General features: G+C 38.2%; 1 protein-coding gene across 1 annotated transcript; it reads left to right on the forward strand.

Moving 5' to 3' along the window:
* Window positions 1-3,715: 3,715 nt before the first annotated feature.
* LOC150086087 (uncharacterized) lies at window positions 3,716-46,883 on the forward strand. Its single transcript, XM_090374792.1, has 4 exons — window positions 3,716-3,860; window positions 33,982-34,276; window positions 45,049-45,182; window positions 46,174-46,883. The coding sequence occupies exons 1-4, from the start codon at window positions 3,716-3,718 to the stop codon at window positions 46,881-46,883; spliced, it is 1,284 nt and encodes a 427-aa protein (XP_090230918.1).
* Window positions 46,884-72,089: the final 25,206 nt, after the last annotated feature.

Raw genomic sequence — 72,089 nt, forward strand, 5'->3', positions numbered from 1 at the left:
AGCGTACAATTTTATACAAATTTTTGATATTTAAAATAATGACATTGTTTAGAAAATTATATTTACTTAATAGCAGTACCTTTAAAATAAAATTGATATTGTAATTACAAATACAGGTTATCCTACATATCATTTCTTCTGTCATTACAATTTGCTTTGCTTTTACAATATATTTTTGCGTTAAATTATTTACATTTCTCATATAAATAAAGCTCATATTTTATAGTAGTTCTGGTGATTTGGTCCAGATTTCATCCATAACTTGGCTTCTGTATCTTCTATTTTCTCCAAACTTATTTGGATCTATGGAAAAGGTGTTGAAATATGTTACACGGGAACGTTCTTTTTAGGGAGTCCAGGATAGTGAGCTTCATCCTAAGTGGACGTTGTCCGCTCTGGTGGTTTCTATTGCTTGCTTTGGGAAGTGAGATAATATCCTCTATCAATGGGATAAACGGGTTAGCAGCTTAGAGAATGTGGACAGATTTTTTTTAAAGAACAGTGAGCTTCCAGGGGGGGGGGGTCATGCCTAGATTGACTAGAAAAATAGATTTGGAGCTGGTGAACGGGTTCCCTCCCAGACGGTTCGGGCACAGCAGAATTCAATATTCCATCGCCAAGACTCTGTTACGCAGAGAGGCAAGTGCTGAGGACCAGATTTCAGATGCATATCTAAAATCTGGTATATTCAGATGTATAGGAGCGAGACACCTATCAATGTATTGACAAATCAGATTGATGTTGTGGCAGCCTACGAGCTTCTAGCGGATAGTCCAGAATGCAGCATAGGTCTTCTTCTTTGTCTTGAGGAAGTGATCTTTGAAATTTAAATCTTCATTCACGTTAGCCCTAGGTCAGTATGCGATGATACTTTTGGAATCGTCTCGCCATTAACTACAACTCGGATGTCATTCCTGAACTTCCTCTTCGTAATTTTCATGTGGGCTGACTTCGCATTGTTTAGTTGGAGTCCAGCTAACTGTAAATAATCTATTAATTGTTGAATTTGATTGGATGTTTGATTATTAATTTCTTGAATCTGTTTGGGGTCTTTTGAAATAATAAAAACATTTCAATCATCGGCGAAGGAGCAGAAATTTGGATGTGCAGCAAGAAATGGTTCAAGTAGAATTGCAAAGAGAGTGGTCGACATCACCTCACCCTGAGGCACCTCCCTCGTTGCATAGATAATTTTTTGGTGAGATCCATTTACTATAATTAACTCTCTCCGGTGTAGTAAAGACCCCAGAATACAGACTATTTGGTTTGATGCCTTGAAATATTCTTTTAGGATGTATAAAAGGGTAGGAATTGACATAGTATCATAAGCAGATTTAATATAAAAAAAATAATGTCCAGTTAAGCTCTATCATTCAGGGCCTTTTGTGCTCTGAAGAGAGTATCGAGGAGATTTGAGGTAGTGAACCTGTGGTGTAGGACTGTGTGGAGGTAAAGTGATCGGTGAGAAAAACAGTGCTGGATAATTACTGGATGTATTAGTTTTTCAATTTTTTTAATAAAAGTACATCCTATGGCAATTGGACGGAAGTCTTTAGCGGTCTTGGTGTTTCCAATTTTTCCAAAGTACACAGACCGAAGACAGGAGATTAAAGTGATGTGGCATATGCAACAAGTAACAACCATCCCAATCATCGTCTCAACCACCGGTATGGTACCAAAGACCTTACATAACAGCCTAACAGCAACAGGTCTCCCAGAGGATACAACAAGGAACTCCAGAAAGTCGCAATCCCGAACACCTGTAGGATAGTCAGAGAGTTCCTCGACCAACAGTAACACCAGACATAACAACCACCCTGTGCACTTGGTACAAGTACTGGTCAAAGGGTGGAACCCCCATCAGAGAGAAATAATATAACAATAATAACAATAAATGATGATGATAATAATATTGAAATAAATAACATTAATTTAAGTATTTAATATAATTAAATTAAAAATGAAAAAATATTCATAATATTATTAGGGCATTTTAACAGTTAGAAATAGCTGTTAAAATGCTCTAATAATATTATACAAAAATAACATTAGACTAATTATATAATACTATATAATTAATACTACCTGCTGCTACTACTACTCAAATAATTATTAAACTAATATAATATTAATTATAAATTAAGCTATTATTATATTGCATGTATATAATACATTTTTAAAGTTTTTCCTTTTATATTTTAAGCAAATTGAAGTTTATTTTTACATTTAATCCCTTCGGTTCATATATATAATTTTTAATGTTGACTATGTAAAAGATTGTGAAATAAAGCAGATGTAATCGTAATTTTCTCACAGATGGCACTAGGATCGCTTTTTTTTTTTTTTTTTTTGTAGTTGTTGGCACATCGGCTTCTATGGCCATAATGCACCTCCCAAAGTTTTTGTAGTACTCTGATCCAAGCCCGAGGCGGGATTCGAACCCGCGACCTTTGGGTTGCCAGGCAGGCACTTTACCCACGCAGCTAGCCCGGTCGGCACTAGGATCGCATGCGCACAACAAACAGTGCAGTAATCTCTGCAAAATTGCATTACTCCAAAGAAGTTGGAAACGCCCTCCCACTCTGACTGAATATTTCAAGTCAGAGTGGGACGGAGCAAAACATTTACAGAATAATCTATAAATATCCATTCATTAATCAAACTAACACAAAAATCGCAATACGGCAGTTTTAGTCTATCAAAATTACTAAAATCATAAAGAGGAGCTTTGCACATACACTCATGAGCAAAAACATTATGACCACCCCTATCTCCATGAATGGGTGCATCTAAGAGTGGTCACAAGAGAAGCAGTACATATAATGACGGAAAGGGTAGTTCTTGTCAGTTCGTCAGTACGAAGCCAATGCAATGGGAAAATGGAAGGTTCTGACGTAGTTTGAATGAGGAATGATTTGCGGCGCTAGGAAGACGGGACCAGCATCTCAACATTAACGCAGGCATTGTCGCCTGTTTGAAGGCTGCCGTGTTGAAGGCGGGAATGGTCCAAAGAGAGAACACGACCACCTAACGTGCCCGTACGGGGACACAACCACTGGTTGACAGTCGCGGTAAAAGGCGGTTGGCATTGTCTGTCTGGGATAACAAACGGCTCACAATCCCCTAATTAACGGCAAGCCACAGTCAGGGCACACAGAGAAACGTTTCTGAGAACATCATCCAGCGGATGCTATTGCTGATAGGCCTACAGAACAGTCGACCTGCTCATATGCCCATATTGACCAACTGTCGTCAATACCTCTGAATGTAGTGAGCAATAAAGCACCATTCCAGGACATTTGACGACTGGAAAAGGCAGAGCAATATGGCCTTAGTCGCCGATGCTCTTAAAACCCAATAACAACAACTGGAAAAAGAGTTCGATGATGTGAAGAATCAAGGTTCCAGCTCCAACATATCAATGAATGGATGCGTATTTGGCGCCAAGTAGGTGACCTGCTGCAATCAGACTGCACGATTAGATAAAAACAAGCTGGCAGCGATGGTATCATGGTTTTGGGGATGTTTTCATGGACGTAACTGGATCCTCTCATCCCTATTGAAAACACCCTCACCGCCAAATACCACCCCGGCATTATTTTGGACCAAGTTTTTCTCTACATCGTAAACTATCCAGATGGCACTGCACTCTTTCAATGCTCCGTGACACAAAGGCACACATTGTGCAGGAATGGTTCAAGGATCATGTTCAAAAATGGGTTGCGGTGAAACGCAGCATTCGTTAATCAAGTCCACGCAGGTGCCTCGCTCCGTTGCCGAACTCCGGGACGTCCTTCTGTCCAGCTGGTCCAGGATACCTGAGGACACTTTCCGTGAAAGGCGGCCAGAAACACTATTAGGTACGTGGTCATAATTTTTTGGCTCATGAATGTATCTTTACTATTGCAAACATATGCCAAATACTTAGTACAACCTCCAGTCGATGAGGAGAGGAACTTTAATGGGCTTTTTTTCACTCCGAGGCTGAGTTAGTCAGTCTCAGACGTAGATAGCAAGGTTTACCCCCAAGAAACTGGGATTTTTTCGTCAGAGAACACACGCAATTTCCAGACGTAATACATACATAAGAAATTATGGGTGCCCCTAATATAATAGTTTGAGTTTGAGTACAACCCCATTGTTCCATTTCGCCTCGCTTGGAGCACAATTAGTAGAATCGTCGTCCAACGCAAACCGGATGGAAAAGACCAGAATTCGAATACCGTCGATGACGCGAGGAATTTTTATGGGCTTTTGACAAAGTGACCGAGTTAGTAGGTCTCGGATGAGGATTTTTTTTTAATGGTTCTTTGCCCAGAAACTCGGGTTTTTCATCCAGAAAACAGACAAATCTACCGCAGAACACATGCAGTTTACAAACATAACATATACGACGCAACATGGTCTAAGTTGTGTTCAATGTACTGATGGGTATAATCGAGTGGTCATAATCGATTTTTCAATTATAATCATTGAATTATATCTCAAATGATATAATCCAATGATATTGAATTATTTCATTCGACTATTGAAGTCTGTCCATTACTAATCATTCGATTATGCCTATCATCAGTTCCATACCGTCTTTATCAAGGAATTTCAGGTAGACACCAAAAAGTTTTAAGATTGGCTACGAATATTTTACTTTTTTATTTTAATGATTAAAATATTGAATAAATGGCTAATTTATAAGCAGTGGATGCTACTGAAAAGATAATGACAGGAGGGTCGAAATTACTATTATTGAGACAAGCTCTGGTGAAATTATTCTTCTTGACACACACAAGGCTAGATCCTTATACGTCAAGAAGAGTAACTTCAAAATGGGGAATGAAAGTTCAAGGTCAGTCAAGAATTACATCAACTGGCCACACACGCGCTATGAAAATTGTACAAACTGGTCAAGAACACGCATGTGCAAGTAAGCTGTAGCGAGTAGGCGTTTGTTTTTCGTGGCATGAATGGTTTCAGCCACAGCCACCTTCACATCTGGATATTCACAATTATAGTCAGATATCATTGATTGTCCTGTGGCGTTTTTACGCCATTTCAAGAAATAAAATATACACATACAAACTGTGTTCGGACTTTGGAGAATTGAATTTCAGGAATAAAATATGCAAACATATTCAGTCAGGGAGACATTGATATGTAGCGGGTCCTGGTATATAAGTAATCTGAACTGGAAGAATATTTGAAGGGTTCCTGTAACAGCTTAGTTTGGTTACGAAAAATTTCCTAGTTTGTGGGAAAACACTATTGGAAAGTAAAGGAAAAAGCTTCTGGACGGGCATGGTGTAGATTTTATCCAGCATACAATCAATAGAGCGATGAATGTAGAAGAATAGATGGTGGATTATAGTTCTTTCAATACACATTTCATGGTGTTGTGAATTGATTGTAATATATGGATCATGAATTCATATGTCTGTGGGATGTAAGTTCATTGTGCTGTGCATATTGATAACAGGTGGTAATCAGCTACGATGCAGATCCCTGGGGGTAGCTCAGTTGGTAGGATGGCCATCCTCCCCACATTGGGTAGAAAAGACCTCATTTCAAGTCCTGTCGATGATAGGAGGAATTTTTATGGGCCATTTTTCACTTATGGGGCTTTTTTCACAACATGGCTGAGTTAGTCGGTCTCATGCGAGGTAGCATGGCTTTTTCTCCCTGTTCGTCCAGAAAACAGAACATCAACCTCAGAATATGCAATTTACAGACTAGACACGGAGCAATATGGCCTTTGTCGCTGGTACTTCTAAAACTCTACAAGAAGTTACAATACAATTCCTTGTGATGCACTATAAGAGGTATGGTAATCGGTTTACGCAGTTCCTTGTCCTGCACCATAGTGGATAAAATGCTACAATCCTAATTCATTGATTTGCTGAGCTCCATGCTGAGTGTGGACTGGAACCAACTTAGGTGTGGTGACTTATACACTAAGTATACTAAGTGCAATGAAAGAAGCATTTCATGGGTAACAGATGTGCTGCAGGTGAAACTGGCAATTTACAGTATCTCATTTCCATATCCAATATCTCCATTTCTAACTACCGTTAATTGAGTTTTTTGAATTTTTCATTTATTTATATATTAATTAATTATACGTTACATCAATATATTAAAAATTACAAATTTAAGAAATACAATTAACCTCACGGGTATGACATGGATATGGCCACCATCTACCCCACACCCGGTGGAAAAAGCCTACATTCGAATTCCATTACTAACGCGAAAAATAACTGTATGGCTCCAATTTCCTACATTGGGCACCCTATCGTTTTCCTCTTTGTTTATTCCTAATTTTTCAGCCCGCACAACATGCAAACTAGTTGAAGAATACGTACACTTCTACAGACAAATAAACATAAATATGAGCCGTACCATCAAAATAATAATTTAATTTTTTGTCGTTAGGTTACCAGACAACAGAACATGAGGACAAACACTGCGAATAACTGCTCGCAGTGGCATGGCGTCAACAATGTGACACAACGATCATTGGACCTTTCACTTAAGAAAACTGTCCTCAATTCTTGGAGTGACGTGCGCAGTGGACTGCGCTGACAAACATTCCAGTTTATCCTTGATTTTATTCAAACTACAGTACCTACTTCTACAACACCAGACAGATGTTTGTTCTAAACAATCAGCTACCCGCCGGCTAAAGGAAAATTTCCAGAGATCTATCCTGCAACCACTTTGCTCAATTGATGTTCCACCGTCATTGCGTAAGGTCAATGCCGATGAGCACCTTCCTCTTGTCCAGACTATGTACATAAGAGGGCAAAAATTCAAAATTATCCCTCGGATCCTCAATGGGATTGGGATCCGCGAATTGAGTGGGTCAGGGCAGATGCTTGAAGTATTGTTCGTCTTCGTCGAACCACTCTTTCGCACATTTAGTGTGATGGATGGTTGCTCAGATATGCTCTAGTATTCACGGTGCCCTCCAGTGAGATCAGAAAAAGGATTGCCACGAAAACTTGCCACACGACATTACACTCCTTCCAGTAATGGGATCCGCAATACAATTGTACCGACGGTACAATCATAAATCAGGATTTAATGATGGCATGACTTGTCTCCAGCCCTCCAGAGTCCTCCTTTTGCGTTCCTAGCAACACCGAATTTTCCAGTTGATGTCCGGATCAGTAGCTTCCGTGAAGGTCTCGTACTTCATTGCCGAATACTTCTTTGTAGAGTTCTTCACATGGTGCGGGCATTGATGCCTAGTGATATTCCAGCATTAAAAGATGTTAATTTTTTCCATCGTTTGACAATGATGACACTTGATAAATCCGCTTGACATCGAGATAATTTGGACACTACGGCGCTTTCCTTCACAAGTAACACACCACGTGACCTCTTCGATTTGCATGTTTTTCCACAGATTTTTGCATATAGCCCAGACCTTCATAATCCTAATAAAGTGACCAGGCAATGCAGTTGCAGATATCCAACTTAGCGTTTCATGATATAAGACAGTAGCACGCAAACTGTGGTCCGCGGACCTCAGTTTACACAAAGTTTTTAGTTTTTTTTTTTTTTTTTTGCTTGTCTAAATTCAATCCCCAATTTAATCTAATACCAGTAGTAGTTCATGCTAGTTGGACAGCTGCTCTTGGCTATTCGGGCCACCCTAGAAAGGAAACGTCATTGGTGTGACGTAAGATGAGAATAGAAAATTCAACCGCGAAGAGTGTTTATCGCAAAAACATTTGTCAGCCATTTGTATGTGTCTTGAGTTTCACATAATCTCGGTCTCACTGGGACGACTTTGAGTACGTGAAACCTTCGACGACAGAAACATAAGTCAGTTGTAATTTTAGTTCTAACACCCGGTGGCTACCAAAGTGAACCGTCAAGTACCAGCTGTTTTGTAAAATTGTCAGTGACTTTGTAGAATCACTACTCCCTTCCAACTTCTTATCAAAACATCAATGACAGGACCTGCAATGGGAGACACACTTAATCTGGCAAACTGTCTCTCAGGGCCACTTTGGCTCAGTATGTGGAATGTTTTTTTGGAGACTTTTGCATCTATTAATGTTCGAGAAGGCGTTCATTGCTCGCGTCATTCTCCAACTCCTGTGCCTTCGCTTTGGGATGAATGCTTCACGCATTTTTATATACCAAGAACTTTAAAATGAGGTTTGATTTTATGGCATTCTTTAAATATACCCTTGGAAGTATTTAATTTGTTTTTCTATTATTTTAATGTTAACATTTTCTGATTTCTTAAATCTTATTTTTATTTTATTTTGAATTTTAATTTCTTTTATTTATCTTAAATTTTAAACGTCTCTCTTCAATTTTAAATATTTAACTTTTTTGTATTGCATTCCCATCTATCCTGTCCATTAATCTGTTTTTGTGGCCAGCAGGATTTAAACAGCAAAAGAATGCAATGCTTCTTTCGTCCAGCAGAACAAACTTGCCTTAGCAACGAGTTGTCTGGTATTGCACTACTTTCAAACAGATGGCCTCTGTAAAAGGTTAACTGGCCATTTGTTTAAAAGATGACAATGGTAATAAACCCTGTTGCAAGACTAACTGGTCCCTCATCAGATAGAAGGTGGTCTCTAGTGGCAACACGTAGACGATGCTTGCCTGTAATACGAAATCAATAGTCAGAAAGATAGATAAATCTCCTTAGGTGTTCTACTCCTCATGCAGATGCTGATCCAACAGAACTTCGAATTTGCCCAAAGTTCAGTCTCAACTTCCTATGGAAGTAATGTCTTTTACCTCAATGGGAAGATGAGGTAAAATTGTCTATAATCAATGAGTTGTAAATCACTTATTCCAGTGATTTATGATTTACAAGTCGTTGGCTAAAACTTCCTACGTCACTTCTCAATTCTAGCATCATTTACAGCCGTGAAAATTTTCTTTGATTCATTTTACTGTCATCCTTTAAGAACCTAATAGTCTTATTATTCCCCTCTAAGACAATTGGTTAGCCCTCATACTCGAAGCTTTCGTATGAGCGTCCTTTTTTTGATTTCACCAGTTTTCTTATTTTGCTGGATGAAAAACAGGAGTAGTGGGTAAATGAGTTGAGATTCTTCTAACAGGATGCTCATCAAGCTTTGGGGGAGGGGGGGTGTTGCAGGAACGATCTTTAGGGACAGGGGTTTGCACAATTTTGGATCTCTAGATTGACTTAATACAGCATATAAGAAAATTGTACGAGTCATACAAATAAATTTTAGGGCCGGGTCCTGAAATGTTTAGACAGGACCAAATAAATGGTGCTGTCTAAACATTTGTAATGAAAAAATAGCAACAATAATTATTTTATAATACGAGTTTGTTAGGTCATATGGTTGTCCATTGCTGTCCAGGAACAAGATTCATAACCTTTTGATAAATGGCTTTTTTATTTCGTCAAACAACAATGAAACCTAATATTAAAATAAAATTAATATTAGATATATTTAATTACATTATTTTAATTAATATAATTAAATTAATATTAAATTAAAATACACTTGGCACAGAGGGACATCCTTTCTTGCCCAGGGATATATATTATTGTTCCGTCCCTGTGACAAAATGAAATGAAGATGGGAATTGAAAAAAAAAATAAAAAAATATTGTGCAACCTCAACAATAATTTTAAAAGATTTTATAGTTTAAAAAATAATAAAAACTAGGTAATTAATTTTTTTAATAATTAAAAGGCATAAAGTAATATTAAAAGGCACAAATTAATATTAGATATATTTAATTACATTACTTTAATTAATATAAATTAAATTAATATTAAATTAAAATACGCTTGGCACAGACGGACATCATTTCTTGCCCAGGGACGTCTATTATTGTTCCGTCCCTGTGACAAAATACGCAATGAAGATGGGAAGTTAAAAAAAAAAAAAAGAAAAATTATTGTGCAACCTCAACAATATTTTATTTTTAAACTATAAAATATTTTATAGTTTAAAAAAAAATAAAAAATAGGTAATTAATTTTTTAAATCATTAAAAGGCATAAAGTGATCTAAGTTTTTAACGTCTACCGAATATAACAAATATAAAATTGGACTGTGCATAGATTACTCTATATTTCACTGTAAAATTCCCTTGCAGAAAATGCAACATTGGCTAAAATAAATTTAAAAACTGAAATCTGGTTTTCATTTGACTCACACTTTACACTGTTTCCTTGCTTTAAAAATTTTCCAAATATTTAAAATATAAAAAAATTTTAAAATTTTTAAATGTTAAAAATGTTTAGAAAAATTCATTTCTAATTAAATATTCATATAAATATTTTTGGTACCTTTCAATTATCCTGCTGCCACGTAAGTCACAAGCTAAGAATAGTAGACAAGTACCATATTTTAAATAATATTTCTAAATATTTAAAAAGCATTTATCCTAAAGCAGAGTTTTAAGCAAAAAATAAAAAATATATATATATATATAAGATTTGTTCACCCAGGAAAACGTAATACCAAAATAAATCATTTGCGTTGCAAATGAGCTCAATATTATAAAATAAAATTAAAAAAAAAATGAAAAAGTTCGGTTTGTTAGCCTAGGAGCGTTCGTGCGTGTATGTAGGGGACACAAGCAACATTATAATATTATTACTATAATGTATTTATTAAATAATTAGTAACGAATATAACATTGCCACTAAGGATACGATTTTTCACGATCACGTGGCCATTCACTACTTTTTCTGACTTTCCCGTTTTCATTCTATAAAAATGTTTTTAAACACTTTCCCTGTCACCATTTGTTACAACACGCTTCCTGTGTAACAGTTGACCTACGGGGTGTTACTCTAGAAGACGCATCATATTTCTTGAATCGTTTCATTGCCCCTGGTTCTGGAGCATAAACACCCCTTTCACTTACTGGTGACTTACATACGCATGTCAGCTGGAGGATCATCCCTACCAATGATAAAGTAGTGCCCTTCATACGAACAGCCCAAGGGGCGGCCCATCGACATTCACATAACTCCTCCTACAGGAGTTCAGCTAAAGTATCAGGATAAACCGTGACAACATTCAGTTAGTACACTATTAAAGTGATGTATTTATAGTCCACTGAGCGTGACCTAAACACACTTACACAAACAGTCGCAGTCTTAAATTACTGTCACCTGTCCCTTGTTTCACCAGGTGTGTATGACAAGCTGAACGAGATGCTTATCATGAGAACATAAGATAGAAAGAAGAGTTCACAGTAAGTACAAAAACTTCATATCTCATAGCGTGATCTCTCTGATATTGTCGAAAGTTTAGTAGCGAAATTCTTATTAGTGGGAAAATCAACTAACGATTCAAGATATCGCTGGAGCTAATTTTTATTTTAACACCTGGAACAAAAAATTCACTTTATCTGTTTTTACACGTAACTTACCTGTTTACATAACCCAGGCCTAATGAAACTTAAAACCAAATTTACTTCTTTAAACACCTTTGGTTTTGTTTATCTATTTTCTTGGATAATTATCAAAACTCATAGCGCTTTATATTTCATTAATAACGAAGGTTCCAAATTAAAAATATATATTATATGAATAACTAAATTAAAAGCTATCGATAAACGTCAAAAGGAGAACTTAGGCAGAAGATAATAATAATGCGAGTAGCGAAAAACGCCCTCTCTCGTTTGTTTGTACTTTTTAAAAACAAATAATAAATTAAATATTTAATAATATATAATCGGAAAAGTGCAGAATCCAGGCATTGTATAGAATACTTGAGCAATGTATTGAATATCTAGGCAACGTATAGAATACTTGAGCAATGTATTGAATATCTAGGCAACGTATAGAATACTAAGGCAATATATAGAATGCCTAGCAAAGTATTAAACTTGTTTTCATCGTCCCATGATACTCTTATATAAGTGAATCAAAGTTCTCGACTTTTATACAAAGACTTATGAGGGAAATATTATTTCCCCTCCTCATATCTTACTAAAGGAATGGCAACAGATATGAAATGGCAATTTAATTTGAATTAGTTTTCGGTTTTTACACAAGGGTTTATGAGAAGGTGGATAATTCCTTCGTATGCTTTCGAATAAAACTCGTGAACTGCGATTCACTTGCATAACAGTATAAATGAATCATAGTCCTCGACTTTCGTATAATGGCATATAGAAGAACTACTAGTACTCTCCCCCCCCCCCCATAAAATAACCATTTTAATAATGAGATAAAGGAGGGATACTCTCCCTTCCCGTATGCCCTGTATAAAAGTAATGAACTGTGATTCATAACAGTATCAGTAATGTAAGTGAATCACAGTTCTCGACTTTTATAAAAGGACATACTCATGAAATACTACTCCTGAGTATACTTTTATATCCTGTTAAAATGATTACAGTATATATATCTATTAGAAGTACTAAGTATAATATCAAAAACAATTTATTTCACACTTTGCCAGGCGTTCTATACAATGTCTGGATTCTACATTTTGCCGGTAGCACATACACCATATCTATACATTGATTTCTAAAACAAATTCCCATAAACTCAATGAGGAATAAATACGTTTTATATGAGTATAAGCCGATTTAGCTCATATGGCTTTAGTGAATAGTTATAATAAATAAATAAATTTAGATGCACATAACAATGTGTAATAAGAACTGTTTAGGCCAACGGTTGGTTGCTGTAGGATTTTTTAGGCGCATCAGCAACTTAGGCCATTGCGGCGTATATAATATCTTTAAATTGCGTGTGCGCTTTAGTCAATTTGCTGTTTACTGGGCGAAAAACCCAAGTTTCCCGGAGCAAAAAACATACTACCTTTGTCTAAAACAGACTAGTTCAGCCTCGTTGTGAAAAAACCCAGAATACTGTAATCCGTCGCGTCGTTGACGCGATTCGAACTGAGATCATTTCCACCGCGGCGGGAGGATTTCGATTATACCAACCGTGCTACCCACGGGTGCACATAGGCCAATCGCAAAGTTTGTGCCCAAATCAGTGGCGCATCTCTTTTACCGAAGAATCCGCAATGCAGAAAGGTCCACTCTACGAAAGGAACTTATTGTTTAAAATGGGGAGGGCACAGAACAGAAAATAAATACAATGTAAAATTCTTACAATATTTCTTTTAGATTTGAGGCGAGTAAAGTTCAAAAACGGAAATTTTCTCTCTGACTAAAGTTCAATATTTATTTTTCATCTACATCATGCACACTAAACAGAAAACCTATGTTGCTTCCTAAGTCATTCTCCAAGGGCTAACAGCTTACCAGAACTTAATGATAATAAGTACATGGAGCGATGTCTTAAATTCATATCACGGTATAGCTCTGAGATTTAGTCCTCAGCTCCCACATACCACTAGAACAAATTCTTAACCATGTAATACTACATGTTTGCGAGAGCTGAACCATATGACCAATAATCCACTCACCATCTCCAGATCCACCTTACAGGCAAACACAAATATAACGTTCTGGATATTTAGTCTCACCAAGAATATTTCCTCCATTACAAAACTTCTGTCTGATTGGATAGATTCTTCTTTTGTTGACGGCATTATTCTCTGCAAAAAAAAAAAAAAAAAAAAAAAGAAAAGAAAAGAACCAATAGAAATGCCATCTCCCCGCTGAGAATGCCCCATTCAAACCCTTAAGTGTGAAGAAAATGTTTTCAGGGAGTACCATACACTATTTCAACAGAATTGGAATAAATCCAGATAAATTTACTACTGACAGGATCTGTCACTAGTAAATTTAAGAGAATCTTGAAAATGCATATGGACAAGCAAGCCTACAGAACCAGAAAATGAGCTAAGCTCTTCTTTGCTGCTTCAACAACGTAAACAGTTTGGATTGCACGCTCCATAAAAGAATAACACTTATGTTACAAACTCTGTGACTTAAGCTATAATTTTAACTACCTTTAGTTTTAATTCTTAGATGTGTATGTACTAGTTCCCGTAAATGGCTAGGAATAAATTCACTATCACTGTTAACAACTGTAGTTAACCTGATAGTGAATATAACAATTGTAAGCGCCATAAAAAGCGTACATGAACTCAATATTTACTCTAATAATAGCCTTCCGTCTATATGTTCTTGTTTATACTCCGGCACGACTACCAGGTAATGCAGTTTACAATAAATCAATCAATACAAATGTTAATCGTATTTAGCAGTCACGGGCTTGGACCCTGGTCCACTCAAAGAGTGCGTGCTACTGCACTACTGACCACTCGGCTACGTTATACGAGCTGTAGCAATAAAGTTCCGGACTGGTGCAATAAAAAGAACAAAGTGAAAGAGATCAAAAATGACTTTATTTTTATTCAAATTAATTACCATCTGATTGAATGCACTTATTAAACCGTTCTAAAAGTTTCTGAAAGGAGTCAGCGAAGGCATCCAAAGAGATGATTCAAGTTCAGCGGTTACGTTTCTCTTTTTGTCCTCAACATCCTAAAATCTTTCTATTGAGGGCAGTTCTCACCTTGGAAAAGAGAAAGCCCGCTGATGCTATATCGGAAGAGTAGAAGGAATGGTTAATCTGTATAATGCCAAGTTTATTATTATTATTATTAGCCATAAGGTGAAAGGAAGCTTGAGGTTTATGCTGCACCAACCAAAAAAAAAAAAAAAAAAAAAATCCCGTGTTAATCTGAGAGAGAGAGAGAGAGAGAAATAGAAGGGAATCACCAAGAAAGCAAGAAAGAGAAGAATGATGATATCCAGCTCAGGACGGGTTTGCCAAGCCCATACTCACCAGATGTGAGTCCCTGGGGTATTTCTTGAGAAATGTCTTCACAACCAGTGCTGAATGGGCTGGGGCATTGTCGTGCACAAAAGAGCCAGCTACCTTTCTCTAGAAATTGCGGCTTCACCCGGGAAATGAGCTTCAGTACTCTTTGAAGCACCGTTACGTTATGTTCTACGTTATGTACGTAAAACGTAGCATTGACTTTCTTCCCTCTAGGTACAATTTATTTGTGAATCACTCCCTGTTTCTCGAAAAGCATGATCAGCATCGCTCTGGACTTCAGAAACGAATCGTTTTTGGTGTCCTTGGTGATCGTTCTGAAGCTACTACATGCTCTGATGCTTCGTCTATGGGTCATACTGAAACACCCAACACTCATCTCTAATGACAGTAGTCCAGGAAATTAGGATTTTCTTGACAATTCTGGATGAAGTCTCCGGATAATGACACTTTTCGTTGCTTCTGATCTTCCTTTTCCTTAAAATTTTCATGCAAAATTTGAATATACATATACAGTCCTCTAAAATACAATGACCAAATGACAAAAGTAGCGCACGAAGTATTTTCAATGATATTCAGAAATTTTGCCAGAAGAGATAAAGAAGTAACTCTCCTTCTGTACAAATCAATAGTTAGACTTCATTTTGATTCATAGAGATCTGGAGACCACATCTTGATTACTATATACAGATGAGAAAATATATCAACTTTATTGTGGGAATACAAAGGAAGCCACGAAATTAGTCATGGATGTAAAAAGATACTCGTACAGGGATCACACACAAGTATGTCTTTATTTAGACTTTATATTATTTTGACGTCAGATGTTAAATAACTTTTACTTCCTTGCATCGTTTTTGTTATTTTAATTACCAATACTAATCCCATCATGCTGGAGGGGATTTTATGAGATTTAATTTTAACAATTGGCAGTTTTGGGAGATAGAGTTGCATGGTTTTTCCATACGCACATTAGCCTGCACGAAAATCCGATAAACTCCTGTTTTTTATTCAAGCAAAAGTTACCATCAAATACACACAATTTATGCACACAATACAGTGATGCCTTATTAGTCAGATTGCTTTGGCGCTAAACAAGACAATAGCAAAAACCGTTAGGAATTATCTTAATTAATAACTTGGAAGGATTAAACTTAAAACTGCTATCTGCTTCCTACTATTTCTCCCCACACCATGTGGAAAAGACCCGAGTTCGAGTCCCGTCAATGACGCGGGAAATTTTTATGGGCCTTTTTCACAATGTGGCTGAGTTAGTCGGTCTCAGGCGAGGGATAATGATTTTTTTTCCCGGAAACTCGGGTTTTTCGTCCAGCAAACAGAAAATCGACCACAGAACACACGCAATTTACAGACAATATACACGGAGTAATATGGTCTTAGTCGCTGATTATCCTAAAACCAAAATAAAAGTTCCAACTCAGGGCTGATTTTCCAAACAACTCATAAATTTTCGTTCTTATAGAGCGTTCTCAAAGATCAGGTACTAACTACCCTTACAAATGGAAAGAAAGGAAGCCTGCCCTTTTTCCATAACGGTCTCTCAATCACTTCACAATTATTTGCTAATATTTATCAAATATCTGAAAGAAATTAGTCGCCATTTTCTAATTAATAGAAACTGTCACTTTGAACTGATATGGCTTCATACAAAATGTAGTGAGGTGTGCGCAACTTTGCAAATTTTGGAGGCCGAAAAACTCCTGGCCCCAGTACCCTGTGAAAATCAGCTGGATACTGAATCTTATTAAACTCATGTCTTTGAATTCTATGGTCATATTGATATAAAGTGTAATTAAAACGCCAGCAGCTGCTTCAGTGGGTTATCTTACCAGAGAGAGAACGCGTACCACATTGGTGTAAAACATTTCAAACTAAGAAAAATCTTTATTTACTGAAGTAATAATTTTGATAACTAAAGATGCGCCCTCTTGGGTAGCACAGTTGGTAGAATCGCTTGTAAGCCTACATCAACTTATTGCTGTTGTAGCCCTCAGTACTTTCATCGCTCTGTAACTTTCCCGTGCCCCTTTTCTGCTCTATTAGATTGGCCAACGTCTTATTCATCCATATTGGTATCCTCCTCGTGCTATATTTTCTTAATGGTATGTAAGAGTTCACGGTCTCCGTGAACTCTTACACGAAGGTTAATCGGTCTTAGGAGAGGGTAGTATGGTTTTTTCTTTTTCAAATAGCAGGACAATATTTGGTCTGGTCTGTTCATACACAAAATGCAATACTGCTACTATTAGAGTAGAGAGAAATGCGAAGAAGTGATCAAAAGATAAATTTAAGAACAGCAGGACTTACAGCAGTAAGCAAAAGTGAAAAGAGGATTTAGAATCCTTCATTTGGAGACAATTTATTTCCTATTTCCAAAGAAAATTTACAGTTATAAGTTTTCAATTTCAAGACTAAAATAAATGAAGGGGAACATATTTCGATTCATAGAACAGGGGTTCACAGGAATGTGATTGGGGATTCCAGGGATCGCAAAATTGTACGATTTAGTCATTGCTTTAATTGATACATAGATTAAAATTTAAAAAGTAAGTTCTATATCTATATATTTCCTATTTCAAACTTAAATTAAATCATTAGTTTTATTTGTGGGGAGTAGGATTAGACAAATTCGTTTATCATTTTAAGGAGTCACAATATCTCAAATTTAAGTACCCATGAGATCCTAAAAGATACCGAATATACGACATTTCACCTGACTGATAGAAGGCAAATTATCTTGATCTTTATGTTTAAAATAAATGTTTTTAAAATCGACAAATGGTTCGATGCTAAGTTGGTCAAAAGAAGATAACATTACAAATATTGGATTAAAAACGCCTTAGTCTGTTCATATTGTAAGAGAAATAAAACTCTTGTTTTCCGACAATGGACACAAATTTGTAAAGTTGCAGAATTTCCATTGTGATCTTATAGAGTAGAGTCACGTACGTTCATATAACGTAATGTGGTTTACACAATGAAACCTCCATCTGCCCATTAACTGCATATCCACATGTGTCCAATTAATTTTGTTATTGTCCAGAATAAATCAGAATATATATATTTGTTTGCTGGACGAAAAACCCATGTTTCCAGGAGAAAAAACCATGCTACCCTCGCCTGAGACAGAGTAACTCAGCCACATTGTGAAAAAGACCCATAAAAATCCCTCTCGTCATTGACGGGATTCGAATATTATGTTAAAGTCATTGAAGTAATTTTGTCACGAGCCCCTGGGCATGTATCCAATTTATATTATCAGATATACCCCTATATAACAAAAGAGAGAACGATTTTTGGTTTCTCCCAGCGCATTGAGTCAACAAACAACAGATGGAGGAAGTTAAATACAACAAACAGCTTTTGACAAGGGACTCGCACATCTGTACATTCAAGCTATCGGCGACATTTATATCGCAGCTGAATAGAATTTTTCAGTTTGTTTTTGATTTAAAAGCGATTTTATCAAAAGAGGTGTATGGGTAGGGGGTGTTGATTGGGAAGTTCTTGGTCCATCTACTATTTTAATCGTAGTGCACTTCGATGTTTCTAATTTCCGTTGTCTTTGTCATGTACATTATATATTTGTACAAGCGTGTGTTCATGGCCGTTCAACTTGTTTTGTGGATGAAAAACCAATAATAACTCAGGGGAAAAAAAGCTTTACTTCCTCCACCTGAGGTCAGCTAATTAAAAAAGCCCCGACTAAAGATATCTTTAAGAACTGGTCCAGTTTCTGATATGATTCGAATCCAGACTTCTCGAAACGATGGACAAACAGCGAATCCATTGTATTGGCATAGAAGATGGGTATGTTTGTATGAGTCGGATATACGAAAATATTGACATGACTGGGGAAAAATGTTAGCACTGCTCAAAACTGAAATTAATATTTCGAATTAAATATTATTTCTTGTTTGGATTGGTTATTTGATCACTGTGCTATTCGCTAAGGCTTTAGGTTTCTTAGATTTATGAATATGATGGGTTCACATTCTTCTAATCCGGAAAGGAAAAAACTTTTCTTAACCCTATATACTCTTCCATCGAGTATGATTTGGTTTACTGAAATTGCATATTCTGGAATTGCATATTCTGAAGAATTTCTGCTTTCAAAAAGTTGGACAGAATTCTGTCTTTCTCCCGATCAGTTGTTGCTAATTAAACCAAATTTGTCCTTTTACCCGTTTATCCTTTTTGGGGATAAAAATTTATTCTTTTAAAATAAAATATATCGGAATAATATAAAATCGTGATCACTAGGCACCCGTGTGCACATTTCCTAGGATCCGGCCCTATACAGAGAACTGTGTAATCCATAATGAGTAGTAGAAGAAAGCAATATAAAGTATTATCATTCGATAGGCTTTCAAATGATACTAATAATTATATTTATTCCTCTCTTAGTCACATGTCATTCCATGTGTCACTAGGTTGTCTTAAAATTGTCCTCAGGCAACTAAGGCCACGAGGTCACGATAATATTATTTGTAAATTTCGTGCATTTAGTAATAAATAGTCTAATAGTCGGGGTACTAGTTTTGCTGGATATAAAACTTGAGTTTCAAAGAGAGAGAAAAATCCACGCAACCTTCCGAAACCGACTAACCTTATTCCTCCTGTAGAGAAGGAATTCGAACCCGTGACATTTTAAATGCAAAATATCTTCATCGGCAAAAATTACCATTTAATTAATGGGTCTGAGACTGATTCATTAAACAAGTCTTACCATTCAAGATCTTCCTTAGAAAATCCTGATTATTTCATTCAGCTGAAAGTGGCCGTAAAATTTTCGAAAAATTTTCAATTATATATGAAAATAATCCATGATTCTGAAATATTAAATGATTGTTTTCACAACTGTATTTTCGTTTAAAAATTTTATTTAATAAGATTTACTTTATTTGGTTGATTATATATTGAAAATCAACATATAGGTCCAACAGATTTATTACGAGTAAATGTGAGATCGCGAGAGTCAGCAGACGATTAAAACAATATGTAAATTACAGACAACAGCAGACGATTAAACGACAGCAGATGATCAATGCAACATGGACCTATATGTTGATTTTCAACATATAGATCCAACAGATTTATTGCCAGTAAATGCGAGAGACAGCAGACGAATAAAAAATATATGTAAATTACAAATGACAGCAGACGATTCGCGGTGCATTTAAAATCCTTGAATAAGCAACACTTATTTGCTGAGGTTTGTTTTTTCCTATTCCTTATAATAATCTTTAGTGACCCACGAAGCAGATCAAAACTTATTTTCTTAAAAGATCATCAAAAAATCAACAAGGTAATTAATTCAGAGTTAAAAGATCTATAATCTGTACTTCTCTACAAAACGTGTAATTAAACTGGGGTGGGGCAGTAACATGCTAAATTTTTATCCACCTTTATGATTGACTACAGCGTTCAGTTTATTTGAAATTCTTAGGGTTTCTTCATTCTTTGTCGTTAGCGATCAAAAAACTTCATTGTCCTTTCTTCAAACTTTATTGTTCTGTCTTCATTGTTCAAAAAACTTCATTTTTTGTGGTCAGTGTGATCATGTCACACCAATATAGTTGTCCATTAACTAACATTGCCCAGATTTGGGTCTGAAAAAAAAAAAAAAAGAAAAAAAGCCAACTTGTAGACCACAATAAATGACACATTTCATCAGACAGTTTTGGAAACAGATTGCACTCACTGGCCAAAATATTAGAAACCTCTATTTAATATCTATTAGGGCCACCTTTTGCCCGAATTTTGCCCGAATCTTGAAAGTGTTACCAGCGTTTTAAGAAAAATTATTTGGCGAGTCTCTTCCCCTATAGTGCGATTTACTACCCTGCTGTCCCAGGAGCAGAATAAGGAAACTTAGCGAAATCTCCTGGCAAACTCGGGAGAAAAATCCCAGCCTCTACAAGTTCTCACACAGATGTCCCATTTATACTAATCGTATTCGATTTTCTTCAATACATACTAAGCATTTCCATTGTTTTCTTTAAAATGAACAGAGTGCTCAATCCAATAAGATCTGTATTGGATTTGGTGAGACCCAAGTCCTTCATTAAGTCACACAAACCTTCCTCTTTAGGCAAATGTGGCGCTTTACTTAAACACGCTTTTGTGGCATAATCCCAATTATTTTGTTCATCATATTTATCATCCAATGCCAAGGATTCTTGCGATTTAGCAGGTCTTCATTGCGTATGACCGGAGCAGTAGATGATGATGTATTGGAATTCACTACAGCTTTTCGATCCACAGACTTTTTTAAACTTTGATATATCCACCATATAAAAGAAGTACTATAGTTATCATGATGGTTTGGGCTCGTTCTATACTCAAGGCATACGCTCACCACTTTGATACTGTCCCTCTAATACTGACCTGCATCTACTACAGCACAAATGAAGCGCCCGCAACCTGTTCATTATTCATAGGCATTACCAAATAGGCTTCATATGCACTAAACTTTATGATACTAATGATTCACTGTTTCGAACCTACAGGAAGTGAACAAATAATGGAAACAACTGTGGTAAGCGTTTCAGGTATGGTGTTGGGCCACTTTGCTTTTAAAACAGCTTGTATTCTATATAGAATAGATTCAAATACATCTTGGACTTAAATATTGTCTTAAGAGGAATATCGGACCATTCGTCATGGGTAACGTTTGAAACGCCTTGAGTGATTGAGGCGGAAGAAATCTGCTTCTCACTTTCCTCTCCTCTCCAAATATGACCATAGTGGCCCAATAACGTTTAAGTCTGGTGATAGTGCATTCCTGGAGATGCTTAGCCTCGATTTCATGCTCCTCAAACAGGGATTAGACATATCGGGCTGTGTTTTTTGGAGTATTATTATCTTGAAACGTGGCATCGTTTGTGGGAAACGTTGGCACCATGAGATGAACCTGGTCACTAAGAATATCAAGGTAATCAATGGCAGTAATTAGCCTGTTTAGGATAATGATAGGACCTAAAGAATACCAAAACATTGCTGCCCATATCATTGTCGATCCTCCTCCATGATAACTGCCACAAGACAGTCAAGATGATGCGCTACTTTTGGTAAAAGTGCTAAACGCGCACCAACAATTGTGAAACTCTTTGAAATTCAGACAGGTCGATAATTTTCTTCATGTATCTTTTTATATCACCTCAACATCAGTTTTTATCGTCTTTCCTTCATAGTACTACTGCAAGAAACAAAAATCACTGCACGTTCATAAATAAGTTATACGACCATTACAAAAACGACTGCTTTCATACCAGATGTTTCCATTATTGTTTCCACCCTTATATATCATTGAATTGATACTTATTATGTAGCACTATTCTGAATTTGCAGACATTTTTCTTCTGATGATGAAATGGGCATGACTTGAATTTCGCAAGTTGACTTAAACCTCTATCCATAAACGAGTTCGAGATATAAGTGGCCTTGGCCAAATTGATTGTTAATTCGAGATCATTGAGTCATCTCAGCTCTACGTGCCATGACAAGAACAACTCATATATCTTCCTTATATACCGGTGTCAGTCACTTGTTCATCCAATAAGGTCCTCTGAACTATGAAAACAGGGGTGGCCAGATACTTTGTGGAGAATAATGTATACGAATCACTATCTGTTGTGAGGAACAATTTCTGAAGAGACTAGTTTCCAAAGTAAAATTCTCATTTCCTATATGCTTAGGCACTACCCTACCAAAAGTATTCTGACACCAACAGTCTGAAAAAGCAAATTTTATGAATAAATGAATAGTTATGTTTCCATCTTTTATTCTAATGACAGCCTCGATTAGTCACAAAACACTTTCGACAAGATCTTTTAGCAGGCAGGAAGAATTTATGTCCATTCCTCCTTCATTGAGATTGCGAATTCAGCTGTGAAAGAGAGGGCGTGCTGGCCGCACCCTGATCCAGTTTATCCTAAAGGTTTCTATCGAATTCAGGTCTAGACTGCGGGCGAACCCACACTCTGTTGGACTTAGTTTTCTTCAAACCAAGTTTTTACGCGGCAGATGAGATACTTACAAACGAGCAGTTTGTAAGTATCTTGTGTCCTGCCAAATGGTAAATCTCGCTTCGGGTTCCAGACCAGAATAGTCAAATGCATGCTGCTCTGGTTGAGGGAGATTTACTTTTATTGGGAAACTCAATTGTCAGGGAAACGGAAAACATTTTTAAATTTTTTTTTTGTAATTAAAATATATGGATCTGAACCACGACGTGTTTGCCAGGAACAAGAATTAATGACGTCCGTCAACAGATTGTCGAATTCTGTGGGGTGAATAGAGCATTATTATTCATGTGGGGGACTAAGGATGTTAAACGAACACGACCTGACGATTTGATGGATAAATATAAGACCATGTTAAAAAAATGCTGCGAGTTAGGTCAAAATGTGTATCTGTACAGGAAGGATTATATGCTGATAGTCTTGTGGATTAACTCAAGGCGCGGTAGGAGGGACTATATGCTGAAAGCCTTGTGGATTAACTCAAGACTTGGGGAATTCTGCAAGGCTCTGGAGGAGGGGGGGGGGTTATCAGCGTGGCCAGCTCTTGTAGGTAGGAGGAGGAATCTGTTTGGTAGAGAGCCCGTGTTCATTTGAACAAAGAAGGCGCAAGGGTTTTTACCAGTATCATTCAGGATACCATAAAGGTTCAAGGAAACTGCTAGTTGGGAGGGGAGAACGGTAATATAGACACTCGTTTATCTGATATCAGTCAAAATAATGCCTGCACATCTCAAGGATTCTTGTTTGCTGGCTAACTGGAACGTGGTGCCATCCAGAAATTTGGGATGTCGAGTTCCACTATGGTATGTATAATGTATGGTAGGGAAGGTAGAAGGGATAGTGTGGTAAGGCTTCTCATCGAAATATAAAAAATAAAATTACTGATAACTTATCAAAGGCAACCTGAGCGCAAAAACAGCTTTTGTTGAGTCAGAAGTTGCTTCTGCTAACATAGGAAAGATTACAGAAAAGACACATTATAGTGCGGTTTGAGTTAGTTATCAGGGATAAGAATATTCTTGACCTCATCATTACTAATGAATCGGATGACAATACAGGGCTTACAGTACAGGAACCATTGGCAGAATCATTGTGTACTGGGTGTGGGAAAATCTTAGATAATCCAATCGATGTTAATGAATTGAACAGGTATTTCGCATCGGTCTTTACTGACGAAAGGCTCTTCGATGGTGAGGAGAGACTGAGCCATATGAAATTAGTGATTTCGAAATCACAGATAACTGTTTATTAGAAAAACTTTCCTAAAGGCAAGTAAGACTCCTGGAGTTGACGGCATATATCCAGTAATTTTGAGGGAGTGGCCAAAGGATGCATTGAACCAGTGAGGTTAATTATGAGAGCATTAAGGGACTGGAGGGGGAGGGGGATTCCTTTGAATTAGAAAAGTGCCAACGTATCGCCAATACATAAATGCGGTTCTAAGAGTGAAGTCGATAACTACAAACAGGTAGTCTGAGTTCAGTGGTAGGAAAAATCTTAGAGGCAGTGATTAAGAGTGCAATCTAGGGACATTTAAATAGACATGGCATTCTGAAAGACAAACAACATGGCTTTGTTAAGGGTAAATCATGTTTAACTAACACAGTAAGCTATTTTGACGCAGTTACTCATCAGCTGGAAGTAGAGAACTATTTCAACATAATCTATTTAGATTTTAGCAAAGCATTTGACTCAGTCAATCACGAGAGGTTGCTGTATAAGCTGGAACATGTTGGGATTACTTATAGATTCTAAGATGGATTGCAGAATGGTTGCAAGGCAGAAGGCAGAGAGTTGTGACTTTTTTTTTTTTTTTTATGAGAACCCCAAACACGAAAGGTATCAAAACCTATAGTACTTAGTACCGTGCATGGGTTGAAGGAGAAGTATGGGGAGGTGGGGGATGCCGGAAACTTTGCTCTAGAGACTAAACATGGGTTTCACCACTTCAAGCCTCCAATAAGCAAAGTGGTGATATTTCACCGGTTGATGAAAGTCATCTACCACCTTCTTCAGATTGGTATAACGTCAGAAGTGGGATCCCCAGTGATAGAGGGCGTGATGTCTAAATTTGCAGACGACAAACATTGGTAGAGTAGTTAATGATTAGTACCAAGCAGTGCGCCTTCAGGATGACTTGAACAAGCTTCAAAAGTGATAGGAGAAGTGGCAGTTATGCTTTGATGCAGCAAAATGCAAGTTCTTATACTTAGGGAATAGTAATTCTAACATAACTTATACACTTGGTGGGGGTGAATTAAAGACAGAAGAGGAAGAAAGGGATCTAGGAGTTACGATACGAGCAGACATGAAGTTTTCTGACCAGTAAAGCCTATGGTGTCATCCCGCTGTATAAGGCAATTGTAAGATCGCATTTAGAAAACTGTGTCCAAATATGGAGACTTCATCTAAAAAAAGATATTGAGCTTCTTGAAATGTCCAAATATGGATAGACCTCATGTAAAAAAAGATATTGAGCTTCTTGAAATGGTCCAAATGTGGGCAACTCGCATGATGCAGCAAAAGGGCAATCATACGATGGGCTACAGAGTTTGGACACTAGGCATCTTAGAGGGGAACTGGTTGAGGTTTATAAGGCTCTGAGAGGGGATACTAAAATGAATGAAGACAGTATTTTCACTGTTATAAAGAATCCGAGAACTGGGGGTCATTAATTAAACTTACAGGGGAAGAGGTTTAGACTAGATTGTAGGAAGTTTTGTTTTAACCAGCGAGTTGTTGATTGCTGGAACAAGTTGCCCTCGCAGGTAGTTGAGGCTAATAGTTTGAATAAATTCACAGGTCAACTGAGTAGTTACCTACGCGATGAGGGGAGCTTCAACTCGAAGAAGACTTTCAACTGGGCCACAGAGTGAAAGTCCATAAAAGTTCTTTGCGTCAGAGGAATTCGAACCCGGGTCTTTTCACCAGGTGGACGGTGATGGTAGCCACTGTGCTAATCGGGCAGCCCTTACATCTTGTACTAAAAACCATTGGACAATCGCCACACCCATACAAGAGTCTGGATTTGAACCCGCGATCTTCATTAGTACGAGATACAAAAATTATACTTTTTGTTACAATAAATAAATAGATTTTGCGTATATGTTTCTTTTTTTTATAAGCTTGCTCAATATTTTCTGAGTGGATTAATAATGGAAGAAAATATTTCTTCAAATACTTATATATCTCGCCTCTCCGTGGAGGGCTGAGCCCCCACAGTTTGAGAAAGCACTGCCCTAAGCATATTGGACATAATGAGAAGTACTATTTCAGTTGTATTCTGTCAAACTATTGAATATATTAATAATAGACTTTTCAATTTATAAAAATAAATGGAGTTTTGTATTTATTATTATTTTTTTTCAAGTCAAACCCTTCGGCTTCCTTTGTCCATTTAATTTTCATCCACCGAACTCATTTTCAAAATGCTAGTTTTGTTTGAAAGCCTTCACAATGTGCCAAAATGTCAAGATTTCTCTTGTTCGTAGTCTTTGTATCAGAAGACTGTTTCTACGTGCAAGTACTTTTTAAACAACCAATAAAGTTTGTTTACTTTCTTCGTCTGCTAATTTCTTCTGTCTTTTGCATTCCTCTCTTGTCTCGCGCATTAATTCAGACGACTTCTGTCATTACATTTCCGGATTGGTACATTCCTTTCGTATTTTGTCTGTTGGATGTTTTAAGTAGCGTCATTAAAATATTTCAGAAGAGGACTTACCTTGTTAAATCTGTCAACAACAGTGAGAAACTAGTGTTGTCTCGAACTTGGCTTGGAACTTTTGTTTTTTTTAACTAAATTAATTTCACTGAAAAATGTTTAGACTTCGTCTATACACAGCATCTAAGTTATTTCTGTCTTCTGCTTATATTTAAAATAGTAATGAGCAAATTTACACAGTACTTTTTTATTATGTGATCACTTGAATTTCTAAATCTAACTTAAAAAGGAGTCAGCTGTTTAGAATACTCAACCAATCGACTACAGCTGGTTGAATATTCCCTCAGCTCTGCCCTACTCCCAACTTTTTTTAAGAGGTTACTATTTAGAGAAGTAAAACCCTGATTTCAAGTTACATATAGGTCGTTCTGTGACTCTCAGAGATTTCTTCATGGTCTGAATTAAATCCTGTGTGAATAATGTAAATAGATGTACATCGATTTTGGGTTTATGAGGGTCATTCAATATTTAACATTTGTAATCCTATAATTGCTGGACCAATAGCAACAGCAATTCGACTTTATAATTCAATCTAAAGCTCGTCAGCCCTAGCACAGTGGTAGGATCGCCGTCATCTCCACACTGGGTGGAATTTTTATGGGCCTTTTTCACAACGTGGCTGAGTTCGCAGGCGAGATTAGCATGGTTTATTCTCCCGGAAACTCGGGTTTTTCATCCAGCAAACAGAAAATCGACAACAGAACACACGCATTGGTTGCTGATGCTCCTAAAACCCTACAACAACAACAAGCCCTAACTGGAATATCCCTTTATTGTAGTAAAGCAAATAAGCTATGGTTTCTAAATGGTCCAGTAGTGTATTTATAATGTTAGGATTTATATATTAGATACAGTATTTCTCTTTGGATATCAGGAGTTAATGACTTGTAATTTACTCTGAAAGAAAAATATACATTTGCAAAGAAAAAATGTAAACATCGCTGGATAAGATTTCGCATTGATAACTGGCCACTCTGTATCTTTGACTCGCAAGTTTTTATCAGACACATATTACTGAGAGTAAAATTACAAATTACTCTCGGCCATCTTGGAAACGTATTAACAAGACTAGTTAAAGAAAATGTGAAATGCCCTACACTAAATTAAGAAGAAAACACATTAATAATTTTATAATTATTAGACTTAAAGACGTTTGATATTTCGAGATGCAGTCCAAGGTTACTTGATTTTAGTTAAGTTGGCCATTTTTAATGTTCAACAGCTTTACCCAAACAGACGTTGCACTTATGGGAAACGTGATCTTCAAAAACGAAATTATTGTTCTACCCAATGTTTAAGCCTACACTGAGTAGCCACTTTATTAGGTACACCTACCTAATAGTGAGGTCCCTATATATCTGCCCACCTGCTTTATATCACATGGTATGAACATGTCATGCAGTTTGAGCTCTTTTTCATCAAAAAGTACAGATTACCTAATGGAATGGTCACTAAGCGTATTTATAAATTTTAATACAGTAAAAACCCTCGGTAATTCGGACCAAGGGAGGAAGGGGAAGTTTGTATTATAGAAATTCTCTTATTCATTCCTCTTTTGCGTAAATATGCTTCTAATTCCACATCAGAATTAACAACTTTATAAGAGTATTGAGACAACTTTTGGCCTCGTGTAATTTCTTTCTTATCCTCAAATATCTTTTCTTCTTTGTTGTAAAACATATTTTTACACTTTCAATCTTTGGTTCCAGTTTAATACATTTTTCCATGTACCTACTATTGTACAAGTACTCTGCTTTATTGCATTACAACTTGCAGCCCAGTTGTACAAGCACATTTTATGTTATCATTCTTAAAACTGACCACTTTCGTTTCTCCTCTTCCGGGTGGCACCACGTTTTTGTTAGCCCTATTATATCAGCATTAGTTGTCCTAACCAGGAGTTCAAATTCAACCATTTTATTGACAACACTCCTGACATTACTGTAGACACAACTGCGACTAAGTAAGCTTCTACAGTTTACTACCCTGACACACCCTTTGAAGTTATTTAGATTTGTATCCCAATCTTTTACCTTCCCTCTCATTTGACACATTGATACCCTCAGCACATCTTATTAACATCAGCTGTTGTGGCAATAAACAAGAATTCATGAGGTGAGTGTAAGCATTACTTTGGCCCATATCATCAGATAAACGCGGATCTAAATTACCCTTCTCCCTCTTAACTAGCAGTTTCCCTGTACCCTTTGGGTATCCTGAATGATACCGGTAAAAATCCTTCTTCCTACCATCTCTACAAAATACATTCCTCCCCCTACCTACAAATGTGGGCCACGAAGATAAATTTCTTCCCCCTCCCAGGGCCTTGAAAAGTTCCTCATGTCTTAAGTTAGTCCACAAGGCTTTCAGCATATAATCCCTCCTATCGTGTATGGACAGAATTGCAGATGCATACACATCCTGACCTAACTCGTAGCATTTTTTTTCGGCCTAATCCTATATTTATCGAATAGATGGTCAGGTCGTGTACATTTAATATCGTTAGTGCTCACATGAGTAATAATTCTCTCTTTACCTCCCTTAAAATCTGACATTCTGTTGGTAACATCGTCAATTATAACTCCTGGCAAACAAACTCTGGTTCTGGACCACTTATCTTTATTACATAAAAGGTTACCGTTTCCTTGACAATACAGTCACCCAACAAAACTAGACCACCTTCGACCAGAGCAGTCTGCGCTTGGCTATTCTTTTCTGGAACCCGAATAGGGGTGGGGTGCATCACTTGGCAGTTCAGCAGATACTTGAGTCCCTGACGAGCTCCCAGTTACATTTGTTTCTAGGACAAGCACTCGTTTCTTCAGTGACTCAAATTCTTCTCGTAATGTACTAAGTTTAAATTGAGATCGGTATGCAAAGAAAAGAATCGCCAGATGACCTGGGTCTCTCTACTAGACCATCCTTAAGATACACGCCACAGGCTATACTCACACCGGAAATACCCGCAGGCATTTCCGTTTGAGTCCCGATGTCCCTGGACTCTGTATTGTATGCAGGTCTTGTAGCAACCACTATTTCAATAAAATTTGAACTTTAGAAAGATTACAAAATTTAAATTTATTTATGTTAACAAAACATCGCAGAAATTAAACTGTTGACAAAACTTAAATCGCTAAAGAAGTTAAATAAAAAGTTCAAAACCTAACCTGCAATTAAGAGCTTCTGAAATACGCAGCCACAAGCTCTACAGCTTGTGGCTGCCTCGATCCTAGAACTCTCTTGTGTCCTCACTGTTAGAATCCTCAAAAGAGCCACTCTCCAATTAGTTTCTTCGATATTTATAGCTCAAAATATGAACTCGTGATCCATAGGTTGTATTGACTATGGTATTGCGAGTTAGAGAAGATAGTTGATACTGCCATGGTCATCTTAATTTTAATATTTGTCTCTGAAGTCTGCCGATTCTCCCTCCTTTTAAAAATAATCTCCCTCTAAGTGACAAAATATCAGAACTTATATCTGTTTCATTGTATTCTTGAGCATACACTCTCCTGCCATCTATAGGAAGTTCTCAAAGTTTGAATGGTTGTATGGTGGCGCTGTCAACCTGTATAACAACGCTTTAATGTTTTGCACTTATTTTTTTAAATTTTGAATCGTTTTGCTTCTTTTACAAAGTGATGGAGAAATATTCTAAGATAGTCCAGACCTGTTGAATTCTTCGTTTAGGAAAAATGTCCATCCTGAATAAATAACATACATACATAAAGAAGCAGTCAGAATTATAGAGGATTGTAATTCAGAATATATTGTCCAAAAATTAAAAACCTTCATCCAATATCTAGGAGGGCCACTCTTTGCCCAAATTACAGCCTATACAACTTGTCGCAAGGATTCCACTGGGTGTCCAAGCTCCAGATTTGACCGTTCTTCCATCAGGATATTTGTCAGCTTCTGTATTCTGGTTGTTAGAGAGAGAGAGAGAGAACTGCTTTATGGAACATATCCCAGGCGTTCTGGACTGGATTCAGATCCGAAAAATTAGGCGACCACGGTGGTTGTTAGAAATCCTGGGAATGGGGGTGGGTCTAAGTGAATGTTCATTATTATGTTAATAAATTCGTGGACATTACACTATTATATACGTGGTATAACAGTGTAGCCGATGGTAGTGTAGTGTAGTGTAGTATCCATCAATTCATTACCATAATCTTGAGAACCATTCAGATACAATTTTTGCACGATGCATAGTTGCATTTTCGTCTCGAAAGAATCCATCCCAATCCGAGTACAAATGAAGCACTGCAGGATGAAGTTGGTCCGATACAATAGAAAGATATTCATTGGAGGTAACACGACCTTCTAGTGGTATAAGGGAACCCAGTCCATACCATTGGTGGACACGAGACAATTTGGATGCACGGCTTCATGATGTTCACGCCGAGAACTGGCCCCACGTCTATCAGCGCCTTGTGCGAGATTTTTTGGTGCGCCTTCTCCGACTTGAGATTTACACCAAATCATTGAATTTGCAGGGCATTTGTCGGCCCTGTTCACGCTACACTTTCACTACTAGTGGTGCAAAAATTGTAAATCGAGATTCGGCAGATCACGTGATCTTTTTCCACTGTTTCACAGTCCGGCCTTGGCGTTGGCGGCACAACGCCAGGTGAATCTTTCGATTTTTTCGGCAGACTGCTACCAAATCCCAGATTCTTCAATTCCAACCGGTGATTTCCAATGTATTTTCAATTGTGGCTCCCACTAAACGTGCTCCAACAATAACACTTTTCTGAAAATCGGAAAGTCTTTCACCATGACCGGATCCAACAAGAAGCCGAAGAAAAATGTACAATATATGTCCCCAAAGAACTTATGATCATACCATATGAAAACTTACATTTGTATCCCATACGTTTAATGGATTTATAATTTTTTTGGGTAGTAAGTGTAACTTCTAATGTATATAAAGGATCTGAATCAGTAAAGTCCGAATAATAGATGGATGTGAATTGCTGATGTTTTAGTGTATAGTCAAGTATATAAGGTATGTAGTCACTAAGGTTGCACAAATTTTTAAGTAACAATGAGTAAGGTTTTTAAGCAATTTCAAGGTCCCAACATCTGGTTCCAACAAGTCTGGTTGGGCTACTTTGAAGAGGTCCAATTTTTGCCATATAAAGGAGTTGTGATAAGGTTAATTATATCAAAAGATACGTGGCCTAACTGGATATTGGTGAAAGCAGCTGTAAAATCACAAGTTTGAGAGCCAATACAAGAAAGATTTTCGCATTGCATACTAAACATCTTCAAAACAGCTCGTGAAAGATCTTACAGTTCGATCCGCGCTACGGCCGAATATTATCAACGGACTAACGGCCACCTAGCCGCATATCTTATTCGTCTGTCTACCCGACTAACTAGAGGATCGCGTACATATTTTGGAAGGTTTGCATCCGCACAGACATTCCAAGTGATTTCTGCATCAGTGATTCGTTGTCGTGTCACACAGCTACGGGATGTCATCATCGGCTATAAAAAGCACCTGTCGGCCATGGCTGTCATCTATGAGACGTCTGTTGTTGTATAAACTGCGTTGCTAGTGCCGAAGGCGGCGTCATGTTTAAATGAATGTGATGGGCCCGGGGAAGCAGCCGTCGTAATATACACAGAGCCTTGTTGTGAAGGAACTTTGATCTCCGTTAGTCATCTTCTCCAGTGTCACTCGTTATAAACGTGTATATGTACACGCACGTGGGGGCCCGAGTACACGTTGTTTCTGACAACGCATACCTTCAGTGAAAGGAAGTCGTTTTAGGGACCAACACCTCAACAGCAGTTGATAGTTACCCAGTTTTCATTACTGGGAAACTGTAAATGGGGAAATTATCAGAGTTTGTTAACCCTAACTGGCCGATTCACTTTCTTCTCTCTGCTAATCTCGTTCTTCCACTCCCCTTTTCTCCTTCTCTGACATCCCATCAGAGGCACCTCATCGGGGGGGGGACTTTTCTAGATTCATATGTTTGTAACTGTGGTCGTGTTGGATTCCTAAACGAAATTATTTGGCATTTTGCTCAAGGGTTGGCCTTCTTTTTTTAATGCTAAGAATAATTTTACACGATGCATCTACAATTTATTAAAAGAATTTGCTCTCCTCTTAGGGTTCCTTAAACTAGTGTTTCGCAATCTCTAGTACGTTAAACCATAATCAGCATTACTTTCACGTTCCTGGTTCTTCGCTAAATTTTTTTTGGACGGTGTGAACTTGAATAGCTATTGCTTGGACTAGGCCCTCGTGGGTAGAACAGTTGGTAGCATCGCCGTCCTCCCTAAACTGGGTGGAAAAGACCTAAGTTTGAGTCTCGTCAAAGACAGGAGGAATTTTTATGGGCCTTTTTCACAATGTGGCCGAGTTAGTCGGTCTCAGACGAGGGACAATGGTTTTTTATTTATCCTTAAGCTCAGCCATTTAGTCCAGCAAAGAGAAAATCAACCTCAGACGCGCAATTTACAGACAATATACATGAAGCAATATGGCTTTAGTCGCTGATGCTCCTAAAACCCTACTACAACAACAACCTTAGACTAGCATTCGTTTTGGCCTTCGCATTTCCTTTTCGCAAGTCAGTGTTGCCATTACTTTTCAACAACTCTTGTAAAATAACCTGGTAGAACACGAGTCTTCATAAATATATATGTGGCTTTTCTTTCATATGCATAAGCAGTCTGGTAGGTGTAATTATCCTACATGTACACTGATATCGCAGGTTGTGAAAAAACAAGATTTCTCAAATTCCGAGAGGGCACGATGTCTTTCTTCATGACAAGGGGCCCACGTGGTAAGTTTAATCTGCTGTTACATCATGTCCATCCACATGTAACAGCTCAACTCCCAGTGGATGGATTTTCATGAAATTTTATATTTGGTTCTTTTAAAAATATTTGTTGAGTCATTTCAATTTTCATTAAAATTGGACCAATAGGTATCCGGGAATTATTATTTCTTTGTCCATCCGCATGTAATAACTCGATTTCCAATAAAGGGGTTCGGGCCAATCAGTTCAATGAATGAACTGATTGGAATAGTTCGGGCCAATCAGTTCAATGAATGAACTGATTGGAATAGTTCGGGCTTAAGTTTCTTGTTGGTTTGATTGGTTGTTGTAGGATATTAGGGGCATCAGCGACTTAGGCCATATTGCGCCATATGTAATAAACAGGGCGTGTTCTGTGGTTAATTTGCTGTTCGCTGGACGAAAAACCATGCTACCCTCGCCTAGACCGACTAACTCAGCGAGATTGTAAAAAATACCCATAAAAATTTCTCTCGTCATCGACGGGATTTGAACTCAGGTCTTTTCCATCCGGTGTGGGGAGGACGGTGATAATACCAACTTTGCTACCCTCGAGGGCCAAGTAATATTGTATATTGTAATGTAACCGAATTGTAATTAGAATATTTTTGTTTAATTAGACTTTACTTTTGTTTCTAAATTTCAAAAATTGTTTCAGATCTTGAAGCCATTAGCCCATCAAAGACCATGGAACCCAAAATGAACTCTGAAAGTTCATCTTCAAAGAACTCTAACTACCCAGATGATATCAGCGAGTCAACGAGCGAAATGTGCCCGAAAGAAAGTCGAAGGTTATCTCGGACACCAAAGTGCGCGAGATGCAGAAATCATGGAGTAGTTTCCTGTCTCAAGGGCCATAAACGATCTTGTAGGTGGCGTGACTGTCAATGTCCAAACTGCCTCCTTGTTGTAGAACGTCAGCGTATCATGGCTGCTCAAGTGGCCTTAAGAAGGTAGGGAGTTTCCTTTTTTATTGAATATATTAATCGCAATCCATACAGCCAAATAAACATGAATATACACTACTATAACAAAAGAATGCAGACACCCTTTCCAATGTACCCCATATGTTTAAGTCTGTTCCTGCTTTGCACATCGTTTCAAAGCAGGTGCTATTCGCTGTAAACGTCTTGGGAGGAGATGCCCATTAGCAGGTGCTTGCGTATCTCAGAGGACTCGGTCGATAAAACCTTTTAACACTCTTTGATTTTTCCACCCAGAAGTATATGCCATCGAAGGTGCAATGAAATTTGATTGGACCAATGGCACGCAAACTGTGGTCCACAGATCCTAGATGGTTTCAAGGACAGTGGACTTCTAGAGAAGGGGGATTTTTCTGCTCATTATGTTCCACGAATGCGTTATATCGAAAAACAGAGATACAAGCTCAGTTGTCACACTAATTCTGAGATGTAGTTGTTTAGGTTTTTTCTTTGCATTTCTGGAGACCAAGACACACGTCATTATGTATAGAGCAGACTGCGTACAGACAGACAGATATATCAATTTCTTATGCAGTTCCTAAAATTTAATTTTTTTATATTGATAGATGTAAGAAGAGGGAATATCCAGAAAATCGAGCATCATTCAATAATCAATTTTTTTTTTTACCAAAGAGGGAAGAAATACTAAAGAAATCCATGACCAGAGTGTTTGGGGAAGTATCTCCCAGTTATGCTACCATTGCAAAGATGGCTGGCAGAGTTCAAAAGAGGACAGAGTGAGGATGATCCAAGGTCTGGTTAGCCATCTGAAGAAATCGATTCTGAAAAAATTGCCACCATTGAAGAAAAAAATTCTGAAAACAGAAGAATTAAGGTGTTTGAACTTGAAAACTGCTTAACATTTCCCATGGAAGCATTTTAAAAATAGTAATAGAGCATTTGAGAATGTCCAAAGTTTTTGCAAGTTGGATTCTCAGAAAGCTTTCCATTAATAATAAACTTCACAGGATGGAATCATCAAAGGAGCATTTAAAATTAATTCTCGTTAATCCAGAGAGATTTTTATCTGTTTTGGTAATTGGTAATGAAACTTAGCTACAGTTTTAACACCCAGAATCCAAATTAGAAAGCGTGCAGTGGAACCACGAGGGATCTCCAACCCTGAAAGAGGTTTCGAAGTCAGTCATCAGCTAGAAAAGTGTCAGCCTTAATTTTCTGACGTACAAAAGGACTGTTGTTAGCTAATTACCTTGTACCTAAAAGCACAATAACAGGGGAACATTATTCCAGCAAAGTTAAAAGCTGAAATTTTGGAAAAAGGTGAGGAAAATTGGCTCATCGGGTTTTACTTCTCACGATAATGCACCAGCACAAAGTCATGTTGTTTGGACTAAAATTCATGAACGTGGATTTAAATAATTAAACCACCCTCTTCTAGGGATGATGAAGAACTAAAAGCAACCGTGGAAGCCAGGTTTGACTTCCAATATGAAGATTTTCTTTCGAAGGATTAAACTTTGCAGATTAAATACAATAAGTGTATTGAACTTGGGGCCGAGTACATTGAAAAACAAAAAAAAAACATTGAATTTTGTATCTATACCTTTTATTCTCCATTTTTAGAACTTTTTGACTACCTCTAGTGTTAATGACGTCTCAGATATTGTCTACAACTTCCCTCAAAGAGTCAGCACTTTCAATTAGGGTAACACTAGACAAACATAGTCGTAAATTTGAAAAGACCTGTTTTCCGAATCCAATACAAATACTTTGTCCACTCTCTTAGGTCAATATTCTTAAGCCGATATTCAGCAAAGAACACCCGGTTGTATGAGAGTGAATCAAAAGGAAATTAAAATTTTTTCACCAATAATTAGCAGTCTATTTTTCAAGAAAATCTTCACCAAAGTTTAAGCGTTTATCCCATCTGTACACCAGATTTTTTATACCCTGCTCGTAAAAGTTGTTTGGTTGCTGTTGGTAACGTTATTTGACGAGTTTCTTCGCTCCATCGTCGGAAAGGCTTGAATTTCTTCGGCTGTAGTGGTGACTGTTTATGCTACATGGCGCCTCTTTCTCGTTTGTAGTGTTTTTGAGGCCTTTTGAGGGCTCTGAGAGGTCTATGAAAAGAAGAAAACGATATTTCGGATCAGAAAGGAAGTGGACAAATTAAGAAAGATATCTCGTGGAGCACGGAAAAGTTGGAGCTACATTGGGGCTTGCATGGTTTTTCGCTCCAAATCTCGGATTTTCATCCAACCAACAGGAAATTTACCACAGAACACAATTTACAGACATAATCTATAAGCCTAAGTCACTGAAGAGCCTAAAAACCTACAACAAACAATCTGTGGTAAGCATATATTGTCGAATTTGGGCTAGGACAAACCTTCGCATTCGCGCAGATAATTCGCTCCACCCATTAAAGGTGGAGCAAATTATCTTAGCCTATTCGGGACCAAAATTAGCCCAGAGGTTAGAGAGTGGCATAGAATCAAAATTTCAGGCACCCACCAATTCGCTCACCAATAATGTCAAACAGATCCTACACGAGAACTTCAGGGAAGATCGAATTATCAGCCAATTTCTATCCTTAACTCCAGAAGACTTTCAGATTTCAAAGACACTATCCTTAGGGAGATAACGAATATTCCATCAGAAATTTTGAAGCCAACCGTGGAGAACACAATGCCTGTCTTGATTTCTTATTACTCTCGCGTTCTGGAGGTCAAATTTCGAACTATTTTTAATGTTTAAAGTAATCCCACATGTATTGATTACAGTACAAAAAGCAGTGTTTCTTTAGAAGTGCCTTAGAGTTATTAATTTTTAAAAGTGGGTGAGGACTTCATAACCACTCTATCCACACCTCAACATTTGTGTGTGTTGTCCATCTCTTAACTTATTCTTTATAACAAATTAAATATCTGTCTGTTTTTTTTCAATGGACTTAGTCTTGGAACTTAACTATCAACCCTTATATGTGTGCACCCATCTTAACTTTTCGAACCTCTGGTCTGCAGACTGTAAATAGCTCACCATGGACTGGATGAGATAACTTACAAGTTCAGTATTGACTTACAAATACTTAACTGTTTACCCGAAACAAATCTTGACTTTGCACCACTCCCACAATTAACAGGGACGCTTCTACACGGCACTTCTCTAACGTTACGGCTTCGGAGAAAGTTATCGGCCGCGTTGCGCTCATTTGTCTATACTATCCTGCCGTAAAAGATCCAACGCATTTTGCAGTGGCACGCGACAACGGATGGCTGGTCCTCTTTGAAGGCGTCCTTATCTGTGCTTTAGAACTTTGCCTGTAATACGAACTGATGTGACTCTGCGAAGTGAATGAATTTTGGATGTCGAAAACTATTGAAGAAATATCAGGTTTACGTAAACCAACAGGGATTGAGATGTAGTCGTGTTTTTTTCAGTTCCAGAACGCTATTGACAGCGTCCAAAGGGAGCATGGAATGAGAGACCTATGGGTGGAGAAACAGTTGTATTGGTGTCGCCTTGATGAGTTTTTATTTGCATTTTAGACTAAAAATAAAGCTATCGACAACTCGACTCAATCATTGTGATAGGAAGCCATCGTGGACAAAAACTATTCGGTATCCGATTCGATCTGCCAATCGCGCATCTCTGATTAGCAAATCCGATCTCATGTTATTTCCTAAGTTTTGCTTCGTTCGACACCATATTCTGTACTCAACCCTTATTTATAAACATTCTACGTCTTTTTCTTCTGTTTGTGTTCCAATACTTTTAGTGGGAGAGCGTATGTTGCCCATTGTTGTGAATTCTATTGCGAGAATTTCCTTAAGGAGTTTTAAAACATTACAAAGGTCCCTGTTTAAGTTGTAAACCTTTTGTAGTGAGCAAAAATACCTCATTATGGAAGACAGAGTTAGAAATACCTGAAGAACTTCTGTAGATTTATTTCCAATGGTTGGGAAACATCGCAATGGTGCAGCTTTTCTGGCAATCCTCGTGAAAACTCTTTTCTCGTGAATGTTCGCCTTCATCGCTTAAAGAAATAAAAAGGGACAGATGATTCTTCTACAGTTCTAAAGGGACAGATTCTTCTAAAGTTCGGATTCTTCTTCTACAGTTCTAAAGAGATAGATTCTTCTAAAGTTCTAAACAGACAGATTCTTCTACAGTTCTAAAAGGACAGATTCTTCTGCAATTCTAAAGGAACATAAAACAAATCTGAACATCTTAATTCTTGGGTACGAGTTATGAAATTATGGGATAATGATCTTGGTTCTGTCTGCGGTTAGCCTGACCACATCCTTTCCACCAGTCTCGAGGAGGGGATGGAGTTGGGGGGTGGACGTAGAAGTTTTCACATGGGAAGGCGGACACATTTACGACCGCAGGCTTCGCTAAATAGCTAAAAAAAATTAATTATTCCCGGGAGAATCCGTACATTCGGGATGAAAATCCGCGTTCCAGCGAGCAAACGGCCAACAGACAACTGTGACGGTGTACGAAGATCCCTTCTCTCCGCTTGCATAACCTGATACTTACACACTCTGTTTTCTAACGCCGCCCAGCTGGAAATGATATATGAAAGCGGCCCTGTCAGCAGGACTACTTTAAGCAAACATTCCATTAGACGCGCGCGCGGACGCCAGCTTCGAGCGCTGGGCCGGAACAGGGCGGCTCTTCTGGCTGCGACATTCGACACTGCTCCTGTTGGCGGGAACAGACCGAGTGCAACGGCGATGGTGCTGTATGCGGTCTCCCGGAATACGGATGAGGTTCGCATGCAGGAAGAAAAGGTCATCAGCTGATATGACGCCGTACATTGTGCCGGTGGACAGGTACGGAAGGAATTCGCATGTCCACGAGGGCCCCTGTCCCCTCTCCCTCGTCAGATAAGTTAGTTCTAAGGGACCGTTTCTTCCCCTTAGTCGGTAATAGAGATGCGCTTATGCCGGAGATGAAGTGAGTTTTTTTATCCTCTGACATGATTGACAGAGGAGGCGCTGGTGTTGAAGGAAACCGCCTACAGTAAGCTTCATTACCACCGTCGAAGTATGCCAGTAGAGCATAATAGCCAAGCGACTTCTTTGATTACCCCGATGTCCATCATTAGGGTCAAGGGTACTGTAACCTTTCGATGTCTGCAGTCCATTTATCTCCTTATTTTGCGTTGGTCGGTTCCTTCTTTATTGGTGAATAAGCAAAGATCGTCCATCTTCACATGGGTAAAAACAGTAAGCAAGTTGGACAAATTGGTTCTTCCATATATAGTATTATAATGTCTAAATGATGCAAGGAAGTGGGCTTTTCAATCACTCATACCTTACCATCGCCAAGAATTGCCCATCCAATTCCTCTTTGAACTTTAACAAAGCTTGACCACTGTGGCAGCAAATTGATTGTGGTGATTTACAACACTGCAGAAAGTAAAATTTATGAAATATTAAAATATTTCATAAAATTCGCGCTCCATCTTTCACAACAAGTTAAAATAAACAGATTGAAATAAAATCTAGCAACGATATACATACTTTTATAAATTAATATGTACTTCAATACATTTAATCTCAAAGATTGAAAGATTCCACAAAATGTATATTATGGAAATTTCTGATTAGGCACGTAGAACCATCCCTATGAAAATTTGGCGGCCCTCGTGTGAGTTAATAATGGAACTTAATATATAACAAGAGTCATGATCTTTTGTAGAAACCAAATTGAAATAAAGACCAATCTACTCGTTGTAATAACGTTGTAATAATAATAGGGCAGTCGCTGGCAAATTTTCTGTTTATACTCCGGGACGACTAAACTGTCAAAGTTCACAAGACAGACAGAATACAAGAAACAGCACCGTATTCAGTAGTCACGGGCTTGAACCCCGGTCACTCAAGGCACGGGTACTTATGCACCCGCGCGCCTGGAAGTAGTTTGTCTGCGCGGGTAGCACAGTGGTATTATCATTGCTTCCCCACATCGGGTGGAAAAAGGCCCGGTTCGAATCCCGTCGATGACGCGAGGAACTATAATGGACTTTTTCACTCCGTGGCTGAGTTAGTCGGTCTCAAGCGTAGATACGCAATTTACAGACACAATACACATGGGTAAAGTGTAAAGCGTATTGATGTCTAGCAGCACCAGGGGTTTCCTTCATCTCCGCGGTGCTTCCATTGTTGGTAAACCAATTCACTGGGAAGGCCAGAGATTTGAAAAGTGTATGGATTTTGTATATGTGTAGTGTTGTGTATCGTTGTTCATTTGGCCATTTAGCCGTTGGACCCCTGCTGAGGCCCAACGTTGCTCACACTTGGCCCCGTGGAGGCAGACAAGGTACCCAGTAAATTGAAGTTTTACTCTGGCTGGCCCTGCAGTTTAAAGAAACTTTCCATTTGGCTATAACAGCAAGACGGAACCCTACGATGTCCTGTCATCAACACCCTCTTGAGGTTACTGGCCACAGGTGAAAACACTTCCAACTAGACTGTGTTAAGAAGGCTTAATTCAAGTGGACTCTGAGCAGGGAAGCCAGTAGTTTGTATCCTATTAATTCCAAACCACCGTATAACTCGTCGAAACTGGCGCCATGAACGTGTGACTTGGAGCCTGACAAATTGGGTACAGTTTTGTTTTCTGATGAGTCCCGTTTTAGCCTACAAACAGATTCTAGAAGTTATTTCATCTGGAGACAACAAAGAATGCGGTACTGTCTCTCCAACATCAGAGAAAGAACACTTACGGTGGGGGCGGTGTGTTCGTGTGGGGCGCAATAATGATCAACGGCCGCACCTCTCTTCATGTTTTTGATAGGGATACCGTAACAGTCGTCCTAAGCAGCCAATCACCGAGAACTAAGTTCTAAACCAAGGGATCCAAAATTGATCCTTGTGGACAACCACGAGAGACTGGTCTCGCGGGTTGCCCCCAAGATTCTGTGAATCGTCCTGCTTTTGGTGACAACGGTGACAGTGCAATCAGCAAAATAATTGCTAACAACCACCATCTTATTGAAGCTATCAATAAGATGGTGGTTGCAATAAGGCGTCATCGCATCCAAGCGCTTGCCTAAAACCGTATTGAAGAGAGGATGTGGAGCTTGTACCACCTGTAGTGTGGTAATTTTAGTAGCGATCAGTCTCTCTAACACTTTGCCAAGGTAAGAGAGTAAGGCTGTTAGGCAGTACGATATGGCATTCAGGTTTACCAGGTTTATGTAATATCTTAAGAATGGAGTGTTTCCATAGTTTGGGAAACGTTTCAGTATTTATGCGTTTGTTGACTAATTTAAGAACTTTAAGCCTTAGGTCATAAAATGTTTGATAAATATATTATCAATCAGGTCATTGCCAGCACATTTGTTTGATTGAATTTTATTGAGCATTCGAGTTAGTTCCTCTGCAGTGAATGGACTTATTTCTTCTAAAGGAAAGCATTTTTGGTTTAAATCGAATAGATGGATGGTGTGAAGTGTAAGGGTGGGATCATTATTAGGCAGCAGTTAGCCCAAAATGGCATTTATGGAGTCTGTTAATGTAAGAGTTACCACACGGTACATGGCCAGATAAATTGAATACGGAATCGATGTAGTGTAACTGAGAAATTATGTCAGAAGATGAATACATTGAGACAACATAAGTCGAGTGATTAGGACTTAAGACTTGAATGCAAATGGCATGCCGTGAAGTTAAATAGGACAAAAGTGAACGTAAATATTTCTGTTAAATATTACGATGGCTACCTTTGGATCTGGATAAGTTGGTTGTAAAATCCGGGAAGAGCAAGGATATTCGGCAATTAGTCCTTTATTATGATATGGTTCTTGTAGAATAAGAAAGTCAATGAGTTCCTCCTCAGACACAAGACGTAGCTCATCTGGCACAATGCGCGAACGGTGAGCATTGGCTTTCAGAAATTTTAAGTTGACATTCGATATATTTGGCTAGGAAGTACTTGAACTCAATAAGACTGTGATATTAGGAATTGTTCGTTGTTTTACTGTGTCTTCGGCCTTTATGTATTCTGGACAATTGATATCTCGGACCGAATGATGCGCCTGTTGCAATTAATGCAGACAGGCGGGTGATCTTTGCTTGGGCACTCAGCAAAGATATGGTCTTGTTTTCCACAATATCCACAAGAAGGCACTTCTTGTTTACATGTACTTGAAGTGTGTCCGAAAGCAGGACAACAATAGCACTTCGTTACAGAATTGAAAGACTTAAATTGGTGAGCAGTCCAGTCCACCCAGTAGCTAACCTGTCTAAAGTAGAGAAGCTGAAAAATGTTCTTTGAGTTGGAGCTAGTTTTAAATCGGAAAGTGATTTCTTGTAAGATTTCTTCAAGTGTTAAATTAAATTCTTTCGGGTTTTTGAAGTAGAAATCAAGAAGCTGAAAAATGTTCTTTGAGTTGGAGCTAGTTTTAAATCGGAAAGTGATTTCTTGTAAGATTTCTTCAAGTGTTAAATTAAATTCTTTCGGGTTTTTGAAGTAGAAATCAAGTATTTCCTCCTTTGTTAAATCATTATCAATTACAACGGTTAAATAGGCTTGGAGGAGCAGGGAGAAAAGCAAAAAGATTGTCCTTCCAATATGCGCGCTAATTTGACCTTGGGGTTTCTTAATTGGCCCTTCTTGTACGTGCTGAACTACTTGTATTGGAAAATCTTTTGTCAGTACGATTGGTTATGCAGATCTAAACTAATAAGATTTGAAACATAAGTCGAGCTGATCTACTGATTTTGGAGATTAAATTTTCCTCTTCTGATGATCCCAAATATGTTATTAACTGTTCAGACAATTAAAATAAGAATTAAAAAAGCAAAGCACTTTTTCACTTGACTGACGTACTGAGTGAGCATGCGCGAGCCCTGAAACTGAAGATCTCCAACGACTGCTGTGGCCAGCACGATCAGCACACTTAAATCTGATCGAATATGTGTGGGATGCCCTTGGGCGTCAAATTGTTTGCTGATAGACAACTCCTCGGTCACTTGGTGAGCTAAAGCGGTGGAAGAATGGGATTTGTTGCCACAGAATCTTATAGACACCCTTATATCGAGCATGGTTAATCGCTGTCAGGCCTGTTTAGCTGTTGGAGGAGATCATATGCCTGATATCATGTGACCATATTTTCGAGCATCCTGTATCTACTTCTGTAATGTGACCTTTTTGGTAATTCTTTTACAACTCCTATAAATGTCATTTAAACCTGTCCGACGTTTTTTCCTGATCCTTGATCAGACCAACTGATCATCCAGTACAACTTATTCAGATCAGACCATTAAAATCAGACCAACTCTATTGGTCTGATATTAATGATATTTTGGAAGACCAATAAATCGTTCTAAAAGAGCCAAGTGTAAAATTTCATAAAACTCCAATCACTGGGAGTCGAGTTATTAGGATGGAAAACGGATTTAAGTTATATTTTCAGGCAATAGCTTTATTACATCTCGTAGGAGAAAGATCATGTGACTTAGTGGGGGGGGGACATAGGAAGACGAGGACCTAAAGGAGGCATAAATTTAAACTGAGAGGGAATAATTATAAATTGGACACAGGAAAAGTTTCCTTTGGTCAAAAAGTTATTGGCATTTAGAATAGACTTCCACCTACTCTTGTGGAGGCTGGAAGTTTGTCTATAGTTAAAGACGGTTAGGTAGATACTGGAACAAAATCGTTAAATGAAAAAGGAAGTTGATTATGTAAGAAAAGAAAGATTTATTCATTAAACTTTCTCAACATGAAAAGGAAAATTCCCATCATTAGATTCTTGTGCGTGCTGAAATCTATGAAAAGTCAGTCTTTGATTCAGACTTTAAGTATACTCTGACTGATGCAGTTGCAAAAGTTTTCATGTATCGTTTGAAGGGATGTCACTGAAGAAGTGGTAAGAAAATACTACGAAACTTTTGATTCCATTACGCACATCTCACGATGCAATAAAAGTAATAAGAATTGTATAATCAGGAATGTTTTAAAAGTCGACTCCTTTAATTAATAACTATAGAACTTGTGCTATTGTCGCCTTTGTCAGCTTCTGAATGTGTGAATAACCAATCAGTTTCTTTATGTAGCCAACTTCCTTCAAAGTTTTCCAAGTTCTCTTAAAAATAAGGATATTCACAGAAGAGGTCAGAATTCAGAGTCATCAAAATAAAAGTGCTCCCTGCTGCAACAGTTCTTGACCAATGTTAGCCAATATGCAGCTCAGTTTTATGGTCCTTTACATTGTTCACAGATAAAGCCCTCTCCCATCTAAATTGGGTACGTCAGCAAACAAATGTCTCAGCAGTATAAAGTGTTATTTCATCTATTGGAATTGTCCGACCAATATTTAATGACAATGCGGACCGTTACCTCAAAGTCCTTCAAGACCATTTTATTCCAAATATTTAAGACCTTGGAACTTTCCCAACAAGATGACTCAAGTTCATACACGACAAATGTTGCCCTTGATTTTACTGAAGAGCATTTTAAAAATAACAACATCTCAAAGGTACATCTTGGTGTTGGTTGATACTGGCTACCATACTCTCACATTTTAAAGTCATGTGATTACTTGTTTTGGGGATTTATTAATCACGATGTATTTTTAACGAACCTGTGGGGATTATAGTATATTGGATACCCACCGATCAAGTATCTAGTTATCAGTTTAGCACTGAGTAGCACAGACTCATCAAGCCTTATTAATTAGAAGGATATTAGAAAAAATTATAAAAATAAAATTAATCAGGTAATTAATTAATATCTAATAATTTTAATGTCCCTAACCTTTCCAGACAGCAAGCCACAGACGGCCAAGATTGCAATGATATGATAAAGAGAGTGGAGGCTGTTTTAGAACAGAAGAAAATATACCAACGTCACTTAAGAAACCTTCAGAAGAGCTCAATGTCCAGAGAACTGTTACACAGTAAGTGTTTGTCTCCTAATTTCTGTGAGTGTTATTATATTCTCTAGTTAAATGTTTCGCGCGGTATTCATGAAGTAGTGGGAATTGAAAAGGTAATACAACTCACCTCAATAGTGTATCGCACCCGCCTTTGGCTGCTATGGCACACTCAACCCTCTAGATTAAGCCTTCCACTCACGTTTTGCTTTCCTCCAAAAAAGTCACTTATTTATCAACGAAGGACTATGAAAACACAGGTGTCCGCATACTTTTTTGGAAGGAAATGTACGTTACTACAAACAAATTTTACAGGAAAATTGATTCTATTCTAGGACGGTATTTTTGTGACATTTGTAGATGGCCAGCTTCCATAGATTTGTACTTTGTACGGTCATGTGATCATAGGGATTAACTATTTCGATAGGTTGGGACTGTGCGTTGCTGTTCAACGTTCATACTACCTGACCCACCACACTAAAAACTATACATATGCCTACGATTTGAGGTGTGAGGATATCTGAACGCAGGATTCTCTAATAAACTGGTAGGGCAGTGTATAAATATTTTATGTAATAAATTAACCAAACACTGTGTCATAATTTTAACAATCCTTTCTCTTCAGCCTCTCCTGTGATTATTTTCTAAATTTCATTTGGCAGTTGAGATATTGGATTTGTATGTACAATGTATTGCCAAAAGTATCTGACCATCCATGAGATTTGGGAAAAACGAACCAATCCTCACCATCCAAGGGGACACAGTGACAGAAATGGGTATAAACCCAACTTCATTCATGCTAGAGGTAAGCATATCAACAATATAGATGGATCAAGTAGTTGAGTTTAGAGACTTCCAAAACGAAGTCATCATAAGATGCTATATTAGCATAATTAGAAGTAGCCATTTGTAAAATATCTATGTAGGAATATGCTAAAAAAACCCGGACATATATTTCCAATTATTGAAGACTTTTATGTATAAAATAACCAAGGTCATTTTCTTTTCTTTTCAGGCTATCGACTCCAACAGTATCAGATGCCATCAACAGACCAAAAAGCTATTCTAGTTCCTTATGTAAATGAACGCCTTAGAAAACGGAAATGTTTTGCAGACAAGCAGCTCGATGCCATTATGGTTGACCTCAATCAACACTTTCCAAACCAAATAAAACTCTTCTCTCAGCAGCCATCTTATTTTATACCTACAGAACAAAAATATTCCCCTACTGACTGCTGTAATCCATGTAGCCACTCGTGTTGGCCTGTGGTTAATGGAGTTCCTTTGGGACTGACAGCATCCAGCAACATAAACACGCCTTTCTGCGTGTCCTATAGCATGGTGAATCCAGTTATTCCTTTGGCATCCAGTGAAGTTCCTTGTCTTCCAGTGAAGTTTGTCTCTCCAGTTACACTTACCTCTCATTACAAAAGTCCTGTTCATCTAGGAAGTCAAATGTCCAAGCTACCCCCACTGACTTGTTACCAGAATATAGATTCCGTTTCACCATCATCTTTTTCCTTAAATTCTGCATCAGTATTCAAAAGTTCCAGCCCAGTTAAAAGTTATTCAGCTGTAAATAAAGACACCGATGACTGTATTGTTAGAGAAAAACAAAATTCTTGTGAATCTACTTCCAAAAGTGTTCTGGAAAATTATAGTTTATCAAAGGAAAGTAGAAAGGGCATTTCTTTTTCTGTGGACTCTATTATCGGCAACAAATGATACTATGTCGGTACTTTATTAATGTAGAAATTTCTTTTATATAAAGAAGGTTTTCCTAAATTGAAATGACTGATATATGCAGTTTCGTGTGCTATTTAGAGATATACGATATAAAAACATATAGATGGGAACAAGCATTTATTCAATTTATAAATAAAACATTCATTTGAAATTGGAAACGCTGCTCAAAGAATGAGTTTCATGATGGGGTCAGATCTCTAACCTGTTTGATTTCGTGTTTTTTACTTTTACCCAAAGAGATTTCTGTGGATTTGTCACATGCCACCCTGTTGAAAAGGTCTGGGTTCGATTCTCTAAACGATGTGAACAACTCAGAGCTTCTCCGAATGGACTTTGGCCGATTTTAGACATAATCATCTATTCATGGCTTTTCAGTATAGTCTCAAAGGTACTCTCCCCTATCATAAATAACGGAATTCATGTACAATAGCACAACACGCATTTATTAATAATATGACTACCGCAATTGGACCACCTTTAGCTTTAATGATTGTGTGAGCTTCAAAAGAAACTGGTGGAAGGCTTTCCACCAAAGTATGGCACTCCTTACTTCGGACGAAGTAGCAGTAAGTTCCAGAAAAGCCACAGATTTGGAAGTGCTATAACATAGTATTTTAATTCGTCCCGAAACCTATTAGGTTGAGATATGAACTCTCCGATGGCTACATTATTTCAATGTTATTATTGTCTGCATGCCATGTGGTAAAAGTCGGGGGTTCGAATCCAATCAAAGACGCAAAGAACTTCATCACAGGATCGCCTTCAGTTTTCCAATATGATAAATAAATAAATAAATATAATCTTTATTGTGTACAAAAGGATGTATACAATGTACCCCTCAAGGCAGGAATGCTAAGGACTTCACATTGGCTGGTGGACAAAGGCCTTGAGGACGGGGCCCACATCGAAGTTCGGGTTCATCCTCCAGGGCCAACAATATAATAAGTTTCAGTTAAATTATTCACAATATATTCATAAAGATATTATACAATAATTTTTGGCATTATATACAATATTAGACAGACATCCTTTTTTAAATTTATTTTACTGCGACATTACTGTGCAGTTTGCTTGGTTGAGTTTAGATCATCAAGGATCTCTCTCTCTCTCTCCGGTATTTGCGATCCTTGACAAATTTGTAGAGATCGCCTTCGATTGCTTGGACTGTGATAAGCATCTGCTAAGGCTAGTCTATTATGGTTGGCTATAAGTGTTGGAGCTGACCTCAGTCCGGGTTGAGGGATTCTCCAGCTGCACAGTTCCCATATGTTTGGCTCCGATATTATTCCAGTGGTCATTTTGGCAGTTTGTGTGAGGCGCCTTTCCATTATAAGGTTTGGCAGTCGGGCAAAGTTCAGTGCGGTTGCCATCGCAGTTGTTCTTTGCTGGGGTTGACGATGATGTTTATGTGTGATCCAACGAAGGAGCCAGTATTCGGTGTGTGTGTGTGTGTGTGTGGTACACACACACACACACACACACGCTTGATATTCGTGGGGGCTGCAGATGCCCATATTTCTGAGGCGTATAACACGACGGAGTACACAGTACCGCCGAGTCACATCCAGATCCTTAACTTGAAGTAGTTGTTGTTTGGTAATCCACCGCATTTTGCAGAATTTTGTTATGAGCTTGTCAATGTGGGGCTTGAAGGTCAGTTTGCAATCGAAAACTACTCCCAAGTCCGTATGTACATTTACCACTGGAAGGAGAATACCATCTAGAGAAGCTTGGACTTCAGTGGGTTGGTGCTTCAAAGAAAAGACAATTTGGGCTGATTTTGCAGGATTAATAAGTAGTCCAAATTGATGGAGATAGGATTCTAAGTCGTGTAGCTTTCGATTGATCTTTCCATTAATTTTTGAGATTTGTTCGCCCGGGTTAATCTGGGTGTGTAGCTTAATATGATATCCAACTGACACACCGGTCTGAAAGTGCTTTAACTCTGCCACGCTCATCCTGTTACAGACAAGTGAATTACATACTGGGAGACATTCTGATTAACTTCATATAGTAGCTTTGCGAATTCCCAAGTTCGATGCACTTCCACCAATCAAAGAGGTAACCTATTACTTTTCCTAGGATGACAATGGATTGCTGTTGTTGTTGTTGTAGGGTTTTAGGAGCATCAGCGACTAATTACTCTGTATTGCTCTGTGACATATTGCTCTGTATCTGTACATTGCGTGTCTTCTGAGGTCGATTTTCTGTTTGCTAAACGAAAAATCCGAATTTCCGGGAGAAAAAACCATGCTACCCAAAGGATCGCAACCATAAATTACACTACTTTGCGTGGTTTTCGATCTTTGTAAATTAATTGCTGTTTTTAACTAATTTTTTTAAAGCTGATTTTAGAAATGTTATTCGTTTTTCTATCACGTGGATCAAAGAAAGTTCATAAATCACTGGTAGGTCCTAAAACTGTCTTCCTTTCACACTTGCATATTAAACTGGGTTTGATGAAACAGTTTGTGAAACCTTTACCTCAGGGAGGTCACTGCATCAACTACCTTTGTACTAAATTCCCATCAATCACTCGAGAGAAGCTAAAACAAGGTATTTTTGTTGGACCTCAAATTCGCAAACAGATGAGGGATTGAGATTTTTAGGGAATTGTGAAGAGAAAAACAGGTATGGATTAGCTTCATTTCTGTTTGTGAGAAATTCTCAGGAAACAATAGGAACCAGACTACAAGAATATAGTTGAAAATATGTTGCTAAATTTCAAGAAGCTGGCTAAGCTGGAACATGACAGCCAAGGTACCACTCCCACATCCAGAAAATCTAGGAAGTGTTAGTGAAGAACAGGAAGGTGGTTTCTCTAGGACATTAAAAACATGGAGATGAGTTACCAGGGGAGATGGAATATCTACATGATGGCTGACTATTGCTGGATGCTGAAGAGGGACTGTAAAGTAGAAGGATCCGCAAGGAAATCAAAGAAACGAAAACTTTTCCCATCGTAGATCAGTTTTTAAAATGAGAGGTGAGTTTAGTGGACTTTTTTTTTTTACCACACTGCCCTTTTTTCAGTGTTTTCAACATTAGGGAATTCGTTGGCCTTTGCTAAGCATCGCTATACAGTTTCAGCATCTAATTTCATAATCTACAAGGATATGGGGAAATTTGGAGAGCAGGAGAAATTTTCACAAATTATCTAACGAGATTTTTTATGCTCTTTGTTCCCTCTCTCCACCCCTTAATAGATTTTGTAGCGAAAGCTTTAGCCCTCTCAAGCTGAAACAAAAATATATTGTTATCAAAGCCAATGGCAGACCTAGGATTTTCTGAAGGTGGTAGGGATTTGAACTTTAATCATATAGCATTAAAAATATACACATTATTTTTATTAAAGGGGGAGAAATAGCCCCGGGTGAGGGCCACCTACACTTGCACAAAACTTTAAATGAAAATATACCAAATTAAATCACAGTTAGTTAGGTGTGTGTCAAGTGCCAAATCAACTAAGGCCATGAGGGTATATTGTCTGTATTCAATCGGTTTGACGCACGAAAAATCCTAGTTTTCCGGAGAGTCGGGTCAAAACTGACTAACTGACTCATACTGGAAAGAAAAAAAAATCTTTACATCATTGACGAGATTCGAACTCAGAGCTTTTCGAACTTTTCTAAGACAGTGGTTATAACAATTGTGAAACAACTTTAATTTGCATGGGAAGGGAATAATAACACTCCCCTGAAGTCAAGTTACAACTCGATCTACAAAGAACCTTCAGATGTATGCTACTACAGCAAGGAGCGTCGATAGCATGCATGAGCCCCGGGGAAAACAATTTTCCTTTCTTTTGTAATTTTAAATTAACAGTTAAAACCTGAGCAGCTGACCCTCCTTTGCGCTACTAGCTAGAGTTAAAAAATAAAACTGTCACTTTATTCACAAAACATGTTCTACATGGTTGGCATTCCTTAAAAAACACATACAGACGAGTCTCTCCAGCTCAAGTTGAACTCGGGTTAACACATCTGGTGCTATGTACGTAAATGCATTTCGAATGGGTTCCTTTATGTGATTCATGTTTCGTATCTTTTTCTGGTAAACCATGGCTTCAAGTGTCCCCACAAGTAAAAATCGAGTGGGCTGAGGTCTGGGACCTCGGAGGCCACTTCACGGGACCACGGCTACTAATCCAAGAATCCAGAAACTGCTGATCCAACCATCGTACATCCCTCTGTATGGATAATTTTGAATCACCCTGTATATTTGACTGTTTGTTAATATCAGAATGTTAACAGGAGAGATTGCTTCTACAGGGATCACTTAAATAGAAGGGGTACAAGAATATTTGCTGATGCTATCGAGGCAGTGTTAGGTGGGTCGGAAAACTGTTAGCATGGGGGTGGATTCACAGACTAATAGATTAACAGTAGCCGCAAGCAGAGGTGGAAATGATTCTTGCACTGCTTCTATTGGAATGAGCAGCAGCCTGGAAAACCAGTTGCTGGGGATTTCAGGAACTGTTGGGGGGTCGTGAAACAAGTAAATACATGGGCTGTGATAGAATAACTAAGAGTAAGAACATGTGCATGTATACTTGCATGCAGACCAATGCTAGGAGTATAGTAAACAAATTTGATGAATTTGAAGTGCTGGTCAAGACATCAAAGGCAGATATTGTTGGGATATCAGAGACGTGGTACCACATAGATATAAGGAATCCAGAACTGGAATTTGGGGAGTACAATGTGAACAAGAAGGATAGACAGGATAGGAAGGGAGGAGGGGTTATGCTATTAGTTAAGAAACACATAAAATCTAAGAAAGTGCATCCAATTGACGTTGAAGGACAATGCAATTTTGAGTCTGTTTGTTGTGACATAAGTACTGGGAAAGGAAAAATGAGAGTAGGTGTGTATTATAGGCCTAATGAATCTGATTAGTATAATGAGTAATTCTGCAGAGAAATAGAGTGGGCCAGTAAATCAGAATGTTTTATAATGGGGGATTTTAAATTTCCAGATATTGACTGGAACTTGTGGATTGGTCACTCACACACTAGCAAGACTTTTGTGAATTTATTGGATGATTGTTTTCTACAGCAACATGTTCGAGAGGCAACGAGAGGAGTAATACTCTTGGTCTGATTATCAGCAGTGATTATTCATGCATTAAGAATTTACAGATAAAGGAACCACCAGGTGGCAGTGTTCACAGTGTACTGATGTGGGAGTAACTTAAAGATATATCTAGCATCGGGGGTTAAGGGAAGGGTTTTTTGCTTTCGTAAAGGGGACTACAGTGGTCTCAGAGATTTTTGAGTTTCTATACAGTGGGGGCCAACTGATGATATTACCAACAGCAAATTCTAAATGGGAAGCATTCAAGGAAGTAATTTTGGAGGTTACTAGACTTTTTGTTCCAACTAAGAAATAGTGCTCTAGGTCCAACCCCAAATGGAGGTCAGATGAACTAATGAGACTTGTGGCAGAGAAGAAAAATGCATGGAATGCACATAAATTGTCAGGCAGCACAGAAGCCTATGGTAGATACAAGCTAGTCTTTAATCAAGTCACAAAGCAGGTTAGGCAAGCGATGGCAGATTATGAAACCTCTTTGGCAAAGGATGCAAAGAAAAACAGTAAAGACTTCTTTACTTATATAAACTCTAAAAGGAACAGGTGAATCACATTGTCCACTTGATAGCAATGGTTTGACTGTAGATGCTCATTCTCCGATTTCTGCCGAAATCAATGAGTATTTTGCATCTATATTCACACATGTGGAGTTATTCAAGGAGGAGAGGGCCAGATGTTTTTAAACTCTAACAGGGAGTTAAATGATTTTTTAATAACTGAGAGCAAAGTGGAGGAGAAATTGTCGAAGTTAAACATAACAAAAGCACCTGGGGTGGATGGGATTTATCCAGTTATATTAAAGGAGGCAGCAAAGGAAGTAAACAAACTCTTAGCCATAATTATGAGAGCATTTTTGGATTCGGGGAAAATCCCCACGGACTGGAGATGTGCAAATATATCTCCAATTCACAAAGGGGGATCAAAGGGTACACAAGTAATTACAGACTTGTTAGTTTACTTCTGTTCCAGGGAAAACAATGGAGTCACTGGTTAAAGAAGCATTGCAAGATGATCTAGACAAGACAGCAGTAATAATTCAGACACAGCATGGGTTTGTCAAGGGTAAGTCTTGTTCTTAACAATTTGATTGGATACTATGATGTGGTCACAAAGAAACCGAATGTAAAAAATAATTTTGATATCATATACTGTACTTGGATTTCAGGAGAGCTTTATATACCGTTGCACATGGAAGACTGCTGCACAGATTGGAGTAGTACGGAATTAAGGGCAAGTTGCTACATTGGATAAAAGGACAGTTGAGTGGGAGAAGACACAGTGGTAATCAATGGATACTGCTCTACGTGGACTAATGTTATTAGTGGTGTCTCTCAGGGTTCGGTGTTGGGGCCATTGTTGTTTTGTATATTTATCAATGATATTGATGAAGGTATATCAGGCTTAATGTCCAAGTTTGCAGATGATACAAAGGTTGGCAGGGTTGTTAATAACAATATTGACAGTATGTTGCTTCAACAGGATCTGGAAAAGTTGGGCAGATGGGCTGAGAAGTGGCAACTGAAGTTTAACATTGACAAATACAAAGTACTGCATATGGGTAGCAGTAACTCCAGAGAAATGTACCAATTGGGTGGTGTTACACTCAGGTTAGGTACCAAGTAATTTTAGGTTTACACTCTGGCAGGTCCTGCCACCTAATTTCCTGAGATTTCAGTGGCAAGGACCTAAAAAATAATAATAAATAAATAAAAATTAAAAAAAAAAAGAAAAATTTAATAGTATTGGGAAGTAGTTGCTGAAAGGTTAGGTCGAGAGGGGTTTTCGTATGCAGTTGAAATTTTGACAATTTTTTAAAATTTTGACATTGTGTGGGGTGTTCGCTAGTGTTTAGGCAGAGTAGGGGGGAAAATCAAAAATATGGAGCCAATAAGGAACGCGACCCCCAGGTCAAAGTTTTAAATTTAAATTTAGACTGTGGGGTTATGCTGTGAAAGTGAACAGAATAGGGGAGAGACTGAAGGCTGGGGGAGGAAACAGGAAGGGCTCGATAAAGGAGGCGACCCCTGTGGTCAGTGGGGCAGGCTCATCTCCCTTGGAGGAAAAGGAGGGCGAGGAGGGGAAGAGAGAGTGAAACCATCTTCCTCCCCTCCCTAGGGAAGTGGAAAGAAAGTACCGCACAAGAGAGCACAGGTATAGGATCTCCTGTGGCGTTGGCAGCAGAGCTGCAATGAGGTCAAGTCCATGGTAGGTCTATTTAAGTTATAGTTCTTCTAAAGATACGTCCACTTCTAGGGTTGTGGGTCATTCCTGGGACAAGTCCCATACTTGCAGTTCAGGTTGTTGAGGTTGCGCTTGCAGTCTGTCATCAAGTTTTCAGTTTTAATCTTCTTCTGTTTAAAGGAAGGAGAAATGCTTGTTGATGTCATATACTTGGATTTCAGGAGAGCTTTATATACCGTTGCACATGGAAGACTGCTGCACAGATTGGAGTAGTACGGAATTAAGGGCAAGTTGCTACATTGGATAAAAGGCAATGATAACTCAAAGACAAAACATATGTTTTGTCTTTGAGTTATCATTGTCGGGTGGCATTTCCCCTTTTCCTCAGTGTATGGCAATTTGCACCTACTTCTGGCGAAGAGGTCCTGGGCGAATCGTGACAATGCTTTATAATCTTCTTCTGTTTAAAGGAGGAGAAATACTTGTCCTCTTGGAAGAGCTCACTTTTGTAATAAGAATACACCTTAGGTCTTCGTAGATGGGACAGTCAAACATAAGATGGTTCCAGTCTTCTATCTCCCCACAAGTGCAATGAGGGTTTTCTGTGAGTCTGAAGCCAGCGAGCTTTGCATTGAAGGGGCCATGCCCTGTTATTAAGTATGTTGTATGAAATCCTGGGAAGAACCATGATGGTGATTTCGGGTTTACTCTATTTGTCTGTGGAAAAAACTTGTGGGTAATCTATCCTTTGGTGGTATCGGCCCATCTGTTTTGCCACTATTTGAGCAGGTGGTTCTTTAGGTGTACTTTTTCTGCCTTGCTATTATTAGTGGGATCAGTTGTAAAATTCAGGAAGGTAACTGGGACCCCTTTGGAAAGGTAATAGAGCATTCCATTTCTAACAATTTCTAGGTCTAGTGGGAGCGTTTCTGCTATTACATGTAAGGTTGGAGTACTCACTGTACTGCAGGTGCGGAGGAGGGCTCACTGGGTAGAATCCAGCGTTCTTCTATTTACTTCTAGCGTGGTCTTATCGTACCATATGGCCGAAGAGATTGCCGGGATGAAAACTGCCTTATAATTGTGTCAGCATTCTCTTGTTGAGGCCACAGTCTCTACATGAGACCCTGGCCACCAGAGCCGAATAGTTCTTGATCTTCGTTCTGATGTATTTAAGGTGTGGCTGAAAGGATAGTTTGCTGTCTAGGAGAAAGCATCTTCCTCCCCTCCAGGGGAGGAAGATGCTTTCTCAAATACCCAAGTATTTGAGAAATACCACAGCTCAAATACCTAAATATTTGAGCTGTGGCGCCAATTTTATCGTGCTTTCGTCAATTTTAATTTGGGGTGGTCTATGCAGGTCGAGAGAGCCTTTAAGGAGAATAGATGAGGATTTTGCAGGTGATATCGTGAGAAAGTTCTTTGCTGCCCAGGTTTGAAGCAGCCGAAGGGCGTGGTTGGGCAAGGTTTCAAGCTGAGCTCTTGAGTTTGCTTCCACTGTAAGGGTGAGGTCGTCCACAAAAGCCTGGGATTTGACTTCCCCAAGGTCCATCCTCAAGAACTCATTGAAGACAATGTTCCAGAGCAGTGGTCCAGCACAGACCCCTGCGGACAGCCTCTGTATATCTGTTTTACTATCTTCTTGTACGGGGTATTGATCTCGACCTTTCTCTCTGATAGGTACCGGTAATCTATTATGGTGTTGAATAGATTTATTGCCACCCTGGCCTCCCTCAGCCGGCAACCAAAGTGAGTCAAACGCCCTGGCGAAGTCGATGGAGATCAGGAGGAAGTATTTCCTGCTGCATTCCCTCACTGCAATGAGCAGGTTTTTCGAAGCATCTATCGTGGAGGAACCTGGTTTGAACCCACATTGGTTCACCATTGTTAGTCCTGCTGCTTTGTAGTGCTGGGAAATTCTTTTATGCAGCAATATTTCATACAGTCTGGATTCTCTGGCTGTTTGGTTGGGTTCCACAAAATTAACTTAATATTTGCTATCTTCCATTGAGTTGGGTATTTTTCTACTTCCATACAGCAGTTAAACAGATCCAGCAGAAGGTTCGGTGCATACTCAGCTACCTTTTTTAACAATTTCTGGCTCGATCAGATCTAAGCCTGGACATTTCTTGGTTTTGATCCCTGTGACGGCTACTCCTTCCTTGAGGAGTAGTTTTACTAACTTCTTGTACGGGGTATTGATCTCGACCTTTCTCTCTGATAGGTACCGGTAATCTATTATGGTGTTGAATAGATGTATTGCCACCCTGGCCTCCCTCAGCCGGCCACCAAAGTGAGTCAAACGCCCTGGCGAAGTCGATGGAGATCAGGAGGAGCCCCTGTGACGGCTACTCCTTCCTTGAGGAGTAGCCGTCACAGGGGCTCCTCCCTTGAGAAAGGGGGCTCCTGCTGCAATGTGTCATAATTCTGGTTTTCTTGGCACAATTGGTGCTGTTCTTGTTGGATCGATGGGTCCTTAAAAATAACGCCGAGAATATTTTCCATTGATATGAGAATAAATATACTGTATTTGGTATTTAGTATGTTGAGGATCTAGCGGCTCCTGGGATTTCTCCGATTTCCGCGGTGGGTGTTCTGTATTGAGTGACAGTACCGTCAAGCCAGAGATTTAAAGTGTGTGGATCGTGTATAGTGTAGTCTGTTGTGTCCAATGTTCATCTGGCTTATTGGCCATCGGGCCCCTGATGGAACCCGACGTTGCCCATACTGCGCCACGAGGCTAGCCAGGTGTTACTAGTATGTGACAGTATAGTATAGTATCTGTAAATTGTACGTAGGACGTGGTCTATTTGGCCACAATTGGGGCAAAATTTCCGAGTTTCTTGAGGAAAAACCATGCAGCCATCGCCTGAGACCGACTAACAAGTAGGAAATAAGCAAACCCATAATTATGGCTAAGGGTTTGCTTACTTCATTTACCTCAGCCATGTTGTGAAAAATGCACATAAAAATTCCTTGCTTCATTGCAGGGAATGACCAACCCGGCCATTTTCCATCCGGTGTATAAAATTTCACGAAAATCCGTCCACTGGGTGACATAATTATTACATTCGCACGAACGCACAAAAAAAAAAAAAAAAAATTGTTGAAAATGAAATTTGGGAAATTTCAACAATCTTTCTAAATGGCCCAAATATAAAATTTCATGAAAATCCATCCAATGGGAGTCGAGTTGTTACATGCGGACAGATAAAGAAAAAACAATTGCTAAATAATCGACTACAGAACACATGGAATTTACATATATTAATATACAGTGTGCTGCCCCTTTATAAGGTACACCCCTGCTGTGCACACAAATTTTGTCCCACGTTGCAAGTCACATGATAGTTGTGGATATAAATGCAGCAGAACAGCCTTTCTAGTATCAGTTAAGCGCACAAACCATAGCAAGAATGGGGAAAAGGAGTGATCTACCGGACTTTGAATGTGGCATGGCAGTAGGTGCAAGATGTGCTGGACAAAGAATCTCTGTAACGACAGTTCTCCCGAACTTTTCACGTACCACAGTTTCAAGGTGTATCTAGAATGGTGCAATGAACAGAAAACATCCTCTCAACAGCACTCCTGTGGAAGAAAATAAAATCGCTTGTTGATGAGAGGTCAGAGGATGGCTAGAATTATGCAAGCAAACAGACAGGCCACACTGTCGCACATCACGTCAGAATACACAACCTATACAACCTTGGTGCCCAGAACAAAATATCGCAACGGACTAGTCGCACTTTGTCGCGAATGGGCTACATTTGTACTTTACATCTGTCAGTGTTAAACTTCAGTTGCCACCTCTGAGCCCATCTGCTCAACTTTTCTAGATCTTGTTGCAGCAGCATACTGTCATTAACCTTGATTAACCGTGCGTATCGTCTGCAAACTTGAACATTAAACCTGATATACCATCATCAATATCGTTAATGAATACAGAAAACAACAATGGACCCAAACTGAACCCTGGGAAACTCCATTAATAACATTAGTCCACGAAGAGCAGTGGCCATTGATTACCACTCTGTCTTCTCCCACTCGACCATTCATTTATATATAGCAGCAATTTGCCTCCAATGCCACACTGCTCCAATTTGTGCGGCAGTCTTCCATGTGCAACAGTATCAAAGGCCTTCCAAATATATATCAAAATTATTCTTTGCATCCAGTTCCTTCGTGACTACATCATAGTATCCAAATTGATCAGACAAGACTTCCCCTTAACAAAACCATGGTGTGTCCGAGCTATAACTGAAGTCTTGTCTAGATGATGCTGCAATGCTTCTTTAACCAGTGACTCCATTAATTCCCTGGAACAGAAGTTAAACTAACAGGGCTGTAATTACCTGACTCCCGTTGATCCTCCTTGCACATTTCCAGTCCATGGGTACCTCCCCTGAGCCCAAGGAAGCTCTCATAATTAAGGCTAAGGGTTTGCTTACTTCCTTTGCTGTCTCCTTTAAAATAACTGGATAGATTCCATTTACCCCAGGTGCCTTTCTTATGTTTATCAACAATATCTCCTCCACTTCACTTCCAGTTATTACAAGGTAGATGCAAAATATTCATTTAGTTTGTTAGCTACCTGAGCAGGATCATCAACAGTTGAACCATCGATATCAAGTGGATCAATCTGATTCATCCCCCTTCCTTTTAGAGTTACATAAGTAAAGAACTGTTTTCTGTGTTTTTTAGCATTTAGCATTAATAGAGGCATATGATGCAAGAAAGCAAGCTTATGCAGCATCAGCCAAAAAAAAAAAAAAAAAAAAAAAAAACACACTTCCACTTCACCCCTCCGTTTGTAACACCTGTCCAGCTGAGCCTTAAATTTATTTAGGCTATCAACTTCCACAACAAGCAATGGAAGAATGTTCCACCAACCAACTACCCGCTGGCTAAAGGCAAATTCACACATCGATCCTACATCTGTCTTTCCTTAATTTGAATTTATGCTCTCTCAGGTGATTATTCTGAGCAAGAGGAAGAATCCCATCAGCATCAAGCATGTTCAAACCATTTCAGGCTTTATACATCTCTATCAGATCACCTCACCGGTGCCTAGTCTCCAGATACTGTAATTTGCAAAACTTAAGCCTTTCTTCGTAAGAGCAACCCTTCGTTCCATTCACTAATCTTGTAGCCCTTCTCTGTACTTGTTCTGGCAGCTGTGCATCCTTCTTGAAAGGATGTAGGGAATAATCACCTCCTTTTCAATGTTAAACTTCATTTTGCCACCTCTCAGCCCATCTGCTCAACCTTTCTAGATCCTGTTTCAGCAGCATAGCATCAGTAGTGTCCTTAACAACCCTGCCCTTTGTATCATCTGCAAACTTGGACATTAAGCTTGATATACCATCATCAATATTATTTATAAATACAGAGAACATTAATGGACCCAACACTGAACCCTGAGGGATTCCATTAATAGCATTAGTCCACAATGAGCAGTGTCCATTGATTAATGGTCTGTCTTCTCCTATTCAACCACCCCTTTATCCATAGCAGCAATTTGCTTCCAGTGCTACACTGCTCCAATTTGTGCAGCAGTCTTCCACGTGCAACAGTATCAAAAGCCTTTCTAAGATCCAAGTATATAATATCAAAGTTATTCCCTGCATCCAGTTTTTTTGTGACTGCATCATAGTATCCAATCAAATTGGTCAGGCAAGACTTTCCCTTAACAAAACCATGGTGTCCAAGCTGTAACTGAAGTCTTGTCTAGATGATCCTGCAGTGCTTCTTTAACCAGTGCCTCCATTAATTTTCCTGGAACAGAAAATTAATGGAGGCACTGGTTAAACTCACAGGTCTATAATTACTTGTGTCAGCCTTTGATCTTCCTTTGTGAATTGGGGTCACATTTGCACATCTCTAGTCTACGGGTACCTCCCCTGAGTCCAAAGCTCTCGTAATTATGGCTAAGGGTTTGCTTACTTCCTCTGCTGCCTCCTTTAATATAACTGGATAGATCCCATCTTGTGTTTATCTTCAACAATTTCTCTCCACTTTACTCTCAGTTATTACAAAATTATATAGCTTACTGCCAGAGTTGAATACACCTCTGGCATTCCCCTCGCTGAATAACTCCTCATGTGTGAATGTCGATGCTATTCATTTAGTTTGTTAGCTACCTGAGCAGGATCAACAGTTGAACCATCGATATCAAGTGGACCAATCTGATTCATCCCCTTCCTTCTAGAGTTTATATAAGTAAAGAACGCTTTTCTGTTTTTCTTTGCATCCTTGCCAAAGATTTCTTGTAATTTGCCTTTGTCTGCCTAACCTCCATTGTGACTAGGTTACAGACTAGCTTAAATCTATCATAACCTTCTGTGTCACCTGTTAATTTATATGTATCCAATGCATTTTTCTTCTCTGTCACATGTCTAATTAGTTCTTCTGACATTCATTTAGGCTAAATCTTGAACAATATTTCTTAGTTGGTATGAAAAGCCTAGTAGCTTCCAAGATTATTTCTTTGGATGCTTCCCACTTTGAATTTGCTGTTGGTAACATCATCAGTTGGTCCCACTGTATAGAAATTAAATACTGTCTGACCACCGTAATCATCTTTATGAAAGCAAAAACCCTTCCCTTTACCCCTGATGGTAGTTACCTCTTTGAGTAAATCCCACTTCAGCACAATGTGATCACTGCCACCTAGTGGTTCCTTTATCTGCAGATTCTTAATGCATAAAGAATCACTACTGACAATCAGATCAAGAGTATTACTCCCTCTAGTTGCCTCCCAAACATCTGCTGTAGAAAACAATCATCCAATAAATCATCCAGCCTCCTGCATTGCTCAGAGAACTTCTTATCTGACTGTACAATTAACCATTCTTTTTCAATTTACACTATCTTGAATATATTACTACATAGTATTGTAATCTAGGATTACTGCTACCCATATGCAGTATCTTGCATTTGTCAATGTTAAATTTCAACTGTCATTTCTCAGCCCATCTATTTTTTCCAGATCTTGTTGCAGTTGCTTACCTTGATTGCCTACCCTGCCAACCTTTGTATCATCTGCAAACGTTAGACATTAAGCCTGATATTTCTTCATAAATATCGTTAATAAATATAGAAAACAACAATAGGCACAGCAAGAATCCTGGGGCACTCAGTTAACATTAGTCAATGAAGAGCTGTCTATTAATAACCACTCTTTTTTTTCTTCTCTCACTCAATCATCACGTTATTAAAAGCAGTAACTTGCTCTTAATACCACACAGATCCAATTTGTACAACAGTCTTTTATGTGCAACAGTAGCTAAAGCTTTCCTGAAATCCAAGTATATAACATCAAAATTATTTTTTTGGATCTAGTTCCTTTGTTACTGTATTCAATTTACTTTGAATTGGTTAGACAAGATCACCCCTTAGCAAATTCATGCAGTGACTGCATTACTTCTTCAGACTATATTACTTTCCCGAGAACAGAAGTTAAGCTAACTGGAATGTAATTACTCGTGTCACCCTATGTGAATTGAGGATACATTTGCACATCTCCAGTCCACAGCCACCTACCCTGATTCCAAAGATACTCTCATAATTATGAATAAGGTTTTACTTACCTCCTTTGCTGCCTCCCTAAATATAATTGGATAGAACTCCTCCACCCCAGGGGCCTTCTTTATGTTTAACTTCAACAATTTCTCTTCCACATTCCTGCTATTACAAAACCATTTACCTCCCTGTTAGTTTAATAAACTTCTGGCATCCCCTTCCCTAAAGAGTTCCTCATGTGCAAATTTAGATGCAAAATACCCATTAATTTTGTGAGAAACCCGAGCAGGATAATCAGCACTTACTATCAAGTGGGCCAATGTGATTTGTCTTCCTTCTACTGTTAATATAAATAATTTTGGCTGTTTTTCTTTGCCAGAGACTTAAAATCTGACTTAGCTTGCCTAAGCACATTATAGCCTCAGACACTGATATACCATAAAACCCTTAAAACATGCCAAATCTCCTTTGTGACTTTATTGCAGACTAGTTTATATCTACCGTAGGCTTCCGTATTATTTCATAATTTATATTATGCAATCCCACGCATCTTTCCTGTACTCTGCCACAAGTCTCCTTATTCATCTGACATCCATTTAGGTCTAAGCCTTGAACATTATTTCTTAGCTGGTATGAAAAGCATAGGCTTCTACAATGACTTCCCTCAATGCTTGTCGTTGGTAACATCATCAGCTGGTTTCAGTTTGTAGAATGTAAAAACTATCTGAGACCACTGCACTCACCTTTAAAAAAGCAAAAGCCTTTTCCTTTATCCCTGATGGTAGTTACATTCTTAAGTAAATCCCACACCAATACAGTGTGATTACCGCCACTTAGTGGTTCTTTTATCTGTGCAGATTCTTATTGCAAGAGTTGCTGCTGATAATCATATTGAGAGTGCTTTCCCTCTAACATACTGATATAAAAAATAGTCATTCAATAAATCCACAAAAGTCCTGCTACTGTGTGAGTGAGCAACACCCACAAGTTCTAATCAATATCTGAAAGTTAAAATCTCCTATTATAAGGCATTCTGATTTAATAGCTGATTCTATTTTCTGTATAACTGTTATACTCATCACGTCATTAGGCCTATAACTCTCAGTGCTTGTCACACCAAACTTACTGAACATTGCACTGGCTACCCATATCAACTGGATGCACCTTAAATTTTATATGGTTCTTAAATAATGGCATTATACCTCCTATCCTGTTGGTGTTTTCTGTACACATTGTACTCTCTATACTTAAATTCTGCATCTGTTGTCAGAGTGACAACTTGTCTCTCTAATATCCCTACAATGTCTACATTTAACGACTTAACCAATACTTCAGATTCATCAAATTTATTTACTATGCTCCTAGCATATAAAATATGCAACTAATTTGTGTAAATAGTAATGCAATGATTAAGCTGTCATACTTAGCATTACTCAACTTTATGTATATGTTGATGTTTAGCTATGTTAACCCCATCCATGAGTATTCAGGCCATGATGATTACTACTGCTACATTTTCTTCTGCATATAAAGATAGAAACATGAAATAAAGGAATTGATAAATAAGTGGCTTTTATATAATTCATATTCAGATGCCAATAAAATTTGGATTTATAAAAGACATATAACTTATGCAGGTTTATTGTTGCATATTGAGTTAGATTTTGCTATCGTGTGTGACTTACATTTGTCTTGCCAACATTTATGGTGCTGTATTTGATTCAGCAATTGGCTTTTTGCAACAACATAGTGTAAGAAATCTGACTGAGGCAATACAGCCTCTAACCCCCACATCATAACTCCACTGATAATACTTTCTTTGTTCAGGCTATTACCTACTACGTACTTTACCTTTATTTTGGTAATTTAATGTGTAAATGTTTTTATTATTCTATTATTTATGCCCACTGTTCAGGACACAAGGGTGGGCACGAAACTTATAAAATTAAACCGACTTATACCACAGCAGTGTTTCCTTTTATTAATTTTTTACTGCACAATTATGCCTTTCAGCTGTCATATATCAGAGTAAGGTAAGAAGTAATGTGTTAATAAAACTGATAGGCACACAGTCAATGTTTTTTTAAATTATATACAAAAAATATTATCTAAAAAAATTTGTAATTTTTTGCTGGGTGGTATAAAAGAAAATGGTTGTCTTTTCAAAATGCTTCACTTTTAAGTAATCATGGTCTCATTCAACACAACACTGACTTTTGACAGTTGTCCAGGGGGTTCCCCAAATCTAGCAGCATAATTAAAATAATTCATAAGAGCCACATCCATGGCCTGCTGGTAAAAAATTAGTAAGCATGATTTCTGAATTTTACACTGCAAAGCACATGCAGTTCATGCTACCATCAGAAAAGAATGACAAGCCTTTTACAAAGTGGTTGTCAGCGAGCAATATATCTAACCTGCTAAATAGTAACATCTTTACACTGGTCCGCAGATGAAATGAAGAAGAGATGTGATGTCCAAAGGCTATCCTACACAGATCAATAAAAATAAAGGCCTTTGTTCACTGGTAAAAATTAGCAAGTGCAAATGTTCATATAGCTAACTACAGATTTTTATGAAACAAGGATCCCCGTGTGGCAGATAAAATTTGATTAATTTCAGTTAACTTTCACTGGTGGTGACACATTCACTGGTGGTTAATGGTTCATTGGTAGAATACATTCAAGTCTGCAGCATAAAATATGTTACATATTGTACCAGCCAACAAGATTGTATTCAAGTGATGGATTTACAGATGATTGTGGCAGATGACAAACCAACAAAGAGGATAATTAAGACCAATGCACACTTATAACCTTTTTGCACTGAACTTATTTTCACTTTAGTATAAAATTGTATGTATGGATTTATCAAAGGGGCACTGATACTTTTGAGTTGATCACACTCAAAATAACTTATCTGCTACAATAGGAAAATGTTCAAAAAGCCTCTTGGTTAAAACTTCATCATAGAGCAGTATCATTTAATTATATGGAGAAGGTAAAATAAGTAATTTTTCTTGAAAGCCAAGGTACACTATAAAATTTCACTATAGCAGATTTCCACTTCTATTTAGCAGTCTTCATTGCTACAATTAGAATATAAATCTGCAAACTAGTATAGGAAACCGATGTATGAAAACATAACTGATCATAAATGCAAAGTACTGCATATGGGTAGAAGTAACCCTAGAGAAACGTACACTTAACGTGGTAGAAAATGAAAAAGACCTGGGAGTAATTGTGCGGTCAGATATGAAGTTTTCTGAGCAATGCTGCCAGGGCAGGTCATGGGGTTTTGTCAATGATATATAGGAATCTTGCTAGCAGGGAAAAGGAGGTGATTGTCCCTCTGTATAAAGCAATGGTCTGGCCACACCTTGAGTACTGCGTACAGGTCTGGAGGCCTCATTTTAGGAAGGATGTAGATTTGCTTGAACGTGTACAGAGAAGGGCAACAAGATTGGTGAGGGGAATGAAGGGATCCTCTTACCAAGAGAGGCTAAAGTTCTGCAAACTGCAATGGCTGGAGACTAGGCACCTGCGTGATTTGATTGAGATGTATAAGGCCTTGAATGGGTTGAGCATGCTGAATTCTGATAGGATTCTTCCACTTGTTCAGATTATGAACTTAAGGGAGCATAAATTCAAATTGAGGAAAGACAGATGTAGAATAGATGTGCGGAAATTTGCCTTTAGCCAGCGGGTGGTTAATTACTGGAACAAACTTCCATCTTCGTGGAAGTTGATAGGTTAAATAAATTTAAGGAGGAACTGGACAAACATTTAGAGGGAATGGTTGTGTGAATTTTCTTTTTTTGGCTGATGCTGCATAAGCTCATACACTTGCTTTCTTGCATCACATACCACTACTGTTACTACTAATGGCACTGCATCAGTGATCAGTCATATCACATTAAAATACATCAATCAATGATGACAAATCAGCAACTAAAGACAACCAACAAAATCTGCACGTTAAGTGTTTGAGATTGGAGGTGAAGGTTAATGAGAACTTCAATTTCTAGATTGGTCAAATAAATCATAAAAATTCTCCATCGAGAGATCTTAAGAAAGAAAGAAAACAAGCAAGCAAGAGAGAAAGAAACCAAGATTGTGCTGCCTAAACTTAGAAAGTTGGCAAGTCAATTGTTAATAAAAATAAAAAGATATATAAAAAAACTCTCAGAACCGAACTTCTTTATGTGAAGACCTATTACATTGATAAACATCTGATTTTTAAAGGCTTTATTTGATGAATGATTTTATATACTGGACCATTTTTGGGACTGAAAAAGTGGACTCCAAAGCATTCAAATGTACTGTGTATATTGTATGTCTGTTATCAAGTTATACAGGGTGTGTCATAATATATAGTAGCCACTTCAGGGATGGATTTAGGACCTAAAAACAATAAGAAAAAAATTCATGTAAACGGAGGTCTGATTTTGCCTTCTTCCCAAGTTACTGGCAACTATCTGCTTATGTTTACAGGAAATGCTCAAAACGACCACCATACACCTGAATACAAGCCTGCAAATGCCTCATCATAGAATGCCTCTCCCACTCAAAATTCCAGGTGGCTGTCAGATTTGTTGCCAGCCTTGTTCCACATGTTGCTAGTGTGAAATAAATAATAGCTTTCAGATGATCCCACAAGTAAAAATTGGGTGGATTCAGGTCCGAGCAGCATGCAGGTCAAGCAATGGGTCCTGTATGACCTATCCATTTATTAGAGAATCACCCATCCAAAAAGTTTCTAGTGACAAGGTTAAAAAATGCATGCACCTTTATCTCCAAGGCAGAACAATGGGTTCCATTAAATTGTTGACAATTATTCCTGCATACACATTTATGCTGAATTTTTGCTGGTTTTTCTTCAGCCCATCAATGAGCATTATAAAAACTTACCACACCATCCTTGGTAAATACACCAGATAAGAAATAGTAGTAGTAATAATGGCAAATGATGCAAGAATGAAGCTTATATAGCATCAGCCAAAAAAAAACCCACCTACACAGTTCACCCATCCACATCCTCCAAGAATCTGTCTAGTTCTTCCTTGAATTTATTCAACCCATCCACTTCTACAATAGATAGATGCTTGTTCCAACAATCAACCACCTGCTGGCTGACGGCAATCTTCTGCACAGCTATTCTGCAACCATCCTTCAATGAATTTATGCTCCCTCATGGCTGTAGTCTAGCAAGTGGAAGAATGCCATTAATATTCAGCTTGCTCAATCCATTCAAGGCTTTAAACACCTCAATCAGATCTCCCCACAGATGCCTAGTTTTGAGATGCTGCAATTTGCAGAACTGAAGCCTTTCTAGGTAAGAGCACCCTATTGTTTCCTTCACCAGTCAGTCTGGTTGCCTTTCTCTGCACCCATTCCAGAAGAGCTACATCCTATGATGTTGTTAACCACCCTGCCAACCTTTGTATTATCCACAAACTCAAACATTTAGCCTGATATGAATATCATTGAAAACAAAAATGGGCCCAGCACTGAATCCTGGGTAACTCCACTAATAACATCAGTCCAAAGAGCAGTGCCCATTGATAACCACTCTCTATCTTCTTCTGCTTAATGCCACATTGCTCCAATTTGTACAGCAGTCTTTTACGTGCAACAGTAACAAGATCATTCCTGAAATCCAAGTACAGTATATGATGTCAAAATTATTTTTTGCATCCAGTTCCTTGGTCACTATCATAGCAACTTATCAGATTGGTTAGACCACCCCCTCAACAAATCCATGCTGACTGCAGTATAATTGCATGCCTACCCAGATGGTCCTGCATTACCAGTGATTTCATTATTTTCCCTGGAACAGACATTAAGCTAACAGGTTTGCAATTACTCATGTTGCCTTTTGAATCCCCTTTATGAATTAGGGATATATTCACACATCTCCAGTCCATGGGGACTGTCCCTGAATCCAAGGATGATTATGGTTAGGGGTTTTCTTACCTACTTTGCTGCCTCTCTTAACACAGGGTTATATTCAAAAATAGTCTGGGATGAATTAGATTGAAGCATGCAAGTTGATACAAGTGGTACATATTGAGCATTTGTAAGATTATAGAAATAACTGTGACAGTTCCTTTAGAAATTGGTTTTGACTACATATTCATATATAACCAAGTTAATGAGTAATAAATTTGAGTGTTCAATTCTTTTTGATTTACCCTGTATAACTGGATAGATTCCATTCACCCCAGGTGCCTTTTTTATATTCATCTTCAACAATTTCTCCTCTGTATTCCTTTCAGTTATCAGTCATTTAGCTCCTCATTAGGTATTTTGATAAACCCTTCTCTAAAGAATTCTTCGTGTGTGAATGAAGATGCAAAATACCTATTCAATTCATCTGCAACCTTACAGCAACATTAACAGTTAACTTATAGACATCAAGTTGCCCAATATGATTCAACCCCTTCCTTCTATTGTTAATATAAGTATAAGAAGTCTGCTGTTTTTCTGTGCATTCTTTGTCAGACACTTCACTTAATCTGCCTTAGCTCGCCTAACCTCCTTTGTGACTTGATTACAGACTAAATTTATACCTACCATACGCTTCTGTCATAATTTATATGTATCACATGCACTTTTTTTTTTCTCTATCAAGTACCTCAATAGTTCATCTGAAATCCATTTAAGTCTAAGCCCTGAACAGCATTTCTTTGTTTGTATGAAAAATCTAGTACTTCCCCGAATACTTCCCATTTAGAATTTTACGAAAGCCCTTACAAAAGCAAAAGCCTTTCCCTTTACTCTTGACAGTAGTTGTGTCTTTAATTAAATTCCACATTAGTACACTGTGATCGCTGCCACCCAATGGGTCTTTTTACATGCAGAATCACTGCTGATAACCAGATCAAGAGTACTGCTTCCTCTTGTTGCCCCTCTAACATGCTGCTATAGAAAACAGTCATCCAAGAAATCCACAAACGTCTTGCTAGTGTGTGTGTGTGACCAACCCACAAATTCCAGTCAACGTCTGGAAAGTTAAAATCCCCCATTACAAGTAAGTCTGAGGATTACTAAAATCCTCCATTCTAAGTTAAGCCAATGTTGTCAAGTAATCCAATATAGGGAAATGTTGGGAAAAAGTAACGAGTTAGGATTGAATTTCAAAGTGTCTGCAATTCTGCCCAGACACGATAGAAGGGAGTATATGTTGAGAGCCTTGTCAATTAATTTGGTCCTGGAGAGCAGTGCTTTTTTTGTAAAAAAATAGGTGCCGGTACTCATTCTTTGCTATCAGTAAAAATTGAAAATTAAAAATTTTTTTTTCCTGATAGTTACTTTCGTAGTAATGTTTTTGGAATAAGACCAACAAATTTAGTATATTAACACAGTTTATTAAGTATAAATTTATTATTCAAGAATATATAGAAAAATAAGTAAAATGTGAATAAAATAAGTAAATAAATCGGTCAACTACTGAGTGCCGGGCACTCAGGATGACACGAATTGTTGTTAGTGTAGTATCTCAAATAGAGAGCTTTATGGTAACTGAAAAAAGTTTCTAGTACCCCGGCTTGGCCTAAAACTTAGGAAATAACGAAAACGTTAGTCTATTTAAGTCTTTCCAGTTGTTGTGAATACTAAGGGTGGGAGAAGCGACTCTGACTTCTTCCTGCAGAAGCGATTAAAGTCTTGGGGGAGAAGCGACTGGCAGGTGAGGGCCCTGCAAGACTCCGCGCAGGCGCCTCCCCCACCACCGCCTCCACACTGGCTCTCTGAGTACCTCCTTGCCGGGACAACCCCAGCTTTGAAAATTGTTAAAAAATGCTTCTTGTTGCAAAATTTATAAATGACCTTTATAGAATTATTAACTAACTAATAGCAACCTTTTTGTCACTAAAAGGAGAGTTACTTAGTAAAAAGAAGCACGCTATTGAAGTTCAATAAATTGAAGTGCAACAAAAAAAAGATTTTGAACTAATTTTAACCTAATTTTGAACTAATTTTAACACAAAAATAAATGATAGATTTCAATCGCAATAGTTTTCCCTTGATAAGCATCGAATAATGCATGGTTAATGTGATTTAAACATGCATTTTTCATTTCCACGAATTGCATTTAACTGTAACCTAATTGACAATTTTCTAACTTCATTTTCACCAAATGCCAACAATTCATGCTTAGAAGGTTTGATACCTTCGTTGTCCTCGTTTTCCTTCTCTCGTCATCGGTATTGTCAGTAGTTCTTAAATTTGAATTTTTTTTGAAAATGTCAGTGTCATTCGGATATTCAGGTTCTGTGACCATGTAAACAGAGATAGGGAAAATTTATAACACACTTCCACGAAACAACAGATGGTTATTTGTCGGGGTAAAAGAAATTACTCCCTCCGAATTCTCGAACGGGGTGCTTACAGTTGATTCACGAAGGTGTCCAACTTACAGTCCACGAGGAAAGTGACCTAAAACAGCATTTTAAATTTTGTCAATTATGAAAAAATTCTCATTAAATGTTTTGTTCAGTAAATGTAATTGTGTACTTAATAAATGTGTAATTGTGTATTGTACTTAATTGGGAATACACATTGATCTGCTCACTGTTGACCAGCGTGACTTCTCCATACGCGGGACAGGTGGTCGGATAGGTTTTACCAGGTACCACTAAATTATAGAATGCACCAACATCGAGTCATGATGATGAAGAGGTTGAAGAAATGTACACCAAAATTAAGAGTCTTCTAGATGAGCAGAAAACACACTACACTATTATTATGGGGGACTTCAATGCTAAGGTTGGAAAAAGACAAAACAGCGCAGAAAGGGGAACTATAGGAAATTTTGGAATTGGTAAAAGAAATGAAAGAGGTGAAAAACTTGTGGAATTTGCAGAATCTCAAGGATTGTCAGTAATGAACACTTTTTTCAAGAAAAGGGTGAACAGAAAGTGGACACGGAAGAGCCCAAATGGATTAACAACTAATGAAATCTACTTCATCCTCACTAACAGAAGATATATTGTGAATAATGTTACTGTTCTGAACAAGGTTGTTGGAAGTGATCACAGAGTGGTAAGATGCACACTTGATATAGATGTAGGAAAGGAAAGGAAAAAACTGACTCAAGTAAATAATACAAAGTCTTTGAGATAACAGAAGAGGAGAAAAAGCAGTATGTACTGGAACTTAAGAACAAGTTTGAGCTTCTGCAGACTGCTCAGGATCAAGATATCGACGAGGAATATTACAACTTTCTGAAAGTAATAAAGCCCAAGAAACCTATAGGAAAAAAGAAATCCAAAGAAGAAAGAATTAGTTAAGAAACACTTGTTATGATGAACCGAAGGCAAAAAATGAAGAGCAAGATAAACACTGACAAGGAAAAAATTGAGTATACTGAGTTATGCAAGGCCATTAGAAAGAGACTCAGAGAGGACATAAGAAGATTTAACGCAAGAAAAGTAGAACAAGCATTAAGGGAAAACAAAGGATTTAAATCAGCAGCCATGAGCAGTAATACAGAAAGACAAATGATACTGAAACTGAAGAAAAGTGATGGTGTACTTATAAACAGCAGAGAAGGCATAATTCAAATAGCAGAAGTCTACTATAGAAAATTATACAAGGAGCAAGGGAATGATGCCAGCAGTGGGGAAGATGGATTGCAAAGTAGCAACACATACGACATACCCGATATTCTTCCTGATGAGGTAGGACATGCATTGAAGAAAATGAAGAATCTGAAAGCCCCAGGGGAAGATGAAGTTACTGTAGAGTTGTTAAAATTGGGAGGAAGAGACATAACACAAAAATTGGCAAGGCTCTTCACAAAGTTCATTAGAAAAAGTGTGACACCTAAGCAGTGGAATAATGCAATCATAGTTTTACTGCATAAGAAAGGAGATAAATCAGAAATTGGAAATCATAGACCAATTAGCTTGTTATCCCACATCTATAAGTTGTTCACAAGGGTCATTACTAACAGATTAGAAAGAATACTTGATGAGAATCAACCGAAAGAGCAAGCTGGCTTTAGGACAGGATTCTCAACTATGGATCAACTTAACGTAATATCACAGCTAATGGAGAAAGCAAATGAATATAAAACACCATTATGCCTGGCATTTGTGGATTATGAAAAGGCATTTGACTCCATACAGCGTAAGGCAATGTTTCGGGAACTGGAAAGACAAGGCATAGATATCCCACATGTTATGATTTTGAAGAAAATATATGAGAGTGCTACCTCCTTTATTAGACTAGACAAAGACAGTAGGAAATTTAAAATTGAGAAAGGAGTTCGACAATGAGACACTACATCTCTGAAGTTGTTTACTGCTGCCCTTGAGGAAGCTTTCAGAAGATGAGACTGGTCACAGAAAGGAGTCAATGTGAATGGAGAGTACCTAAACCATTTA

This window comes from Mastigoproctus giganteus, chromosome 5 (genome assembly GCF_048544385.1).
Source record: "Mastigoproctus giganteus isolate SK-2022 chromosome 5, ASM4854438v1, whole genome shotgun sequence".
NCBI lineage: Eukaryota > Metazoa > Arthropoda > Arachnida > Uropygi > Thelyphonidae > Mastigoproctus > Mastigoproctus giganteus.

Bases quoted from the DNA above. Each gene is read 5' to 3' on its own strand.
- LOC150086087 (XM_090374792.1), top strand. From the start codon at position 3,716: ATGGGTTGCGGTGAAACGCAGCATTCGTTAATCAAGTCCACGCAGGTG. The intron at 34,277-45,048 runs GTAGGGAGTTTC...TAACCTTTCCAG, and splicing joins GCTCAAGTGGCCTTAAGAAG to ACAGCAAGCCACAGACGGCC. The intron at 45,183-46,173 runs GTAAGTGTTTGT...TTTTCTTTTCAG, and splicing joins GTCCAGAGAACTGTTACACA to GCTATCGACTCCAACAGTAT.